The 72,089-nt window shown below is 34.7% G+C and overlaps 2 protein-coding genes and 1 pseudogene across 3 annotated transcripts; 2 read left to right on the forward strand and 1 right to left on the reverse strand.

The window, feature by feature from the left end:
- The window catches only part of LOC107862626, a 58,947-nt pseudogene extending 44,502 nt beyond the window's left edge, over positions 1-14,445 (forward strand).
- Positions 14,446-33,876: 19,431 nt separating this feature from the next.
- On the forward strand, positions 33,877-46,775 carry LOC107849791 (LRR receptor-like serine/threonine-protein kinase FEI 1). 2 transcript variants are annotated; one of them, XM_047409732.1, is made up of 14 exons: positions 33,877-34,038; positions 36,293-36,524; positions 36,996-37,131; positions 37,802-37,873; positions 37,944-38,015; positions 38,675-38,746; positions 40,220-40,291; positions 40,391-40,462; positions 41,013-41,098; positions 41,276-41,440; positions 41,544-41,876; positions 43,217-43,462; positions 45,596-45,729; positions 45,990-46,775. In XM_047409732.1, exons 2-14 carry the CDS (start codon positions 36,428-36,430, stop codon positions 46,206-46,208), a joined length of 1,776 nt encoding a protein of 591 aa, XP_047265688.1. In that variant the 5' UTR covers positions 33,877-34,038; positions 36,293-36,427; the 3' UTR covers positions 46,209-46,775. The 2 variants fall into 2 exon arrangements, with proteins under 2 accessions (XP_047265688.1, XP_047265693.1); XM_047409737.1 differs by having other exon boundaries at positions 33,897-34,038; positions 41,279-41,440.
- A 570-nt stretch (positions 46,776-47,345) lies between these two features.
- LOC107849780 lies at positions 47,346-55,961 on the reverse strand. Its single transcript, XM_047409739.1, has 8 exons — positions 55,601-55,961; positions 53,581-53,729; positions 52,063-52,311; positions 50,981-51,023; positions 50,699-50,790; positions 49,609-49,788; positions 48,950-49,111; positions 47,346-47,928 (listed from the first exon to the last, which is right to left on the reverse strand). The coding sequence occupies exons 1-8, from the start codon at positions 55,959-55,961 to the stop codon at positions 47,518-47,520; spliced, it is 1,647 nt and encodes a 548-aa protein (XP_047265695.1). The 3' UTR covers positions 47,346-47,517.
- Between the last annotated feature and the right edge of the window lie 16,128 nt (positions 55,962-72,089).

The following is a 72,089-nucleotide window of genomic DNA, read 5'->3' on the forward strand; positions in this document are numbered from 1 at the left end:
AAAATCAAAGTTAGGAAGAAATTTGGATAACTTTCATATGGAAAAACAATGGCATGATCTAGAGTATGAAAGAATTGGAAACATCTCCTAAATGCCTCGTAGCTTTCTCCTTATAAGTGTGGTGCGCTACATACCCATAAAAAAGACAGTACTTGAAACGGCTTCATAGACACCCTGGGACCATGAACCGTGCTCTAATACCAAGCTTGTCATGACCCAAAAGAAGGCCCTGGCTATAATGGGCATCCTGAACCATGAAGGCCTAAGAGACCCCTTAGCATGTAATCATAAGCATAATCCATACATAAATCAAAGTATTAAAGATATAATAATATTCAATGGATATTCATTATAATACGAACTGTGTTAAGAAAATTATGACAATACAATACTCATCTCTCATCTGCGAAGCCTCTAATGGAAACTAACTATCTAGACTGAGACAAATCCCCCGGTTGGACCATACTGAAAGACTCAACATATAAGTAAATGCCTTCCAAAAAATGGATGGCTCACCCATTTCCGTCATATCCCAAGTATTATACTGATGTGATGGACCATGGAACTATACCAAAAAACCTAAAATATAGGGGGTCAATAAACGAAGGTACTGGTACGTAGAACAATCCAAAAATTACATATATTTTACATAACATAGGTGAGAGCATTTCGTAAAACAATTTAACATAAAGTAAATGAAAACACATGGGGATAATTTGATGATTTCCAAGACATTTTCTTGTAATCATGACTCAACTCTTTTTCTTAGTTCTGAGCTAGATAGTACACCCTACAAGTCTATAATTCCACGAGCTATATGGAATCCTCCCATGACTCAGCGGCCAAGCCCCCAATCCAAGTTTACCGCAAGGATTAAAGTATCGTTAAGGGGGAACATGCAAGATCACAAAGAAGGGTGCCAAAATCTCCAATCAAATCAACATGTCATGGTAGTGCACAAGATCACAAAGCAAGGCTCCTAACCATGGTCCCAAATTTGGGACGACATGAATCAAGGTACACAAGATCACAAAGCAGCGTACCAAAATTCTGCGTTGGCAAATCACAATTTTCAGTATAGACTCTTTCAACTTGTGCTTTTTTCAGGTGAACACCTAAATCTCTTTAATCCTAGTTTTTGCCTCTTAAAAGAAAACATACGTCATGCTTACAAATAATTTTTTTCTCCTCCTATTAAGGGAACATCACAACAAGGTATCATTATTCCCAGACTTGCAAGTCATTTATATCATATCAATTCCACAACCCTTCTCATTCAAAATATGTAAATGACCACCAAAAATTTATCAAATCACACGAGGGTTCTTATTATCAAAATCATATGAAACTTATTCCAAACTCATTCTCTTTACAAGACATTAATACGTGGTGTCCATTCTATTTATTCAACACATGTATAATGGTTAAAGAAACATTTAAGACTCAATCATTTGTCATCATTCATAAACCAGCCCCAACATTGGTTATACATAAACTCATGATTAAAATGTGGCTCTTAAGCCATGCTCTCAAAAATAATTCACAATTCATGCCATGCAAAGTCCATAAATTTCATCATGGGAAAAGAAAATTTCACAATCCACATTTGCAAATCACTGTTTGAATTCAAATCACATATGCATGAGATATAAATCAAGTTTATGGAAAAAACCCATGATAATTACGTACTTTCATCAAATTTGATTTACAATGCATGTTCTTACAATAATTTCCCAAAAACTCACTACATATACATACTTATATAAATTTAAAGCTTGTTAAAATCATAAAACCTATGCCCATAAGATTTAGGATAGCCCCACATACCTTAATGATGACAAAAATGTGAAGAAATTGACCTTAAAAAATTAAAAGTTCAAACCCAGGGTTGTTTTCTCTTCTTGTACTTAAGGAAGATGAACTAGGGATTTTGTGAGTGACAAAATGTGTATAAGGACTTTAATTTCATCCACAAGTGTTTAGGTATGGTTTTGGGACGTGAAAGGACCTTACTGCCCTTAAAATAACATAAAAATAGAGTCTTTATGCCACTATGCCTTAGTCATGCGGTGCACAGCCCATGGCACAGTCCAAGGTGTGTGACACACAGCCTATGGCATAGGCCTTAAGTGGGCAATATATGCCCCATCGCATAGTCTGGACAGTGCCTCATTCAAATACTTATAACTTTTTACTCTGGCTCAAATTAAGGAATGGTCGGTGGTGCTGGAAAGAAGACTCGAAGGGATTCAATTTGATATATAGTTGGTCACATGAATCGTTTAGGACAAACAGTCGCTGGAAGTTAACCCATGTCACTACCTAAACTAGGGCTTGGCCGTGACGAACATCCCAAACCATGAAGGCCCAGACGTCCTACTCTATCTGATAGTCATGCACAACATTCATATAATAAAAAAATGCAAAATTTATGATCTAATACGGAAACATGTTCATACTCTGGATTAAGTTTTACAATAAGGAATGAAATCCAAAAATCATTAAGAACATCTGGAACAGTCTGCAAAATCTCTACTATATAAAAATCTGACAACTATCTAAAAACTGGGACAAGGCCCCTAGTAGACCGAAACTATAATAGATGACATAATCTAAAATTATAGGCCTTCTCGAAAAGAGAAGGCTCACCGCACAATCTGATCTGTTGTCTAAATTATCTAATGCTTATCGGGACCCCTAGACTGAGCCTCAGAACCTTAGAGGTAGGGGAGGGGGGATCAATACAGATGTACTGGTATGCAGAGCAAATCTAAAATACTAGTTTGTATTCAACATATATGAGAGAAATTTAAAATAGTTCATAAATATATCATATAGTAAGAAATCTCATGGGCATTTTCGAGAGACTCTGAAAAATCATCTGAACTCTGTGATACTCTTTGTTTACTTCTGCGCTAGGTGGTATACCCTACAACTCTAAAATTTCATGGGCTATATGAAATCTGCCATTAACTCAGCAGCCAAGCCCCCAACCCAAGTGTGCCGCAAGGGTCGGAGTCTCTGAATCTACTATGCCACATGGCCATCGCCAACGTACAATAATAATATACCCATATCGGCAAATATGGTTTTAGACTAAGAGTTACTTGAACTCAAGCTTCCTAACCCTCTTTATGTCCATTTTTAACTCTTTAAAATATGCATTCTCTGAAAACATATTCTGAAAACATTCTCTGAAGACATACTCTGAAAACATACTCTGTTATGGCATACATACTTATGGTATCGTCATACCATTGAATTGCAAGTCACATCTCTGAGCCATTATTAGCATATTAGAATCTCTATTTTCAAAACATAAATTTGGGACCACCATATCAATAAATCAGTTCGAAGAACCCTTTCTTTAGTTACTCATGTAAACACATGTATGCAATTCTTTTTGACAATATTTCAAATGATACAAGGTGGTCATGTCAAAAGCATTAATCTTATGCAAATCTCTCTCTTTAACAAAACACATTTATATCAAGAAACTCTCTCTTAAAATCTCTAAATCATGCTCAAAATACTATGGTATTTGAGTAACTATTTTCAAGCCATAAATCATGCATATCAAATCATTCCCAACAAGACCACAAATTTAAAGTCATCACAAGAGAGGAATATCATAAATTATGCTCTCAAACAATCTTCAAATCTGAATTTTTTTCATACATATACATATACATGTACATGTAAATCAATTTACGGGGGGAAGGCCTAAAGACCAAATCATCAATATCTTTAAACATTCATAATTCTTAATAAAATCATGGATCTAAAAAACCCTTTATAAATTCATGCTTGATAGATCTTTAAATCATACTTGAATATTTCAAAAATCCCATGTAGTTTAGGATAAACCCCGCATACCTAAGATTATTTTGTTTGAAAGATGGAACCCGGATCTAGATAGATGAAACCCGAATCTAGTTAGATGGAACACAGATCTAGATCTGTTTCTTGAACATCTTCACTTAGGAGGATGAATTCTTGATCAATTGAAGGGAAGGAAACTTAAATCTTGATTTGTTTTCTTGGAAATCTTGAACTGAAGGATTGATTTTCTTGATTTCTTGATCGTGGAGAAAACCCTAGTTTCCATCTTATTTTTTAGAGTAGAGAGGATTGAGATGTTGTAAAACTCATAATATATGGATTAATAACACATAAGGGGTGATTTAATTCGTGTGAAAGGTTTTTTGGAGTGAGGAAAAGACCAAAATACCCCTACGAAATCACTTTCCAGTTGCTGAAATTTTTAGCTGACAGCCAAGGCTGAAAAGCCGTCAGATCTGTGATAGCCCGTCATCCCAGGTAGTCACCTAGGAGCTGAAATTTATGAGTTTCTGCCTAAGGCTAATGACATATTCTGATAAGTCATCATATATGTGACAAACCGCCAGAATTGTCGTCACTCAGTTGTCAGGCTGATATGCTGGAGTAAAATGTCCATAACCTTTTGCTCTGATATTAGATTTGGGCAAAATTGGTATCGTTAGAAATATAATTCGAAGAGATTTTATTTGATATATATTAGGTCACCTATTTCACCATATACAATGAGTTATGATCGATTGAAGTTGACCCAAGTTTTGACGCTCACTAAAACTCGAACGATAGGAAAGCTTTCAACTTGACCTTGAATTAGGGACCTCTATGATCTCAATTCATGCTCAAATAGGTTCCCATACTACATAATTGATTAACATACCAAATTTTCATAGGATTTATGGATTTTGGAACATCAATGCGTAGAAATGACGGTTTTTGTTCTAGCCCAAAATGCGGGGTATTACATAAGTAAAATCGGCATTTAAAAGTCAATCGATAGGAAAGTGCTCAACTTAAATTTTGAGCTAGGAGATTCTTAAGGTGTATATTCATCTCCAAGGATGTTCCCACACTAAGAAAATATTAATCACACTTATTTCTAACTAGAACCCATTGGATTCGGGTCTATATACATAGAAAAGACGGTTCAACTTTAGCCCAAAAGTGTGGGGTGTTACATTAGTAAACCACCTATATCCTTTATACTACCCTTAAATCTTTTGTGCCTCGTTATGCCAATATTAGCAACCATTGGTATTATCACTCGTAACCAGTGTTCTGGAAAGTGAGAAGAGGAAAAAAGGAATGAGGGCTTGCTTTACTAAGAGAGAAGAGTGAAGCAAAACACACAATATTTTCAATTAAATTTCCAAAATCTCTCTTTTTCCACAAAAGCAACACTTCTTGCATCGCTTGTCGCTTCTCCTCTTGAATCCAGTGCTCTTCTAATCTCACCTAACTTCAAGGAATAAAAGCCTTGTCATGTCGCTGCCTTGATTCACACTTAAATGAACAAACACTTTTATTAACACTGCTCATAACCCTTTTTACGGTTACCATTCATGCAGGTTTGAGTTAAAGTTCCAAGAATTCAACTTTATCAGTGTCATGTCATAAAAGGTTACAATATGACACTTGTCACTTATAAAACATAAGTATCAAATTTTTACATGTTTTAGACAAGAAAAAAGAGACCTTAAAAGAAAAAACAAAGAACTTTTTCATAGGTTGGTAACATATAAGGCCTCACTCCTATTAAATTCACATTAGCATTTAGAAACATTATCTAAACACCTTGTGGGCATCACTTTGTGAAGATTTCATTAATTACCGAATGAAAGGATAAACAAAACAAGCTGCATTGTGCAGAGAAGAAGAAAGAAGGTAGAAGAGCTATTTCTGTAACTGTCATGTGTGTGTATTATTTCACCTGAGCATCTATATATAGATGAGGGTAAATTTTCTAGAATCATCTATAAGCTTCTCAGCTCATCAACACAATTACAAAACTTAGTTGTCCGCCAGCTTACCATCCGGCTAACAAACTAACTAACTCTCTCAATTTACATTTGACAAGCTCAAAAAATGTAACTTAATTCTTTCACTTGGGTTCAGTTTAAAGGTATATAACAAACTCTCACATAGCATTTAATTTACCATTATGTATATTATATGTATAGATATGTATATTTAAAACTACATGTACAAAATGTATACATTTGAGACATATTAGCATTGGGTTGTAATTGTCCCCTTATTATATGCCAAATCATAATGACATTCATTCTTTGTTATTCTTTTTTTTCTTTTTTTCATATTCCTAGTTCAAAACTTTATTATGTATTTAGTGGCATAATTCCAAGCACTTCACTTGAAATGTTTCAAAGCATCTTAATTCGCTTTTAAGCCCTTTATTTGAGATTATCAGCCTAGAAACTTACGAGGCTTTAAATTTAGTTTAACAAATTTGAGATCAAGAAATCATGACTGGATCATCAAAGTCCTTTTTTCTCTAGTTTTCAAAATTTTGAATCTTTACAGGTATGCATCATCGGTGTGTGGGGTCCAGGAGGAGTTGGGAAAACTACTTTGGTGAAGAATCTGAACAATGAGCTCCTAAAGACTAATGTGTCAAGTTCCAAACTGTCTTTTGGTGTTGTGGTATGCATTATGGCTCCCAAATATCCAATAGGTGTAAGAAAGATCCAGGCACAAATTGCCAGCAGATTAAACACAATGGTAGATCATAAGGAAGTATAGAAAGCATTGCCAGCAAAATCTGCCAAAGGCTCAAAGAGGAAAAGAGTTTCCTTCTCGTACTTGATGATGTTTGGGAAGCTATAAATTTGGATGATATAGGTGTGCCCCAACCTGAATATCCCCCAACAAGCAAGGTACTTTTAACCTCTCATTTTTTAGGTGTTTGTAAGCAAATGAAAATAGACACCAAAATGAATATATTCCCATTAAAAGAGGATGAATCGTGGCACTTGTTTGTCAAAAATGCGGGAGATGTTGCCAATATGGAGTATATTCAACCATTGGTAAAGGATATTGCAAGAGAGTATGGTGGTTTACCTTTATCAATCACTGTTATTGGAACATCTATGAGAGGGAAGACAAGGGTTGAGCTTTGTGAAGATGTTATGAGCATAAATGATGATGTGGAGGACAAATTGGCAGACATGGTGGACAATAATATTTCTCAACCTAGAAGGAGCAAGAGAATAACCATTCCCTTTAAAAAATTTACTGATTTCGTTGTGGGGTCCAGTAACAAAAAATGAAGAGCAAGTTAGTGCAAGACAGTGAGTATTGCATGTAATTTTGTATTAAGTAGCAGGGAGTAGGCAGAGGAAAGTCAGGCTATCTTTGTGTGGAATCTTCTATCTTCTCATCCCCTATCTTCCTCTGTATCTCATTATTTTTGTGTGGAATCTTCTATCTTCTCATCCCTTATCTTTCTCTGTATCATATTATTTTTGTGTGGAATCTTCTAGCTTCTCATCCCCTATGTTCCTCTGTATCTCATCCCCATTACTTCTTTATTGTCAACCCATTAGCATTTTTCTATTTTTCCAATGTAGGATCATTGGTTTATAACAATCACCTCTGCTTGAGAACCAACGACCTCGTTACACGGCTAAGCCCAGTTGGTCACGAATGGCACGCCTCTTGGGTCTAGGGCACCACTCCTGACGCATAGGCCACCACTCCAAGTCGTGGCTCCACGCGTGGATCGATCCTCGTTGGTCACGACTGGCTCCCCTCTTGGGTCCAGGCCACCACCATTTGGCCTATAAACCCATTAGCATTTTTTCTATTTTTCCTATGTGGGATAATTGGTTCATAACAATCGTCTCCGCTTGAGAACCAATGACCTCGTTGGTCACGGCTGAGCCCAGTTGGTCACGACTGGCACCTCTCTTGGGTCCAGGCCACCACTCCTAGTGATACGAGTACGATCTCGTAGATGGACTTATGAGGGTGTAGGTTAGACCCGAGGCTTGGTGTGTGCAATGAAGTATAAAGGAGCACCTAAATAGACACCAAAATAGTCCACTACATACACTAAAAGGGCCAAATCAGTCCACTATATATACTAGAGGAGTGCCCCTTCACTAAGGGGCCTTTTGGTCATTTTACCTATTATTTGTAATACACTATAAATAGAATAATGTAGGGTTTTATTAGGTAGATTTTGATGAATATTATGAGTTTATAACACTTAAACATTTCCTCTCTAAGGAGAGAAGACCACCAACCCAAAATTGTAACTAGGAAAATCAACTTGAGTGTGGAATCGCTCGTGTTGGATTTAAGCTTGGAAACGTTGGATGCTTGGGAGATCGGGGTCATTCTTGTGCCGACGTAAGAGTTAGGTATCTGATGTGTGTGATGTTAAAGGTCCTGGAATAGGCTTTTGGGTTGTTAATATTATACCTTTAATTTGTCTAACAATCTATCCTTTTGTTTCTTTGTAATCATGTAGTAGTGTTGATGTTGTAACCGTGTGTTTGTGTTGTTAATGTGAAATCCGAAATTATTCTATTGTTCATATTGTTCTTGTTGTGTTGCTACTGTTTTGGTGTTATTACGCCATTGTGCCTTGTATTCTTTTTGTTGGTAGCGAATCCGAGAGAGGTCACCAAAAGAGGTCCTCAGTTTCTTGGCTAGTGGACTGATTTTGGTGTTTGTTTCGTGTTTCCTTGTCTTTCTTGTATTATTTGGTATCAAAGCATGGCTAGATATTGTTCCTGCAAGATCAATCTTGGGCTTTCTTGTTAGAAAATTCAAAAAAAGAAAAGTTGAAATCTGAAAATTCCAAAAAGAAGAAAATTTGTCCAATTTTGTGTCTTGGCCGAAATTGTGTTCTTGTTGTGTCTTGGCTGATATTTTTCTTTTTTTGAGTCTAGATCTAGGAGTTATTTTATTTGTTTTGTTGTTTCTAGTGTTAGCTTCTTCACCTCTAACACTAAAGAAGTCTAGATCTAGATTTGAGCTTTAATTGTTGATGTTGTTGTTGTGAACCTAAACTTTGGTTGTGTGATTGTTGTTGGTATTGTTCTTGCAGATTCAAAGATTGGATGTGTGTTGTGTTTTAGGTTCGAGGTTTGAATGTGTATGGTGGTTATCGTGTTGTATTTTTAAGCTTGGAAAGGTGTTATTGATGTTTGGGGTCCAACTTGAACCTTAGAACTTCAAGATTTAAAAAAATGTGTTCTTGGTGTTCTTCACATCTTCATCTATGTTTGAAGAAAAAGTGGATGTTTGATCTTGGAAGTTGAAGAAATAGAGTGTGTATTTGGTTAGTCTTGAAAGACATATTTCCAAAATTTAAGACCTCTCAAAACTTTTACAACCAATTCCAACCACTCAAGGACTTTAACAACCACTTTTCCAACAACCTTCCATGATTTAAGGATCATGTCTTGAGGAGAAAAGTCAAGTCTTGCTTTTTGAATTTGAAAGAGGATTTCAAGACTTGTTTTCTCTCCTTAACCAATTCCCACCAATTCCAAATTACAATTGGACCAAGACTTGAATTAGAAAATAAAATTTGATAACAACTGCAACCAATACGTGGCCGCCACATCATATTTTTACTGTTCACCGACAATTTTTAAGCTCAAATTTCAGATTTCTTTGTTTCATTTTATTGTTTCCTAGTTTCGTTTGTTGGTTCGAACACTAATTAACAAATTAGTAATCTACTACTAGATTGTAAGTTAGTTGTAGAGACGTTTGTTGTGTGCTTTTATCTTTTGTGAATTCATTGTATCTTGTTGGTTCAAGTCCATAAATAAATTTTCTTTGAGTCAACTCAAACGAAAATCTATTCCGGGAAAGAGTAGACTCGACCCTCAATCACTCGCGAAGTACAAGCCGACTTTCAACACTTATGAAACCAAGTGTGAGGTAAAAATTGAGAGTGAGAGTGTGGTGAGGCATTTTTGACCTAACAAGTTTTTTTTTGTTCGTTGCTGTATTTTCTTTTAGGTACCATGGCTTCCACCAATATCGATGCCACCGTTTGACCGCATCACTAACAATATTGAAGACATGAAAGGGCACGTTGAAAGGCTACGCCAATTGGTATCCACACTTATCCCAACAGATCCAAAACCTAAGGTCCAAACACCTTGTGGTGAGAGCTTCCCGAAGAAAGTTGCTACCCAAACTTGTAAAGGACTTTCACACTGAGGTAAAGATGAACATACTCATGAACATCAAGGAAAAATAGATAACTCTTATGCTTTGGTACATGTGAATGATGAACATGTGACTAATAAGCCATTGAGTGTGAGTAGTATCTTACCTACATATGAGTATATTGATTCCTTACCACTTGTGGACGATGTACATATTGTGCGAGTGGATACACTAGTTGATCCTATAGATAACCGAATCGACTCTTCTAGTATGATCGATTTATGTCCACCTAGTGTTAAAGCAATTGCGTTGAATGAAAGTACATTGTCATGTGAAAATTGTGTTGATCAACTTGTGTGTAAACCTTGCCCACCACTTGAGAATATGTGTGATATGATTAATGAATCTCAAGTGAGTGAAGAATTTGAATATGTTGGTCAAGGACAAAGGAGTGAACCTTTGAGCCTATGTTGTTGTAAAGATTCTAAATGTTTGCTTGGCTCATAGGGTTAATCATGTGCTTGACATATCTTCGAAAAATGATTTTTCTTGTACTCCTTTGCATGACAACCCACCAATGCTTGACAAATATGGTGACTTGAATTGTGATCCCTTTGATATTAATGGTGGTTTGTGTCTACTCGAGGATCGTAGGGCAAATATGTCATTATATCTTTGGGGTATTGCTCATATCCATGCATCCATGTTTGACACACTTGTATTTAAGTTATGTGAACCATAACTTGAGGATGCCAAGTTGTATTCTTGTTTGTGGAAGGGTCCAAGGATGTTAAAGACTTCTTGTCACCTTTATGGGGTTGGACAAGTTGAAGTATCTTGTGTGACTCTTGGGAGCGTACTTCACATCATTTGTAAAGGGAAACCGAGTTCTTGGGAAAATTACTTGCCTTGGATTGGATTGTTGCATGGTAGTTTCCCTATTCTCCCTATTTGTATGACTCCCTTGATGGAATGCCTTCCCTCGGTAAGTGGTTGGAAGGAGAGAGGTCCTATATGCTTGCAATGTCCCTTTCTCTCGTTGTGTGTTCCTACTTGTGAATACATCTTAGATAAAAATTGTGTCTTTGGTGCCTTTCTTCGCTACCTATATGCATATGATGATATTCATAATGTTGTTGGATATACATCGTATGAGAGGAGTAGTCTCGGTTTTTGTCCATTAATTCTTGATGTTCATCCAAGCCCTTTTGTTTGTGATGTTGTACAAAAGCTTTTCATAATTAACACAAAGGATCCTTGGTTGTACTTCAAGTGTGTACCACCGTGGTATGATAGTGCTAATTGTTTATTTTGCTAACCCTAACCCTCATGCCATGAGGATGTGTACTTGTTTGTTTCCTCTTTGATTTTGCAAGGTACAGATTTAAGGTCGAAACCTTTTCAAGAAGGGGAGGATGATACGAGTACGATCACGTAGATGGACTTATGAGGGCGTAGGTTAGACCCGACGCTTGGTGTATGCAATGAAGTATAAAGGAGCACCTAAACAGACACCAAAACAGTCCACTACATACACTAAAAGGGCCAAATCAGTCCACTATATATACTAGAGGAGTGCCCCTTCACTAAGAGGTCTTTTGGTCATTTTACCTATTATTTGTAATACACTATAAATAGAATAATGTAGGGTTTTATTAAGGAGATTTTGATGAATATTATGAGTTTATAACACTTAAACATTTCCTCTTTAAGGAGAGAAGACCACCAACCCAAAATTGTAACTAGGAAAATCAACTTGAGTGTGGAATCGCTCGTGTTGGATTTAAGCTTGGAAACGTTGGATGCTTGGGAGATCGGGGTCATACTTGTGCCGACGTAAGAGTTAGGTATCTGATTTGTGTGATGTTAAAGGTCTAAGAGTGGAATAGGCTTTTGGGTTGTTAATATTATACCTTCAATTTATCTAACTATCTATCCTTTTGTTTCTTTGTAATCGTGTAGTAGTGTTGATGTTGTAACCGTATGTTTGTGTTGTTAATGTGGAATCCGAAATTAGTCTATTGTTCATCTTGTTCTTGTTGTGTTGCTACTATTTTGGTGTTATTACGCCATTGTACCTTGTATTCTTCTTGTTGGTAGCGAATCCGAGAGGGGTCACCAAAAGAGGTCCTCGGTTTCTTGGCTAGTGGACTGATTTTGGTGTTTGTTTCGTGTTTCCTTGTCTTTCTTAAATCACCTGGCACATAGGTCACCACTCCGAGTCATGGCTCCATGCATGGATCGATCATCGTTGGTCACGGCTGGATCTCCTCTTGGGTCCAGGCCACCATTACGAGTCACGGCCCAACGCGCGGCTTCCCACATGTGGATCGATCCTCGTTGGTCATGGCTACGCCCCTCTTGGGTCCAGGCCACCACTTCGAGTCACGGCCCAACGCTTGAGACTCTCAATGAAGCACCAATGTTATAAACCAAACAGGAGAACCCAACCCAAAAGACTAGTCTGATAGGTGGGAGAACCCATTTGGCCTATAAACCCCTTAGCATTTTTCTATTTTCCAATGTGGGACAATTGGTTCATAATGTCCAACCTTACAATGTGAGATCACTTACAATGTCCCAACCTCATAACAAGGATGTTGAAAAGAAGGTTTACACGGTCATCAAGTGGGGTATTGATTCTTTAGAATATCCGGATGTTGAATTATTCTCTAAGCAAAGAAGCAAACATGTGAACAAAAAGAGAGGAGACATTCAAAGTTGTTTCTTATATTGCTCCTTATATCCGGTGGCTATTCGAACAGATGATCTCATACGTTGCTGGTGGGCAGAGGGTATCCTTGGTGAACATGACTCTATGAAGAAGCCTACAACAGGGGAGTCACAACGATTGAGAGCCTAAAAGATGTCTGCTTACTGGAAACCCACAAGAAGGATTCTGTGAAGATGCATGACGTGGTTCGTGATGTTGCTATATGGATCGATAATTCCTTTGGGAATGAACAGAATTCTGTTATTCAAGCTGGAATTGGGTTGACTAAGATATCACATGCTAAAGTATCAGCTTCTGTCAAGAGAATATCTTTCGTAGGCAACAAAATCGAACATCTACCTGATTGCTTCACGAAATGCCCAGAGGCAACGTCTTTACTTTTGCAAGACAATGAACCCCTTGTGGAAATTCCCCGTGAATTCTTTCTGAGCTTTCCCGCCCTAACAGTTCTGAACCTGAGTGAAACTAGTATTAGAGCACTGCCTCCTTCCATCAATAGTTTATGTCAACTACGTGCTCTAATACTGCAGAGTTGTAAAATGTTGAAAGAGTTACCACCTATTGGAAATCTCTGCAATTTGCACGTATTCGATTGTGATGATACAAGGTTACGTTGTCTTCCGCAAGGAATGGACAAGTTGACAAATCTGAGGCTATTAAATCTGCCTGCAGCTAATTTGAAGGAGAGCATCGTCCAAGGATTTTTCCTTGAATTGTCTAGCATTGAAATGTTAATTATGCTGGATAGTGAAAGGGGAATTTGGAATTTGCAGGATGACATTCGTAAGAGGGCTCTTCTTGGACCAAATTTTGATGAGATATCATCTCTACACAATCTGACTTCTCTTTTCATTTCTTTGGATAGCTCAGCAATTTTCGATAAAGACTACACCTGGATGACTAGATTGAAAAGATTTTACATTGACGTTGGGGATACCGTTTTTATAATGAATAACAAGTCAGCAAGGACAATATGCATATCCAATTGTGAAATTTTTAGCAATGGTGAGCTCTTTGGCATGTTGCAGTTTGCTTCAGATTTGTCCTTGTACAAATGCATGGGTCTCAGGAAGTTGATTGTGAACCAGAAGAGCTTTAATGGATTGAAGAAGCTCGACATTTGCTTTTGTTCTTGTGATTTCAGACTAGTGGAAGAAGGAAGTGGAAAGATTGACCCTTTACCAAATCTGGAACATCTCATCCTTACTCGTGTAGATAATTTAAAGAGTGTTTCTGATTTCGGTCAAGTTTTGGGCCTAAGATTTTCCAAATTACACCAACTATACTTACACTCTTGTGCAAGTTTAACATGTCTTTTTAACATTGGCGAGGCTTTTTCTGCACCCAAGAACTTGGAAGAAATTACAGTAAGATTTTGTGGAAATATGGTAGAGTTGTTTGTGCAATGCAGATCAAATCAGGCAGCACTTGTCAACTCAAAAATTCCGAGAGTTCGCAAGTTATATTTGAGTTATACATGAAAATTAGAAACGTTGGGGGAGCCACAGTGTATGTGGGAAAAACTGGAGGAACTTACCTTGAAAAAGTGCAAACAATTAAGGAAGTTGCCCCTGTCTATTCAAACCTCCAACAACATCAAAGTAATAGAAGGAAAATCAAAATGGTGGAGCCAACTTGAGTGGGATGACGATAACTTCAAGTCAAACTTAGAGCATTGTTTCCGGCCATTTCCACTGCATCTCGAGCGACATGCCAATTAACTTTCAGATTTCTCAATGCTTTAACATTTGATCATTGTCCTCTAGCATCCTTTTCTGTACATATATGGTGTTTTGGATTAAAGGTGAAAAACATATAGTATGTTCAGTTTTTCGGAAATGTTCTCTAGGAAATAAGTCGTTTCTTAGTTATTTTCTTGTGTTCGGAACGTACACACAAAAAATATATTCTAAAAGCATTTGTATATAATCTTAGACAAATACCAAGGGAAGTGAGGGTGGAGTGTAAAGGTTCGAGAGATGAAGAAGGAGTAGTGTATTAGACTTGTGTATTATCCAAAGGTTAATAGATATTTATACAAGTAAAGGAAAGGCTAACTAAGGTAACTAGATAGCTAAATCACTAGAAATCAGCTAGAATATTATATACATTTAATAGAGCATAAATTAAGGAGAGAAATTTGCACAATTTATCACACAATCAATCATGTCCCAATACGCCCCCGCAAGTTGAAGGTGGTATCAATAACCTTTAACTTGGATAGATGTTGATGAGACAACAGACGAGGCAAAGATTTTGTAAGCGTGTCCCCGAGCTGATCAGCAGCATGTAAGTGCTGAACGAGCACCTGTTTTCACTATACTTGATCTCTAACAAAGTGAAAATCAACTTCAATGTGTTTCATCCTACTGTGTACTGGATTTTGACAAATATAGGTAGCACCAACATTATCACAACAGATTATGGGTGTATCGGGCAGTTGCACATGTAGTTTAACAAGTAGTTTTTGAACCCAATTGACCTCAGCAAGTGCAGAAGCTACTGCACGATACTCTACTTCAGTGGAGGAACATGCAACAGTGCGTTGCTTCGCTTCTTGGATGACCAACTAATAGGATTTGCACCAAGGTACAGGATATATCTAGAAGTAGAGTTCCTATCATTAATGTCACCAGCCCAATCGGCATTTGAATACATAAACAACCCAGGATGTGTCTTGCTCGTTATCTGTAAGCCATGATTTTTTGTGTACTGGAGGTATCGGAAGAGTCAATTAACAAAAGACCAGTGTGTTTATGTAGGAGCATGCATGAATTGAGCTAGTTTTTTAACTCCAAAGCTTATATCTGGTCTGGTGATTGACAAATATTGAAGCTTACTAAGTACTTGACGATACAAAGTGGCATCCGCCGGAGGTGTGTCATCCTTTAAGGATAGTGAGGCCATGGAACTCATGGGAGTTGTAACAGGCTTACATTCAGACATTTTATGGGAAGCAAGAAGATCAGAAACATACTTAGCCTGAGAAAGGACGATCCTTTCTTTAGTGCGGAGAACTTCAATACCCAAAAGTAGTTGAGATGTTCAAGGTCTTTGAGAAAGAATTTAGCTAAAAGAACTTGGATATTTTTCTTGATAACCTCAGAGTTCGATCTAGCGATAATTATGTCATCAACATATACAAGAATGTAGACCAATGCTTCATTTTGATGACGAATAAATTGAGAAGAGTCAGAGTTAGACTTTTGAAAGCCAATTTGAAGTAAGAATTGCTTTAACTCCGAGTACCAGGCTCGAGGGGCCTGCTTAAGTCCAAAAATTTCTTTTTTAATTTGTACACATAATGAGGAAAATAAGAATGAGCATACCCATGAGGTTGACGCATATAAATATCTTCTTCAAGGTGTCCTTGAAGAAATGCGTTATTCATCTATAGTTGGTGCAAATGCCAATTGTGCTGAACTGCAAGCAACAAAATGAGTCTAACAGTAATAGATTTTACCACTGGAGTGAATGTAGAGTTATAATCCACACTCGTTCATTACGTGAAGCCCTTTGCAACTAGCCAAGTTTTATACACGTCAACACTTCCATCTGATTTGGTTTTGATACGATAGAGCCCTTTACAATCAACAACATTTTGAGAAAAGGATGGAGGTACAAGATCCCACGTCTTGCTGTTCATCGATGCTTCAAACCCAAGTTTCATCACTTCTTTCCAGTGTGTACTCTTTTGGACTTGGTTATAAGTGGTGGGAGTGGTTCAGTTAATGCAACTACAAGATAATTAGATTCTTGCTTGGGTTTGGTGATGTTATTTTGTAAACGAGTAACACATCTGTGAATGGATGGTTTTTGGGTATGTGCGGAAGCTGTGGTGGAGGATTGGTGATCATTGTGAGATGGAATGGATGGGGAGAGGTCTAGAGTTGGTGTAGATAAAAGGTTTGTCGGGGTGTGCTGATTTCGGCATTGATACTGAATTAGTGGTTGTGTGGTAGGTGGGACAACAATAGGCTGTGTGGAGCAATCGACGGCTGCTGGAGTTAGCATTGCTGCCAAATAAAGATCTGAAAAAGAACCTGTAGGACGTGTCGCCAGCAATTCTGGAGCAACCTTGATTGGCTGGAGAATCTCATAATCCACTGGAGGCATAGACTTGACACCAAAGATGACAATATATCAAAAAAAGGAAATTTATTTTCATAAAAAATAATATCTCGTGAAATATATATCCTTTGTGAAATAGGATCATAACACTGATGGTTGTGATGGATATTAGAATAGCCTAAGTAAACACAAGGGGTGGACTTGGGTTCTAGTTTGTGATTGGCATATGGTTTAAGCCATGGATAACATAGGCAACCAAAAGTACAAATGAATTGATAATTTGAAATTTCTCAAAATAATTATTGGTATGGAGAATCATAATGAAGTGTGCGGGTGGGAAGCTTGTTAATCAAGAATGTGACTTGTTGACGGCAAAAGACCAAAATACTGAAGGCATGGAGGCTTTGTGTAAAATGGTTTTTGTTGTTTCAATGATGTGTTTATGTCTACGTTCGGCCATAGCTACCCGTTGTGGTATGTATGGTGGCGATACAAGGTGCTCAATGCCAGTGGTGTGAAGAAATAACTTAAGACTTTCAAACTCGCCACCACCATCAGTATAAATTGAGAGTATTTTTGTATTCGAAAGATGAAACTTTTTATTTAAAGCATTTATTTGAACATGACCAGTGTGAGTTATAGGGATTTTGTTACCATTGTCCATGGTAATATCGTCAGTACCAGTGTAGTCATCCAGGCATTGAAGAGTTTGAGAATCAGCAGTCACATGATGTGATGCTCCTGAATTGACAAACCAAGGCATGGAAGCAAAGTTTGCTCTAGCTTTCAAGTGATTGTGGGAACATGAATGACACATATTGTCAGTATTCCTAGTGTGAACACATAACTGACAAACTGGACGATTTTGTCGAGGGGCCATTGGACGCCAATTTGGTGATGTGGCTGGTGCATTTGTTGGATGCCACTTTGGAGATAAGGTCTGTGCATTTTGCTGATTGGGATGTTGTGGATTCCATGGTTGTCCTCTCTTATTATTGCGGGGTGTAAAGTTATTTGGTGATGGTTTTTGTGCCACTGCAGCTGTAAGTGATGCCTGATTAGGCTCATTATGTTTGAGGAGAAGCTTGTTGTATAGTTCCTCATACGATATAGGTGTGTCTTGCGCTTAGATAACCACTGAAATTGAATCATACTTAGGTTCTAGACTACTGAGAATTTTGACCACAAGTTCGTCATCTGGAATAGGAGTTCCAGCCATTGCATTACACTGGTCATATGTAACATTCCCAACCCTTCTTAGATCTGATACGGACCAATAAAACAGGTACTAAACATCCCCTTTTTCCCAAACCTCATAACTCCTTTCATATGAGAGACCTTCAGAAAGACCCAATTGTCAACCTCGAACTCTAACTCACTTCATCTTACATCCGCATAAGACTTTTGGCAACTTTGATCAATCTTAAGCCTCTCTTGAATAACCTTGGATTTCTCAATAGCTTGATACACCAAATCGTGTCCAAATAATCTAGTCTCACCCTCCTCATACCATCCAACCGGCGATCTACACCTCCTGCCATAAAGGGTTTTAAAAGGAACCATTTGGATGCTAGAAGATAACTTTTATTATAATCCAACTGAATAAACAGCAAGTGATCAACCCAACTTCCATTAAAGTCAATTACAACAGGCCCTTAGCATATCTTCTAGAGTTTGAATAGTATGCTCCGTTTTCCCATTCAGGGTGGAAAATGGTACTGCGGTTCACTTGAGGACCTAACCCCTTTTGAAAAGAACTACAGAAATAAGAAGAAAATCGCGTACCTCGATCGGATATAATAGATACTGGGGAGCCATGCAACCAAACTATCTCCTGAAAGAACAACTTCACATAATTCTCTCTCAAGTAATTAGTCCTCATGGTCATTAAGTGAGCGGACTTGGTCATCCTATCAATAATGACCTAAATGGAGTCATATTGATTTAGGAACTGCAGAAGACAAGTAACAAAACTCATGTTAATTATCCTCCACTTCCACATAGGTAGATCTATCTCTTGGGAGGTGCCACCCGATCTCAAATGCCCAACTTTAACTTGTTGATTCATACATTTTGCAACAAAATTTGCTACATCCTTCTTTATATTGCTCCACCAATACATCTCTTTTAAGTTATGCTACATCTTTGTTGAATCCAGATGAACCTATATCTAGACACATGTGCCTCGATCAAAATATTTTCCCGCAACCCATCGACATGGGAAAGCATAATCTTCTTTGATATCTCATAATATCATCTACCCCAATTTCAAACGCAATAACTTTTGTTGACCCACATCATCCTTGATTTGCATAAGTATGGGATCGACAACCTGTTTCTGCTTAACTTCGTCCCCATGAGATGACTTATCCACTGCATGGAAAATCACTCCCCCATCTTCGAAGTCCAAAAGGCAAACTCCCAAGTTAGCCCGGCGTTTAGTGTCCTTCACTAATCATCTCTTCTCCTCCTCAACGTAAGACAAGATCCCTATGGAAAACCTACTAGAGATCAGCAACAACATTAGCTTTACCTGGGTGGTAGTGCAGCCTCATGTTGTAATTCGTAAGCAATTCTAGCACCTCATTTGCCTGATGTTCAATTTTTTCTGGGTGAACACATACTGCAAGCTTTTATGATCCAAGTAAATATCCACATCACCCCATACAAATAGTAACGTCAAATTTTCAACGCAAAAACCACAGCTGCTAACTCTAGATCATGAGTTGGGTAATTCCTCTCATGCACCTTAAGTTGTCTAAAAACATAAGCTACAACCTTTTCATGCTGCATAATCACACACCTAAGTCCCATATGGGATGCATCACAATACACAACAAACCTCTCAGTACCCTCGGGTAGGGTCAAAATAGGAGCAGATGTCAACCGATTATTCAATTTCACAAAACTGCCCTCATATGCATCAGACCATAAAAACTTTACCTTCTTTTAAGTCAATCTCGTAGGTGACGAGAAACTTTCCATAAACCTCCTATAATAACCTGTCAGACCCAAGAAGCTCATAATGTCGATTGGAGTCGTGGTCCTAGGCCATTTCTTTACCGCCTCAATCTTTTATGGATTCACCGTAATCCATTCACTAGAGACAACCTGCCCAAGAAAAGTCACAACACAACCAAAATTTATACTTAGAAAAAATTGCATATAACTCCTGATCCTTAAGGGCATGCAACACAATCCGGTGGTGATTGGCATGATATTCCTCTCTTTTAGAGTACACCAAAATGTCATCAATAAAAACTATGACGAACAAATCTAGAAAATGTCTAAACACCCGATCCATAAGGTCCATGGAGGGAGATAGAGCATTAGTCAATCCAAAAGACATGATCGAAAATTCATAATGTCCATAACGGTTTTGAAAAGCAGTCTTGGGAATATCAGCTTTCCTAATCTTTAACTAATGGTAACCCTGACAGAGGTCTATTTGAGATAAACACTTAGAACCCTGAAGCTGATCAAAGAGATCATCAATTCTCGGAAGAGGGTACTTATTTTTCACGATGACCTTATTTAGTTGACAATAGTCTATACATATCTGAAAAGACCCATCTTTCCTTCACATAAAAAACATCAAAGAACCCTAAAGAGAAATACTAGGATGGATAAAACCCTTATCAAGGAGGTCTTTTAATTATTCCTCTAGCTCTTTCAATTCTGTCAGAGCCATTCTATACGGTGGAATGGATATGGGACGAGTATCTGATAGAAGATCAACTCCAACGTCTATTTTCCTATCAGAGGAATTCCAGGAAGATTATCAAAAAAAACTTTTGAAAACTCGTAGAAATAGACTGTTAGGAGGGACTTTTAGAGTTAGAATCTTTGACCCAAACTAAGTGATACAAACACCCCTTAGACATTAATCTTTAAGCTCTAAGATAAGATATAAATTTTTCCATAGGTACTAGAGAACTTACCCTCCCATTATATCACTGGTTCGTTAACGAAATGAAAAGTGACCCTTCGGGTTCTACAGTCCAAAGCAGCATAGCACAAATAAGCTAGTCCATTCTCAAAATTACATCAAAATCCACCATATCAAGCTTTCTCTACGAAAGATGGGCACAATACAACTGCTATAGATTTTTCTAGCAATAATAGACTCACCCACCAGGGGTAGAAGAAACTGAGAAGGGTCGAAGAAACTGAGAAGGGGTCAGAAATATTTTCGAAACCAAAACCCATAAGCTTTGTAAACCGATATCACCAACTTTCCCCATTTTTATGAAACAAATTTTGCTTTCAAAATCCCATCATTTGCACATGGAAAATCCATTAAAACAAGAGGAAATCAACTTAAAGCTTTCACCACTAAATTACCTCAACCATAGTTTCAAACAACTATTAAGAACACGTAAATATCAAGTAAATTGATGCAATATAACAATAATTAAGATAAGGAGTATTCAACATGCCTTTTGATGAGGATTTCCTTAAAAATTTCAAAAGACATAAGCCCAGCTTGAACCCTAGCCTTAAAGCTTTCAAGTTTTGTTTCGAAGTTAAGAATGACTCTTTTTGAGTGATTACGAATGTTTTAAGGCTAAGAAATGTATTAAGTGAAGGAGGGGAGAAAAAGGACCCAAATACCCTTAAAAAAAATTAAAACGGCATCACTTTGACAAAAGGAGAGAGGGTCGTGGTGTGGACCCCAATGCGGAGGCCCAGCCTCATGGCACGGGGCTCATCGCCAGGCAATTTTTCTTTTTTAGTTTTTATGTAAAATATTGGGTAACCTGCAATAGCAGGTGAAGTTTACCTAATAGTGGAGAATATTTTGTACACTTACCGTGCACAAAACTTAAACTCGATTTGTATTTAATAGTGACAACCGGTTGTTGTGTCCTTTTAGTTCTTTATTCAAGTTGGTAACGTAACAGTACCCCTGTTGAGCTTGAATCTTAAATCCACCTATGATTGCTAATACCATGATTTGCTATGTTTTAATTATAAAACCTATAATACTAACATAAGCTGAAAATCCTACCAAATAAAAAAATTAAATAATTCAAGTTCTAGATTACTACTCACGCACGAGAGTTTTTGAGTAAAAACTTATTTTTTACTCCCACATAAATTGTATTTACGTTGCTCATTCATCAAAGAAAATGAATCGACCCATTAACATCTATAGGTGACCCTATGGTTAACACCAAGGTAATTAAGGATATCTATGATGGAGACCAGACAAGAAAAGTAGTGGAAGGTGACTCAAAACACTTTTCGATTGTGATGGGATTGCACCAAATATTAACCCACAAGAAATCACATGTTCCGAAATGAAAATACTTAAATAGATATGTGACATACTAAGAGAAATAGAATTAAGTAGGAATGAAGTGATACATAGCAAGGTGGAAGATGCCAACATGACAAACAAAATGAGGGAAATGAGACTAAGATAATTTGGGCATGTAAAGAGTAAATGCTCGAATGCACCATTAAAGAGGTGTGAGAGGCTGACAATAGCAGTTTTTAAGAGAGATAGAGGTAGGCCAACGAAGAACTTGGAGGGGGGAAGGGGGAAGGATGATTAGAAATGACATTACACATTTTCAACTTACTAAGGACATAGCCTAAGATCAGCATACATCTTACCTTCTCAAAACTCTACATGTGAAATTATATAGCGTATGTTATAGTTTTATTGAAGGGGAGCCTTGGAGTAACTGGTAAAGTTGATGTCATATGACCAGGAGGTCATGGGTTCAAGCCTTGAAAACAGCCTCTGGCAGAAATGCAAGGTAAGGCTGCGTACGATACACCCTTGTGGTGGGGCCCTTCCCCGGACACCACGCATAGCGATAGCTTTAGTGCACCGGGCTGCCCTTTTTATGTTATAGTTTTATTCATAGTTTTATAATATAAAACATGATGGTTTTTTAATTGTAGGCTGACGAAGAACTGGAGGGTGGGGGAGGGGGAGGGGGAGGGGGGAGGATGATTAGACATGACATTACATATTTCAACTTACTAAGGACATAGCCTAAGATCGGCATACATCTTACTTTCTCAAAACTCTACAAGTGAAAATACATAGAGTATGTTATTGTTTCATTCATAGTTTTATAATATGAAACATGATGATTTTTTTAATTTAAATGCAAAGGTCACATGGGCGTGGTTAAAAGACTCTATAAAACCATCTGAACTCTATGACATACTCTTTGTTTTACTTCTGCGCTAGGTGGTATACCCTACAATTCTGTAATTCCACGGGCTATATGGAATCTGCCCTTAACTCGGCAACGAAGCCCCCAACCCAAGTTTGCCGCAAGGGTCGAAGTCTCTGAGTCTCTACTAAGCCATAGGGCCATCGCCAGCGTACAAAAGTAACATACCTGTATCGGCAAAACACGGTTTTAGTCTATGAGTTGATTGATTTGTGCCCTCTTCAGGTAACTGCCTAACCCTCTTTAAGCCTATTTTTAATTCTTTACAACATGAAATCTTTGAAAATCAAACTTTGAAGACTCTAGTTGTATTATGGCATATATTTACATGATATCGTCATACCATTGACTTGCAAGTCATAATCTCTGAGCCATTTATAGCAAATTATGTCTCTATTCTCAAATCATGAAATTCAGGACCACCATATCAACAATTCTTTTCAAGAAACTCATTCTTTAAAACTCATGTGAAACCATGCAAGCAATTCTCTTTATCAACGATTCAATAAACAAAGGTGATCATGTCAAAATTCTTAATTTCATGCAATTCTTTCTCTTTAACACAAAACATAGATATCTCAAGAAACACCCTCTCATCATCTCTAAATCATGTTCAAATATTATGACATTGAGAAAACTACTTTCACATAGTAAAACATGCATTTCAACTCTTTTCCTACAAAACCATAAACTTTAATTCAATACACGAGAGGGAATTCATAATTTGTGCTCTCAAATAATCTCAAATCTCAATTTCCATACATATACATATACATGTAAATCAATTTAGTGGAAAAGACCACAAGGCCAAAGCAATAGTAACATTGAAACATTCGGAATACATAATTTAAATATAGATTCCAAAACCCCTTTAAAATTCATGCTTAATAATCTTTAAATCATGCTCTAATGTTTACAAGCCCATGTAGTTTTTAGGATAAACCCCACGTACCTTAGACTATAAGAGTTGAAAGATGAAATCTAGATCTTGATAGATGGAACCCGGATCTTGACCATTTTCCTGGAGTCTTGAACTTAAAATCTTGATTCTTGATCTTGAGGGAAAGGATTTAGGGTTTTAATTTGAGAGGAAAAAATGAATTATAAAGTGTATTCTGCTTTTGGGGTGTGAATCTTATGTTATGGACAGACCTTGGGTGAGGTAAAGGTCCAAATTGCCCTTTAAAACGCGAAAAACAGAACCTGAAAATTAGTTGCGTGCGACAGAGCGTGTGTCGAACGCTAATCGCGCGTAGCTACTGCCTCTCTCACAAAAATGCCTGTAACTTTTCACTCGGGTATCGGATTTTGGCGAAATTAGTATCGTTAGAAATCTACTTCGAAGACCTTTCATTTGATATATAGTAGGCCCTCTAATTCGATATATACAAGAAGTTATGATCGATGGAAGTTGACCCAAGTTTAAACGTCCACTGAAACTTAATCGCTAGAAATGTTTTCAACTCGTCTTAGAGTTAGGGGATTTTTGTGACCTCAATTCATATTCAAAGGTATTCCCACACTATAAGATTGATAACCACACATGTATTAACAAGGAATTATCTAGTTTGGATCTATACGCGTAGGAACGACGGTGTAGATTCTAACCCGAAAGTACGGGATATTACACATTTCTACGATGTATTAAGTTCTATCTTCAATGTATATGTACACAACAACACAAAATGGTAAATTCGAAAATCATCTTTAATCGAGTGAGAAAAAAGTGATACTAGACTGCAAACTATAACAGTTATCTATGTAGAACCTCATACTAGTAAAGAAATGTCTTTTCTTCTCAGACTTCAAACTTTAATTATTAATTGAATTTACATGTTTAAAATGATATTCAATCATCTTGATCTCAGCAAGTAAATCATCGTACAATGATCCATATTTATCAGTCACATAAATATATAGTATTTAGTACAAACAGCATAAATTCCATCATTAATGAAAGTAATTACATAAAATCTCGGATGTACTTTCTCTCTCCCAGCTTTAAAAAAATACATATATATTACTCTGTGCCTTATACGTTACCGTTTTTCCTACAATTGTGAAAGTAAAATCAGATACCATTATTCTCTCACACAATTAACTTCAGTAACTAATGTGTTGATTTTAAGGAGGCTTGAAAATAGGAACTACAATACAAATTTAAAATTTTCCTGAAACATCACCACAATTATTTTCCTTGCAATTGCGTTTTTTGTTCTAAATGCCCCTATAATTTCTTCCCCAAAATAATTCTTTATATCTTCTCCAAATTTTCGTTTACATGAGCTATCAATATGCAACGGGTGAGCCGAAACTTTGTCAATACGATATTTCATGTTACAAAGTTATCAGAACTATCACAAAAAAATTAAGTTACAACAAAAAAAACAAAAAACGAAAAAAGGGAGTAGCATATCAGCAGACTGCCAAAAACATAAAAGATAACCTTATACAATAGTTCAACATCTATGTGTACACCTTATACATAGTACGTCTATGTATAATGTTATCATTGAAAACTAATATAAAATATAAGCTTTCTAAATGTATAATGTAACCTTATAAATATTATAAGGATGTCATAAAGACCAATATCTAATGTAAATTTTCTAATATATAATGTAAATATCTAAAGTATAATGTGACCATAAATGTATGAGATTAACACAGTTGAAATAAACGTATCATAATTATATTGTATAAGGTTACAATGGTAAAGTATATTATACCCAACGTATAATAAAATATATCAAAGTAAGGTATTATCAAAAATATTAACGTATAAGAAATCATTTACTGAAGTAAATAAAGTATTATAAAAAATATACTTTTCTAATGTATAATGTAAATATCTAAAGTATAATGTGACCATAAAACCAATAACGTATAAAAATAATATCTAATGTAAACTTTCTAATGTATAATGTAAATATCTGAAGTATAATGTGACCATAAAACCAACAAAGCTTATGTGCCGGAAAGAGGAGGCAGATACTGGTTTGCGAACTTAATTTTTTTCGATGTTTATCTTATCAGTATTCAAAGCAAAGCCGACAAATCAATATATCATGTATCGCTAGAAATTTAGTCTAATGTTTGTGGGGCGAGGTGGGGGGATTCGAGAACTACGTATGCAACAAAGAAAACGGAACAATTTTTTATTTAAATGAAGAAAGTGATGAAACTAATTACTTGATCAGTTAATGCTTGATAAGTAAAAGAAATTTGAAACCCCCAAATCACGGTAGCAAGATTTTAGGCGAAAAATGTGGAGCACAAAGTTGGAGCAAAATACGGTGGTTTGGAATGTATGAGAAGGAAGAGAGAGAAACAGTAAAAAGAAAAGAATTTTTGTAATTAATATGAAATATTTGTAATTATTTTTCAAAATAGGGATATTTTGTAATAACTACTAGTTAACTTGTGTATATATGTAATTTTTCCATATATTTATTCATTCATGTATAATTGTTTTCTCAAGACTCTATTTTAGTAATATTTCACAGAATCTTATATATTACATGAGTTGACTCACACGTGCACCGATAAACTAGTTTACATAAAATAACAGCATACCAAAAAATAGAAAGTTTAAGAAAAATTGAAAAAAAAAAAGGTCAAGTACATATGCAATCCTTTAAGCTTGTAAAATATTTTCATTTAGACATGTAAATTAAGCATTGTATCTATTAAACCCTCGAACACTAATTAAATTATTGTAAAGAATGGATCTTGGACCTAATTCAATCTCAAAAACTAGCTCATGAGGAGAGGATTGCCCAAGTTTGAACACTAACTAAATTGTTGTAAAGAATGGATCTTGGGTCTAACTCAACCTCAAAAACTAGCTCATGAGGGAAGGATTGTCCAAGTCCATATAAGGAGACTAAATATAATATGAAGGCCTAACATTGATGAACAAAGATCTGGGATGGGTCTGACTCTGATACCATGTAAAGAATGAATCTTGGACCTAACTCAACTTCAAAATCTAGCTCATGAGGGGGGGATTGCCCAAGTTCATATGAGGGACCAATTACTTATCCTTTTTTCGATGTGGGATACTTAACAATTGTGCCTATAAAACATACAACTACCAATCTCATAAAAATATAGCGCGTGATTCTCACACACTATGACATGGAAAATAAGAAAATCAACATAAGATATGTGGCAATTACTATTAAAAGGTCCTCCAAATTAGACAATATTGTTTCTTCCGACTCTCCTTGTCTACTTCATTTCACCTAAATTTCTGAGCATGCCATAGATGCGTAGCTTGACCGAATGCGGTTTAAGAACTAATAAAATAATGAATGCAGTAAGTTATGATCTAAATGTTGTTTTTCAAAGTCATCTTAAAAAAAAAATTATGTGTTTGTATGAATAAGGAAAAGAGAAAAGAGAAGGAAAGGGGAAAACGACAGATGAAATCATGGCTAAAGGTGATGGAAAAAAATATGTGCTATACACACATTATTCCATGTGAATAATATGTGCCTGATAGTTATAGTTTAGCTTTAAGTGTTCAATAGGTACAAGAATAAGGTCAGGTATTTAAATAAATAATTTTGACAAATTTAAGGAATTGTATCTGTATTTGACCCCCCCAAAAAATAGAGATAATGTTTGGGAGTTTCACTTTACCAATATAATGGGAGAAACGACTTTGAGAGCAACAACAAATATTTTTATTAATAAATTATTTTTCAATAATAATACACTCGCAGTTTTATTTTACTTGGCATATCTACTTTTTTGCTAAACACTATAGATTGAACCTATAATTCATTAGATCGCTTTTTATGAATGTCAATTAAGTAATGTAAGTAAATTATTCTCAATTGTTTAATCATTTGATAACCAAAATTACTCTTTAATAAATGATCAATGAGTCAGAAGTTTGTCCTTTTATCGCTTTCTCATTAAATAAATACACAAAGTATTAACAATTAGATTTAGATTTTTTAGAACATTTAATTTATAAGGTTAGTTTTGTAAATAAATTCATGATAAATAATTTTTTAAAGGAAGTAGCAAGTCAGTATAGATCAAGTAAAAATCAAACAAAGAGACAATTAATATGAGTATTATGTTAAAATGCTAATATTAATCATTGCTTAGGAGATGAAAAGTACAAAGTTCACAAGTAAAAGTAAACGGATGGAGTAATAAGTAAAAACAAAGAAAAAGAATAAGACAACAACGTGATCACACCAATTTGATCGTTACATAAAATGAGACCTTTTTTTATTATCTAACAATGAATTTAATGGAACAATGTAATAAAAATTAAGTAATAATTAAATAAATACTGTATTTAAATCAACAACATAGTACAACATTCTCTTTAGTCCATATTGAGAACTCGTTTGGCTATAGATATTCCAAGTATTTTTTAGAAAAGAATTTGACAAATAGTGTGTGGTCATATAATTTGTCATTATATGGCAAATAATTCAAACTCAAATATAAGAAAAATTTGATATTTGGGCCAAATTTCAATTTTTATGAACTTTTAAAAGTGAAAAATGCTTCTCAAAAATTTTTTTTTTTCTTTTGGTAAATGTTTCTCAAATATCATGGCTAAATGTATAGGGAAACTTCACCCAAATCTTCATCCAAAAATGACTTTACAAATATATTTGAAAATATATGACTAAACGCTAGTTACGTGAATTATAGAAGTATAACACACTCATATAAAAAAAAAAAATTAAGAATATGCAAAATTATTTTCTACTATTACTTTTTTAACTATTTCTAAAATATTGCCTTAGAAAATATAAAGTAGTTAACCTCATTCAAAGGTAGGGTAAATTTGCAAAAGGGTCTCGACGATTTCTTAACTTTGAAAAAATCATTTTAAACTATAAAAATATCACAATTCATTTATTATTGACTATAGAGAGCAAATTGGTTAACAACCATTCAAATGAGCTATAAAATAAAAAAGAATAACATATAAATGTATCCTTTTAATTTGACTTTAATTAACATATATGATTTTTAATTTTGAGTGTACATAAATAAACATCTAAATTCGTATAATGACAGATAGGACTTATGTATTTTACATGTTTAATTTTATAAAATCTAAATTCCTACTCATTCACACTCAAAATTGGAAGGCACACTTGTTCCTTTGAGAGTCAAATGAAATAAACTTTGATCAACATTTTAGTATATTTTCTTATCATATTGATATATGAGAAAGACTGTAGTTTAGTATTTTTCATTAAATATTTAATATCTAAATTTTAGTTTTAAATATCAAATTAATATAATTTAATTTTGAAAAAAAATTAAATAGACTTTAAATAAGTAAAACATGACAATCTCTCTATATATAAAAGCAAAACTAAAAGCAGGACAAGAAGACACATGACAAGATATTAACATAGCCACATGGCACTTTTTAGAACAACACCTAATAGTGTTGTAATAAAATTTTTGAATTAAAAAATATTAATTCAAAAATATTAAATATTTGAATCAAAAGATTAGAAATATTTCAATTTGAAAATACTAGGCCTTTTTAAGAAAAGAATTTTCATTAGCTTAAAACTAGGAACCTAAAATTATCTTACTATTAAGAAAACTATCTTTTTCAATTCATAAAATATATTTAAATATTAAATAAAATATAATAATACTAATACTAATAAAAATAATAATATATTTTTATAGAAAAACGTAGCAGCAACACTTTTAATTTTTTTAAAAAAACATAATAGTAGTATTAGCAATGATAATTGAAGTGGTGGGAATAATAACAATTATAATAATAATAATAATAACAATAATAATAATAATAATAATAATAATAATAATAATAATAATCTCTCTATATATATATATATTAGAACTTGATTTTATATTAAAGATATAATAATAATAATAATAATAATAATAATAATAATAATAATAATAATTACTAAGTAAATAAATTGTAGTTTTAGCTGTAATAATATGTTGTTCCGGTAAGTAGTAGTTGTAGCAATAATAAGATAATAATAACAATTTTATAGATTAAAGGATAAGTATGAATTTTATTTGAAAAAAATCTAACGATAAGGATAAAAAAATAAATTGATCTTCTTATAAAAAATTGATATGATAAGATATGATGTTTAAATTTGAATTTAAATTGAATTTGTATTGAAATTGAATTCTAATTTCTTAACTTCCCATATGTTCATAGTAATATTATTATTATTATAAATATACATTAATAATACTAACAATTTTAAATATCAAATAAAAATAAAAATATAGTAATAATATTGACAAATATAAATAGTAATTATAGTAGTAATAACAGTAAAAGTGATAATAATAATAGTAGTAATAACAACAAACATAATATCATAAAAGATAAAATATAAAATAATATTAGCAGTGTTTCTCTAAGTACGTAAATATTATTAGTGTCAATAATAATACACTCTATTATATTTGAATACATTTGATTTAATATTAATAATAATAATAATTAATACTAATAATAATAATAATAATGAATTAAAAATATTTTAATTTGAAAATATATTATCCTTTATTAGAAAAAAAGAATTTCATTAACTTAAAAATAGAAACTCATGGTTAAAGAGTTCTAAATGAACTTTTACTCTTTCATGTATTTAGCTTTTTAAAAATTCAAATAGATGCTATAAAACTATCTAAATATAATTTATTTACATATTAAATTAAAAATGAAGTATATTAATAATACTAATAATCAATAGCAGCAGTAAAAATAGCAGTGGTAGTGCGTAGTATGTGTTGTATTAGTAGTAGTAATAATATTAATAAATGAATAAATAATTAAACAATCACTATTACATATGTTGTAGAAGCAGTAAGCTGAATTTGAATACAAATTAAAAATACCCCCTAATTATCCCACACATAAAGATTATTATTGAATTTAAATTGAAAATCAATTGTTTGGTGGTGAATTCTCCTTTTTTATAGCAACTATAATTTTTTCCTGCTTTGTTTTTTAAAATTAATATTTATCCTAATCAATATCTTAATCAGTTAGTTTTTTTTGAATTTAAATTTAAATAAAATTAGAATTGAAATGAAGTTCTACTGCAAAATCTCTCCTATATATACTTCTACAGTTATTTATAATGCCAAGCTTTCTTTTTCTTTTATTAAATAAAATTGATCATTAGGTTTATTCATGGATCTATTTACTAAATTCCTCATATTCTATATATTTATTTATTTATTTAACAATTTCACTTTTTATATGCAGATGGATGATATATAGCGGTATTACATGCTAATCTATTTTTCTAGCTTGAATTCAAGTAATTAATATTTTCTGTTATGATTTTATTCATTTAATTTTTGATAAAAATAAATACAAAAGGTTATATTGATTATCCTCATCACTTTTTCTTTAATTTTAGTTGGTGGTGGTGGAATATTTATTATAAATTTGACATGGTATTTATTCCTGATGCTTATTTTTCTCAAGAAATGTTTTATTATATTCATAAATTTAAGATTAAAAATAAATCATTAATATTTTTCGCAGTAACACTAGCACCAACAATAATAGTGATACTTCTTGATAAAATCTAGAAATGTAAAAAAGTTATTATTTTTTAATTATTATTTTATTTATTTGCTTGATAAAAAAGAGCATATGTTTTGTAAATATAAGTATTTAATTTGAAATGAGCATCCTTTAAATTATGTTAGGAAAAGTATACAAGTGGTAAAATAATCTATTTAATTGATTTGATTTATTTTGCCTTTCCTTATCATTGTAGTAATATTTGATATATATATTCAAAATTAAGATCGAATTGTTTAGTAGTTGACATATAAATTATTCATATATTAAGATAAAATTATTTTTATTGATGGATTAGATTTTTGGTATGTGTGTTTGAATTCTATCTAAAATTGTTTGAATGTGTTTGTATAAATTAATTATATAACTAATGTAGCATGTACATGTTTATTTACTGTTTCACTCTACTGTATAAATACATGTCGAATATAAATTTTGACACAAAAATAATTAACTTTTGAGACTTCGTATACTGTTGAGGTAACTGTGAAATTTAATGAATTGTTTAAATAATATTACGTCAAAATTTCATTTCTCAATAAAAAATTATGTTTCAAAATTAGGCAAGGTGATAAGTTAGTAAGATATTAATTAAAAATAATACACTTATGACTTATGTAAAAAAAGGGGTGGGTAGATGTATGGTGAGGATTTGAAGTTTAATTTAAAAATAAAATAAAGTAAGTAAATGGTATTCAAAAATATTATTAACAAATTTAGATATTTTAAAAATTATGAAAATAAATAATAAAAAGGACATAGATAAGGAATAAGAATTTATAATGTATTAAAGAAAAGTAGTGGATAAGAGGGTGTTTGGATAGGATTAAAATCTAGTCAAACTAGATTTTAATCATTTTTTTTTAGCTTTTTTAGGTGTTTGGTAAAATTAAAAAGAGTTTAAAAAAGTTAAAAGTAGATTAAAAAAAGTAAAAATTGAGAAGCTGGATACCCTCAGTTTTTTACTTTCTAGATTAAATTTTTTTTTTTTTGTTTTGACCAAAACATTTATCTTTCTATCCCTTATATTTTTCTTCTAATTTCAATAATACACTAAATTTTGTAGCCTTTATTGATTTTTCTTTCTTTTTCTTCCTGCGTTTTGTTTTTTATCTTTTCCCTCCAATTTTCTCTTCATCTTTCTCCTTCATTTTCAGAGAATCCATCATTACATAAGAAAATACTCAAAACTTTTATCGTCAAATCGAGTGGTAAGTTCTTCTTTATCCGTTCATATAGAATCTCTGCATGCTATTTAAATTTTAAAAATTGATTTTTCTTAATAATTTGTTTCATTCTTAAAAATTTTATGTTGTTTACAAGCTTGCAATGTTAATATAATACTATATTTATATAAAAAATATCTTAAAATTTTTATTTTTTAATATTTAAAAATAAAAAAATAACTTATACTTATAAATTGATCTGGCATAATCACTTTATGTTGAAAGTGTATTTAAATAGAAATTATTTTTGAAGTATTAGAATTAAAAATCATAAATAATTCACGTTATTATGTGTGAACAACTTTAATGATATTTAAGTCATTTTGACAACAAAAAAGTGATTGACAACACTTGTTTACCAAACACATCAACAATTTTTTTTTTAGTTTCAGCACTTTTATCCAAACACTTATCTGCTTAATTTAAAAACACATATTTTAAGCTTTTAATCACTTAAACTAAAAAATAATTTTTTTATTCCTATCCAAACGAGCTCTAAGTTAAGTGGCATGCTAATTAAAGTCAAATATTAATATTATATTCGTTACATACCATTCAAAACTGATATTGCTTTCTCTGTCTCAAAATATTTGACTTTTTTTTTTCAATTCTACCTTATCATTAATTATTCTAAAATTAATAAAGATTAAATACGAAACATAATGTTTTTTAATAATTACATGATTGTTTTTACACATATAAATTTAGTTAGAGATGGGGAAGGCGGAGAATATTAACGACCTAATATTTTTTAATTGTGATAGTATAATAAAGTAAAATATGAAACTTAAATCTTTTTGCAATTACATGATTATTTTGTTCGTATTATTTAATTAGCGATACGTGGTTGGGGGTTAGAATTTTTGTCTTATTTTTTATTTTAAAAAATCGAGATTGGGGGGGTAGAATTTTTTTTTTAATGCTTATTAAAAAATAATATGATAGTTCAATTTTTTTATTAAGGTTATGTGAGTAATATGATTTAACATATGAAGCAATTAAAAATAATATTTTAATATTATCTGCGCATTGTACAGGTACATATACTAGTTATTATAAAAAGGAAAAAAAAGTTTGTTTTTTATACTACAATCTAATAAATTCCCTTTTCCCCTTCTTTTCTTTTTTTCTTTTTTCTCTCTCTTTGTTTCCATTTTTGTGCAAAATTTTCACTTTACACCTTCTGGTACTTACTTGCAGATCGAATCTAGATTTTTCTTTTTCAAGGTACTCTTTTAGTTTCTGACATACCTGTACTTTTTACTTCAATAGTTGTACTTTCTTCTGTGTTTTTTGTTTTTTCTTATGTGAAATTCAGTGGTTTAATTTATGAAATTGTTGTACTTTATGCTTCAATAATTGTACATTTTCTTGAGTTTTGCTTCTTTTTTTTTTTGCTTTGATTTTTTGTGAAATTTTGGTGTTGTTCTGTGTGCTTCAACAGTTGTACATTTTTCTGGGTTTTGCTTATTTTATTTGATTTCTTTTTCTGAAATTCAATGCTATAATTTATGAAATAATTGTACTCTTTGCTTCAATAGTTGTACATTTTCCTATTTTTGCTTTGAATTTTGTGTGAAATTCTGTGTTGTACTGTGTGCTTCAACAGTTGTACATTTTTCTGGGTTTTGCTTATTTATTTGATATATTTTTTAAATTCAGTGGTTTTATTAATGAAATAGTTGTACTCTGTGCTACAATAGTTGTACATTTTCCTGAGTTTGCTTTTTTACTTTGAATTTTTTGTGAAATTCTGTGTTGTACTGTGTTCTTCAGTTGTTGTACATTTTTCTGGGTTTTGCTTATTTTATTTGTTTTTTGTGAAATTCAGTGTTTTACTTTGTGAGATTGTTGTACTGTGTGCTTAAACAGTTGTGCATTCTTCTGAACTTTGTGTTTTTGCTTTGATTCTTATGTTAAATTCAGTGTTTTAGTTTCTGAGAGAGTTGTAACGCGTGCTTCAATAGTTGTGTTTTTTTTTTTTTTTGGATAAACAACATTAATCTCAGCAATTTGGAGCTTGATTACAGAAAATCTGACATATTTTTTGCATAATTATTGCAAATTTCTATTTTGGGTTTGGTGAGATACATAATTAGTTCCCGATACATTCAATGAAGATACATTTCTTCCTTTGTAAAGATGCATAATTAGCTCCCTATACATTTTTTCCAATTTTTGATCTGTCGAGATACGTAATACATCCAACGAATATACATATTTTCCTTGTAAAGATACATAATTAGCTCCCCGATATATCCAATTAAGATATATAATTAGTTGGGATTTTTGTAATTACTCTGTAAGTGTGAAAATTTGTGAAAATATGGTAAGTTAAGGTGTATATTTATGTTATTTTTCATTTTTTTTGTATAATGGTGTTGTATGGGACACTTTCACACACCTCAATTAAATTTACGAGATACCTGTCAGCCAGGTAGCTCTATCCACAAGGCTAGAACAGGACAGATGAGTAGAATCATGTAATGTTTTTGTACTTTGTGCTTCAATGGTTGTGCATTTTTCAGTTTTAATTTATGAGATTGTTGTACTTTGTGCTTCAATAGTTGTGCATTCTTCAGTTTTAGTTATTTATAGTTGTACTGTCTGCTTCAACAGTTGTGTATTCTCCTGCGGTTTTCTTTTTTTTTTTGAGGAGTCTTAATGGGTGTTTGACCATGAAAACTAGAAAAAAAATTCACTTTATTTGGAATTTTCAAAGTTGGAGTACGAACAAATATTTAGAATTTAATTGTAACTTTCTTAAAAACATAGAATATGATTTAAACATGAGATATGATTTAAATGGGGTTATTTTATGTAATTAAAAAAATTAGTATTATTTTTGGAAAAAAAATAATTAAAAACATTTAAAAAGTGAAAACAAGGTTTTTGGTTGTTTTCCAAATGGCATAATATCTAAACAAGACCTTTAACTTGACACCAAATTATAACTATGTCTTTTAACTTTGTCAGTGCACAAGTAGACCCTTTAACTATATAAAAGCAGAACAAAAAAACACTCCCATTCTGCAACTTACATGCATGGTGGATTAGTAATCCACTTAGATGCTGCCACCTAATAAAAAAGACACCTTATAACTATGACCTTTAATTTTGTCAGTGCATAAGTAGGCCCTTTAACTCTACAAAAGCTGAAAAAAAAACACTTCAATTCTACTTCTGACGCGCGTGGTTTTGAGTGTATACACGCATTTTGCTAGGTAGGATTGGAGTGTTTTTTTATTCAACTTTTTTTGTATAGTTAAAGGGCCTACTTGTACACTGGTAAAGTTAAAGATCATTGTTATAATTTAGTGTCAAGTTAAAGGTCTTGTTTATGCATTATGCCTTTCCAAATTCCAAATGCAACTTCAAGTTGCATTTGTAATTGTCATGGAAAAATGCTCATTTGCAAATAAAGTGAAAAGATTTTCGGATTCTTTTTTTAATGTTTTTTGATGTGTTTGTGTTTTTCCAGGGAGCGTTGTATCTTTCTTTGCTGGCTTCTCCGTGGGTGTCATCAACTTGTCAACTGTATGTCCAAGGGAGGCGCAGTGCAGCCTGGCATATCAGATGTTTTTAAGTAATATTATTATGCTTGATCAGTGCCGAGATGGGCAGCTTCTATGTGAAATTTCAGGAGCTGTTGGTTTTAAGCATACCGTTACTTTGCGTTATTATAGAAGTTGTAAAAGCTCTCAGTCCTGATGGTATAGTGTTACTCTTGTATTCAGTTTTCTTGCCGATGTTGTCCATGTGGTTATAGGCTAGTTTCTACTCATAATATATATGTGAAATCAAACAAGCGTGATTAATTCATGGCATACTAGATGAAGACAATACACAATTTCAAATCGCTGGTTGAGTTCTTTATTCAGCGAGTATTACTTTTGAGAAATTCCAATGTTGGTTTTGTGAGGTGATTTTCTATTTAAACTTGTTTTATAACGTTTTGCTGGTAATTAAATAAGATTTTGCCAAGTCTTTAGTTCGGATACAATTAACTTAGTTTTTCACTTGTACCAACCGAAAAAGGTTGAATTTTCAGTTGTTTAAAAATCAATTGAGCATAATCAATATGTTATATAAATATTAGGTGCTTTATTTTGACATTGTTACCCATCCCAACTTGTAAGTATTATAGCTAAATCCATAAATGACACAGTTTTCTATGTTTGCAGGTCAAGCACTTAATAGCTTTAGGACCGCAATCCCAGGTTCAGACAGTATTCTTACGCATTGGAGGCCAGAAGATGCTGATCCATGTGGTTGGAAAGGAGTGCAGTGTGACCTGAAGTTCAAGAGAGTTAAATCCTTGTGAGTACTGGTTGAATATGCCAGACTCTCTTACCCTTGTCGAGTACATTCTGTTAAATAGTGTCCTTTTTACAGAATTCTGGATTATCTGCTATCGGAGAAGTTCTTCCGATTTCCTAGTGTGGCTTACTTAGATGGTCCTTCACTTGCTTTCCTTGTGCTTTGACATCATTATTATTATTACTCTTTTTTTTTTTGAATATAGAAAAATCTATCTGGAGCCAACCTTTGTGCCAGCCGCAACCTTCGGAACATGGGGTAGATGAACCCAGCCCTCTACCCTTATCCAGTTAGCTACTGGAATTATTTCACTTGGCGCACTTGCGTTTTGACAATATTAATCATAGTTCTGTCATGCAGACACTTTTTATCTTTCTTCTCTGCTTCTTCTGGACGTTAAAGATGAAAACTAATACCTTAATTTTCATGATACTTCTATTAACTTGTCGTTCCTTCTTCTGAAGGAAGTTCATTTCTTTTGTGTGCTTTGACATTGTTAATTGCAGATTCTTTTTGCCTTTATTCTCTACTACTTCTTTCCATTTGCAGATAGTTAAATGTTTAATTTTCATCAAATTCTTTTCTCACTCGTCTTCCTTATGTTGCTAATTGCTTGCGGAGGTTTATCTCATTTGAACTGCTAAAGTGAGTGTTGTCTTGAATCATCCAGGATCCTCCCTAATCTCAGGCTAAGTGGGCCTATTTCGTCAGATATCGGGAAGTTAGACCAGCTTCAGTTTCTGTATGTTTCCCTTCCTATTCTCTTAAATGTTGATTTTAGCCTTTCTATGTTAACACATACGAAGATGCAGATCTCTTCATGGCAACAACTTCTATGGGACTATACCCCCTGAACTAGGAAATTGTACAGAGCTGAAATCTTTGTAAGTGGAATGTAGTTGTTCGATGTAACTTGCATATTTAGTTACTTCTATCATTTATCAAGATTCTGAAAGTTATCACTATTAAGCACTTTGGGAAAAGAAAGATTCCAACTTGTTTTACATGATATATTGCATCTGATAGGATTATAAGAAAATTAGATCGAGCCTTTTACGAGTCTTAGAAAGATTGGAGGTGTGTTGAGCTCAAAATATTGCAAGATAACTGAAAAAGGAAATGACTTGATGTGGCCTGTGTAATAGCTTTGTATACCGTCATTTTCATTATAAGAACCAAATTTGTTTAAACATGATCTAGGATTGCACAAAATGAATGTTTGATTGTTTATTCTACAATGCTTAAACATCCATGTAACTTAAATATTTAGCATTAAACATGGGAACTTCAGAGTTCAGTCAACAAATACTCTGTGCAGTTCAACGGAAAAAGGCATGCAGTTTTCAATAATGCACAGCATAGTCTTTGTTATAGTACTATTCTTGAAGTTAAGAATCTGTAGGCATAGTTTCTGTTCTGAAATGTTCAGGAAAATTCAAGGGATTATTTCTTTTTTTGGCATTGCATACAATTTGCTCTAAATTGTTCTTAATATACTGCGGAGTGCCGACTAATTTTAGCACTTCTAATCTCTTTAATTCAGATCTCTGCAGGCCAATTATTTAAGCGGATCGATTCCCGATGAGTTGGGGAACCTATCTAAGCTTGAGAGACTGTAAGCTTCTTTTATCTGAGGATGCCCATAAACATCGAATCTATTTTTACTTTCAGCACTTAATGTGCTGGAATAGTACTCCTTCCATTTCATCTTGTGTGGCACTATTTGAATGGGTAGAGAGTTTAAGAATAAAAGAAGTCTTTTATAACTTGTGGTCTTAAATGTGCCGTGAAATTTACGTCCTTATAACAGCATGTCATTAAGGGTAAAATCAAATGTTAAAAGTTAAATTGACATTCTTTTCGAAAGAGTCCAAAAGTAAAGAGTTCCAGATAAAGTGGGACGAAGGAAGTACACGTTTTATGGATTACTGTCAAAATCTTGGCTACTGGCTTCTCTATCTGTGATTTCTTTGTTCTCTTCATATCCATCTGTAGGAGACATGGTTTAATATGTTCTTTGCTCTTGAAACAGAAGCCATTTACTTGTGTCTTATTGATGGCTTTTTTCAATAGAGCCTCTTTAGGGAAATATAAGAAGAAAAGAAAAGGCATGTTAAAGGTTTTGCTTAAATTGTCATTATGTAACATGTGTGTGTGATGTTATTGCATGATGAAGTTGAACTTCCATGTAAAAAATGCTCCTGCTGCTCCCTTATCTTAAATGTACTTGGCAGAATTTTTTTTTTCTTCTATAGGTCTTAGCGATGATCTATGTATAAAAAAATAACCAAAGCACATTATGATAATTGCCAACTGGAGGTGGTTATAAATGCAAACCAACGGTGAAAGATGACAAAATGCCAGAAAACTTGGTGAGAATCTTCTGGGCTGTTATCGATTTTTAAAATAGGGAACTTTTTGGGCACTCCCCAGAGTCCACTTTGTGGGAATATATTGAGTATGTTGTTGTTGTTGGAACTTTTTGGGCTGTTTGAAGTCCTTTTTGAGGTAACAACTAAATATTGGCATGAAAGGGTGCCGAAGGAAAGAAATCCAATTAGAGTGAATATACAGTTAATGAAATCAATCAAAGTGGACAAAAATTCTTCAATCCTCTGGATTTTATGCTAAATTATGAAGAAAATCTACAAAAAGTTTTTTTTTTTTTTTTTTGGGGGGGGGGGGGGGGGGGGGGGGGGGGGTACGTAGATAAAACTTATTAGGAAGTGCACTAGCAGCATTGCAACTTGATAACAGAAAGTGCCCAAAATTTGCACCTAAATCATTCATTTTTTTGATCATGAAATAATTTTCATATTAATAGGGCGTAAAAAGTCTGTATAGAAGTAGTATATCAAAAGTAGAGAACCTCCAGTAGAACACGTTCTACTTTTCTACTGTTCTTCAAAAGCCACCCAATCTTCTATACCTTTTTTTTGGTTAAAAATCATTGTGGGAAGTTCTATTCATCTTTGCTCATTTTAAGTGAGCTATCTCAATTTGACATATGAGAATTGAGATACTAATCAAACTTAGTTAGTGCTCCGGCAAGTTAACCAAATTGATGTTGGTTTATCAACTTTGGCAGAGATCTTTCAAGTAACTCACTCAGTGGATACATCCCAGCATCACTTGGGAAGCTGACCAATCTATTCTTTTTGTAAGTGTTCTAGAACTTAACTATTAGTCTATATCTTTTTTAGGCGGGCTGTGGTGGGGTTGGACCTTTCATGTTAATGTTCTTGTTTAATGTTTACAGCAACGTGTCAGCAAATTTTTTGGTTGGGAAAATACCTGGTGATGGGCGCCTTGATAACTTTGGAAATGATTCGTAAGTCTCAAAGTTTTAAGTTCCTCCATACTGCGTCGATTTTAATTGTCGAAGCATCAAGGTCTGTTATTCTTGATCATTCTTTTCTTGATGAAACGTTGCCTTATCATCTAGTTAGTAGAGTACCATAAGTATACATGTCGATACTGTTTTTTTCAGTTCTCTAAAGTTTTGGTTCTTTTTATTGGTAATTCCTGTCTAAATGATCTTTACATCGGGTTTTCTATAATCTAAAGCATGGAATTTTTCTAAATTCCTATATTATGCTTTTTTTCCAACTATTTGTATTCAAAATACGTTGAAGGGCGTTGTAATCAGTGCTCGGATAATCTTGAGAACTTAGGTTTAATTCTCCGGTTCATTTTTTATTTATCTGATCCATCAGTTCTAAAGGTCTGTGACTGACAGGCAAGTGAATAGTAGGGTAGCATTTGGTGCCGGCCTTGTTCTTTATTTCATGATATGAGTTATATCCTTTCAGTTGTAATTGGCAACTTAAGCCCTTGCCACTTTTTTAATACGTGATTTTCGGATTCTTAACTTCTGACAGCTTTATTGGAAATCTTAAATTGTGCGGCCAACAAGTTAAGGTGGTGTGCGATGACAGTGGTCCTGCATCATCTCCTCATCCTTCAGGTAAATATGATATATGAGATGGGTCTGTTGTAAAGTCATCTTTGGATATTAAGTTGACTCCACATTTTATCTGTGAGAAGCCATACACTTGTATCTTTTCCTTCTCTGCTCTTCATGTTTACTTTTCTTTCTTGTGGATCGTGGTAACATACTAACATCCATCTGCAATTTTTTCAGCAGAAAACCAAAATAAGAAGAAGTATTCTGGTCGATTGCTCATAAGTGCCTCTGCCACTATCGGAGCACTGCTACTGGTGGCGCTTATGTGTTTCTGGGGCTGTTTCCTCTACAAGAGACTGGGTAAAAATGACGACAAAGGCCTCGCAGTGGATGTTGGTGAAGGTATTCATCGAGAACACATGCAGAAATTACTATTTTGAAGTAATTATTATTTTTTCCATTCTTTGATCCTTTTGGTTAAATATCCATATTCTTAATTCTTCAGATGCATCTATTGTGATGTTTCATGGAGATTTGCCTTACACTTCTAAGGATATCATCAAAAAGTTGGAGGCTTTGAATGAAGAACACATAATTGGTTTTGGGGGATTTGGTACTGTTTACAAGCTTGCAATGGACGATGGCAACATGTTCGCTTTGAAAAAAATTATTAAGGTGAACGAGGGATTTGATAGATTTTTTGAGAGAGAGCTTGAAATTCTTGGAAGCATAAAACACCGTTACCTGGTAAATCTGCGAGGATACTGCAATTCTCCAACATCGAAGTTGTTGATATATGACTTCTTATCCGGAGGCAGCTTGGATGAAGTTCTGCATGGTGAGATATTCTTCCACTGTTAATTGTCTTGCTGCTTATGGTAGGGTAAGGATATATGTTTATTTATGAATTTAGCACGTACACTTGGGTTTAGTGGAAATATGTTGGGACACTTTGCATCTAATAACATAAGGTCGATATATGCTGTAATATTGAGTAGTAATCGTTGTCGATGCTGTTGGTTGTCTTCCATTCATAGCTCTTCTTTGTTCTTTCTACCTTAGGTTATGCTGCTTAATGGCGTTAAATTGTGCTGCCACCAGGAATCAATAACATTTTGATAAATGACAATGTTAGATACTGTCACTGTAAACTAAAAATAATTAAACTGAGCAAAAGTAGCAAGCTGTTAAATGAACAGTGGAAATTATAGTACACTTTCCCGTAGGTGATAGAGTGCTCCTCCATTGTCGCAAGTTGTGCTAGCTCTGAATATTGTCTCAGGAGCTTGGAGTCAAGCCGATTGCCTGCTTGACTAGATCTCTGCCTCATAATACAAGTGCTTTTTTGAGTCTATTATACGTATGAAATTAGTAGACAAGTGTGCTGTGATGTTCTTCCCTTCCTTCCCCTCCCAACTTTATTCCCAAAAACTGAAAGGAATAGAGAGGTAAAACAAAGCAGTCTAACGTGCATGCATATCTTTGGATATAATAGATTTAACATGATTTTACCTTATCAAAAATAAAAAAAAAATGATGGAGTTTAACTTGGTAACTGAGCAACAATTAGTTTATGTCATTCTGATAGAATTCTTGGGGTGTCATTGATGCTTTGTGATGTTGCTATAAAACTTTGATTGTAGAACAAGAAGTTCTGTAGTTTTTCCTTCACAGGGCCGCCAGTTTACCATCTTGGGTGAGTTACAGAAGGGCACAACGAAAAGGGACCCAAGGCATGCCATATAAATGAGTTTTAACTAATTATATTCCATACTGAAATTAAAGAGAAATACAAGTCTTCAGAAAATAACAAATGACACATCACTATAAGTTACCAGTTTCAAAAAAAAAAAAAAGAAAAAAGAATGACACATCACAACTAAATTTTATGTAATAACTCGAATATTACAAAACACAATGGAATTTCAACCTTATGTTCTTGTTTGAGGAGTGGAACATGTGAAAATCCGAATGTAAGTGTCCATGCAATCCTACAAATTGTTGTTTTGGTGGTAAAAAGCTATGAGGAAAAAAAAAGAGGAATATCCTAAGCTAGTCCGTCCAATTTTTTACATTGCTTATGCTGTTGAGTGTTGAGGATCTTCTGTATTTGTCTTCTTGATTTCAATATGCTTTTCCAGTTAAAAAATGAAAAAAAGTTTTTAATATTCTATGCAGAGAGATCTGAGCAACTAGACTGGGATGCACGGTTGACTATAATCATGGGAGCTGCAAAAGGACTGGCATATTTACATCATGATTGCTCGCCTCGTATAATACACCGAGACATAAAGTCGAGTAATATTTTGCTTGATGGAAATTTCGAGGCTCGAGTATCTGATTTTGGACTGGCCAAATTGCTGGAGGATGAAGAGTCTCACATAACAACCATTGTAGCTGGCACATTTGGGTATTTGGCCCCAGGTATACACTTTCTGGCAGTTCAAACTTCAATTCTCTAAAGTATATGGAAATAATTCATGCTGATTGTAATAGTTGTGACCTGTGAGAGTGTTGTCTTGTTTTCCTATGTTTGTAATCTAGTTTCAATTCTTTTTTAAGTACACAACAATCTGAACGTGTTCCTCGTTTGATACTTCTTTTCCTTGGTGGATTCAAGGAAAAAGCAAAGAGTGTCATGTGTGTTGTGTAAGCTAGATTTGGAAAAGGCCTATGGTCACGTGAATCGGAGATTCCCAGATTACATTATTCTACATGGGATTTGGGGTAAATGGAGAAACTGGATCTACTTTTGCATCTTCTTCAGTGAGGTTTTCTGTCTTGGTGAACTGCAACCAGTGTGATCTTATTGGGAGCTCGAGGGTCTTAGACAAGGGGATCCTCTCTCACCAATGTTGTTCATTTTAGTAATGGAAGTATTGAGCGGAATGATGAATAATATTGTATTGGAAGGACACATAAAGCGTTTCAATGCTACAGTTGGGGCTGTTGGAACATTCGCGTGTCATTTGTTGTTTGCAGATGACACCTTGTGATGCATATGGGATCCGATTCGGTTATTTAGGCTAAGTTCTCAAATGGTTCCAGGTGGTGTCAGGCCTTAGAATTAATCTGAGGAAGTGAAATTATTCCTGTAAGAGAAGTGGATGACATTGCCTCTGTAGCTTCGATTTTGAATTGCTGGGTTGGGACCATCCTGACTACCTATCTTGGATTACTGTTAGGCACCTCGAACAAGGATCTTTCAGTGTGGAAAAGATCCAAAGGAACTTCCGTTGGGACGTAGTGGATGGGGCATCGAAATTTCACTTGGTGCGGTGGGGGACTGTCACATCTCCTAAAAAATGAGGAGGTCGAGTAATCAAAGACTTAAAGGTTCTTAACAAAGCATAGCTGGGCAAATGGATTTGGAGATGTGGGGTAGAGGTTAATGCTTATTGGAGAGGGGTGATAGTTGATAAATACGGGGCAACGGATGGGGGTTGGATAACTAGAGACGTCACCATGCCTTTCGGGTGTGGTTTGTGGAGGAATATCATGAATGGATTAGATGATTTCTGTGTAAATATGTCATCCAAGGTAGCAGATGGGGGAGAGTTAACTTTCATAGGTGGTATAGGGATATCCAAAGATGAATTTTCGAGTCTCTACATAATAATTTGCGAAAGAGATTTGACAATCCAGCATATTAGGGGGGACACAAGGTGGAAACTTTCTGGGACTTGTGATTTAGGAGGGACTTTAATGACTGAGAGGTGACTGAGTTTCAAAAACCGTTGGCTCTACTTCATAAGCACGTTACAATGTTGAATCAGCCCGATACTTTGGGGTGATTTGGGGAATAGATGTTCTTTGTCTTGTCTTTTTATGAGAAACTTTTGGTTACAGATGGGTATTCCTTGTAACACTAGATAGATTCCAAATGTGCTGAGAAAAAGGTGTGTTTTTTAACTTGGCTAAGCTAGTAGAGGGGTGATCTTGGCGGCGAAAAATCTTAGAAACTGGAAGGTTGGTGTCAGTTGGTGTTATATGTGCAAAGAGCCGCGCGAAGACACGGATCATCTTCTTCATTGTGGTCTAACCATGAGGTTATGGTGGGATATGGTGGTTTGACACTTCTTGGACTATGTTACGCACTGTGAAAGAGTTGATGTTCAGTTGGAAGACCGGGAGAGGGAGAAAAGAATGTTGTTCTAATCGTGTTAATGTGAGTGGTGGGGAGAGATTGAAATAGGAGAGTCTTTTGAAGGGATACAGTCGAGTTTTTCCTAGTTGAGAAGTAGTCTCCTATCCCTTATTTTCTTTTGGTGCACTCATAGAGCTCCTAATTGTGTAGAAGACTGGGTGGAGTTTGTAGAGAACCTTTTGTTTTTGTAGACTCTACACCTTTTGGTATTTCTCTCGTTTACGACCAGTTTTATGGCCATGTTTATGCATGAAAATACTTTACCTGATTAAAAATAAATAAATCGCAGAAGGGTCGAGAGGATGGTTCGAATATTGAAGCTTCTTACACACTGTGGTGAATGCTATCTTCTAGTCTGTTCATATTTTTTTGTTGTTTATGTGACGTCTTGATATTCCTTTATTTTCCAGAGTACATGCAGAGTGGTAGAGCTACAGAAAAGACTGATGTGTATAGTTTTGGAGTTCTGGTTCTTGAAGTAATAAGTGGGAAACGGCCCACTGATGCATCATTTATTGAGAAGGGCCTCAACATTGTTGGCTGGGTATGTTATGTCACTAATTTCTTGTTGCCTGGGTTTATTCAAATTTGTACTCTCTTTATTTGGAGTCCTGACATTGTGTTGAAGAGTAGGCTAACTTATCAAAAGCAAACAAAAGAGTTGCCTACTTTTTAATGGGCAATGTCCTCCCTCCTCCAAAAGAAAAAGAAAAGAACTCTATTACTCGAAGAAGGGGCTGCATTTTGTGAACTTGGTTTCCGGAGTTATCACATTCGATCTTATGTCTTATTTCCATAATGCAGTTGAATTTTCTTGCTACTGAGAGTAGACAACGGGATATAGTTGATCCACATTGTGAACGGGTACAAATGGAGAGCTTGGATGCACTGCTTTCAATTGCCACACAATGTGTCTCTTCAAATCCGGAGGAGAGGCCCACCATGCACAGAGTTGTGCAGATTCTTGAATCTGAAGTCACGACACCTTGCCCCAGCGACTTCTATGATTCGAACTCTGATTGAATGTTGTAACTAAGTTGGAAGAGAATTTGATGTGGATTGTGCATCAGCTGCCTCATGCAACAAAAACGAAGAATGATAATAAGGGGATCAAGATCTGCAACAATTAGCAGTGTATTCTTGTTTAGTCATTCTGTCTGCAGATTTGCCAATTGCCAATAGATAAGAAAGGCCATCTCAACTGTCATCATGCTTCAAGTCATGGGGTTTGGTGTGCTTTGTTCAATTTTTCTGTTTCATCATTTTTTTTCTCCCTCTGCATCGAGCTTTTCCGTTTCCCCCTGGCTGTATGGGGATTTGTATGGGTGGTATCGGCAACCAAGGCCCTCTTTTCTTGTTGTGTTTCCTCCTGGCTGTATGAGGATTTGTATGGGTGGTGTGGGCAACCAATTCCTTCTTTTCTTGTTGTATCTTCCTTCGTGTTTTCTTTGTAGTCTTTTCTTTTAACTGTATATGAAATGATTAAATTGACTTGACATCAACCATTTCCGATATTGATCTCATTTTGTATATTGTAATTCACCACAATAATTGATATATGAGTTGGCTTAAAGTCTTGATTTCCCAGGATACTGTTTGTACTTTGTATTGAATGAATGTGAGTGTAGTTGTGATATTAAAGTATTTGGCCAAATACATAGGTAACCCCTCAAACTTGTCTCAAACTGCCAAGTAGACACAATAATTTTGAGGCTAAATTAGATATCTATTCCTGGCAAGCCTGGTGAACCATAGCAGAGTGCATACTTCTCACTCAATTTTAGATTCATGAGCACCTTTCCTTCCCCTCCAATAGGGGCAGAATGGGGTATATGTAAAGTCAAATCTGATATTCATGTGTATATATTGCATATTGAACTCCTTTGGTACAACTTGAGAATCTATTGGTTTCTGCTTTCCACAATATAATTGATCTGTTCCACGTCATTAATCGAGCAGAAGCGAGCGCATTTCTGCAACACATTTTTCAAGATGCATCAACTGATTAGGTAGGAGGAAGATCAGCGAGCACACCATCCATGACAAGTTTGAAGGACTAATTATTTCGCCTAAAGCATATTTTTTTGCGTTGCAGGAAGTATGAAATGTCAAATTGAACAACGTTTAAGGTGCTGATAACATGCTATTTATAAGGTATTATTTGGATTCAACAACCAATCATCGTATGCTTGTCATAAATGAAGTATTTAAGTTTCTTATGTAATTGCAAATACATGTAAATGCTGGAAAAAGGGGCATATATAAAGGTACAAATGTTCAACTAAATTGTTGAAACACAACACTGTAATGTTCAGAAATGATGGAGTTCCTTTCAGGCAACCTTTGACTGCACTTTAGGAAGAAAGCTATGAGCTAGTGACACAACACGATTCCTTAGGCTTTTTGCCAGAGAAAGCTCTGGCTTCTGTACACTATTTATTAGCCATCGATATTCAGACAATGTGTTTTCTGGCAATGGTTCTATCAGTTCACATTTAGCCAAGATATCAGATGGAGGGACTCCAGCAATGAGGTTTGTCTCAAGTTTTGGTCTACCCTTAGTAAGCTCTTCGGAGACTTTAATCGGGGATTCAAGGGCGTTAGGTGAAGCACCTGGGACAACGTCGCCTTTGAATCTTTCAGCTTGCAAGCAGAATTCTATCCACTGATGCACTACTGGTGATGGTCCTCTAACTCTTCCACCAATTTGATCAGTTGCAACTCTTGAAGCAGCAGGTATTGCCTGAGATATATTTTACGTTATTTGTAGAAGAAATGATCCGATGTACAACAGATCTCTATACTAGCTGCATTTTATACTAGATATTACTTTAAATTATTTCTACTGCAAACGCGTTCGAGAGATTTTAATAGTTCACAAATCTATTCAGTCTGATCTGACAACTATAACGAACAAGAATTTGCAAAAAAGGAAAAACAAAGTGCTACATAAAGGTCATACTAGGGAGTAGGATCTTTGAGAAACGGCAACCACGGGAGGGGGAGGGATCTAGTGAGAATAATATATGTACAAAACTATTAATATTAAGGGTTCATGAGACATTAGACAAGCTATCTGAAATAGGACCTTCACTAATCGGAGAATGATGCAGTTTGTGACGGTAACAGAAAAGTGTGCCGTGACTGAAGCGTGTCTCTTTTTTTCTTCTGTCTAGATTTAGCCAAATTTCTCAAAACAGGTGAGTTTTTCCTACACTTGCTGTTTTTTCATCTTCACGTTATTGAAGCATTTATGGAACCTACTTTAAAAACTGAGTTAATGGCCCAAAATACACCTGAAGTATCACGATTTGTTGAGTTTCGGACCTAAACTATCACATGTGTGAGTTTCTTACCTGAACTATCACCAACTAGTTAGCAAAACATACCTAAACTATCGATGGTTCACTTTCCCTACCTGAAAGTTCAGGTACGAAACTCAAACAATTAATAGTTTAGGTGTGCTTTGTTAACTAGTCAGTGATAGTTCAGGTAGAAAACTCACACATGATAGTTCAGGTATGAAACTCAAAAAACTGGAATACTTTAGGTGTTTTTTCCACCTTTCACTCTTAAAAATTTCAGGCACATAAAAATTTAAAGACATTTTACTCGTCTGGACATGTATACTCCAAATGCTGACATTAAAGAGTGAACCGAAAAAAAAAAAAAAATAGCTAACAAAATCGATTCAAAGGAAGAAGATAACAAAAGATTAGGCGAAACATTAGAATGTATGCATATGGAGATAATTCCGGACATACCCAGAAATCAGCCCACAGACTAGCACCAGAGTTGGGAACAACAACAGCAATATTTGACAACCGCTTCGCAGCAGGAATAACATCATTACTCCATCCAACAGCTACCCATACATCTCCAGCTCCAAAGGCTTTAAGATAGTGGCAACTATCAAATAGCCGAACCTGTCGAGATATACAAATACTGAGCAAGAAATCTATTTGGAACATTACTTTGCATGTAAATATAGGTCTCATATCAAAATTATAACATCCATGAATTCACTCTTAAAAGGATTTTATATCAGTCAACATATCAATCATTTGAAATCCTAACATATGTTCGACTTAGAAGATAAGGACTCAATCAATCAACTCTTTTCGATAATCAAGTACACAGTTTAACCATCAGAATTGTGATGTTGCAGGTCTCTGCATCCTTACACATTCAGTTCCTCTTCCAGACAGTGTGGTAGATTTTTTGCTCTTTTTTATTTTTTTTTATTTTTTAGAAATAAAGAAACACTTGAAGCCCATTCATTATAGTGGAAGATTCGTCGGAAACAGACAGGACAAACCACAGAAATTTGAAAATTTTCAGTTCAAAGAACAAAAATTACACCCCCAAATCAACCTTTCATAAGTACAAGCATAGACAATTTCAAAGATTTCCCGTAACTTACCTGTTTAACAAGTGATGCAAGATTCTTTTGCACAGCCTCTCTCCCACCAGCGACTTCAGACATGTCCATTGTGTTGTATGATGCTCCCATGTACCTTAACACTGCACCCACAATCTCTCGTGGTGAATCAACCATTGAAATCCTTCCAGCAAGCTCAGGTCGCCATAGATCGGCCCAGTCCTGCATAAGTGGTTTACAACCCCTGTGTAAGCTAGCTGTGACACAAAGTGTAACATTATGAAGATGACACGAACAACAAGATACTCGGAATCTGTTAACTTCAACACTTGTTCAACATGAGCAAGTCCAAGACAAATGAATAACCTGTATAATGTAGCTGATAAGTAAAAAGTAAAATTATGCAATAATATTCATATTTTCACTGGGACAGCATTCGACAACAAGGGGTAACAAGATGCTAACAAGGAAAATGGCGTAAAAGTTAAGTACTGCATGTTGAAGAAATGCACAAGAAATGTTGGAAGAAAACAGAAGATGCTGACTAGGAAAATGGCGTAAAAATCAAGAACTGCATATTGAGGTTACTTCCCATTTCCCAATGGATGTTTTGTTCAAGGAGTTTCTATTGATTTCTATCCAAAAGTGGAAAAACACACAAAAAAGGAAAAAAAGAAACAAAACAAAACAAAACAAAATAGAGGAAAGCAGAAAACAAGGATAACAGAAGCTATTGTAATATAATAAGCCCATTCGCTTATGTGATAATCACGCCAAGGAGATGTATCTCCCATGGTAGAAAGAGAAATGAATTTGGAAATTTCACTGTATGGCACTGGCACATGTTCGGTTGGACATTGAGAGGAAACCCTCCACAAAGTTGTTTGTGCCTCGCTGAAAGCATAGTGAGCTAATGCCAATAGACTTGATAGAGCCGATACTAGACTTTTAGTCACTGGAACAGAAGAACAGTTTCAAAGGAGTGCAGTAGAAAATACTGTTAATGCTGGTGATTACAGCTGGAAAGATGATATGATTGATTTGAAATTGCAAGCAATGCGCATAAAAGGAAAGACTCAGGACTCATCGTTTCACTTTTAAAAGAGACACTCTCAATTTAAAGACAAATTACCTCTATCGGAGCCATTTTACGCTTTTGAAATTCACTTTTCTTGTAAGCTATCACTATGCTTCCCCATCTATATGGAGCCGCCCATATTTTACCATTGATTTGAAATTGCAAGCAATGCGCATAAAAGGAAAGACTCAGGACTCATCGTTTCACTTTTAAAAGAGACACTCTCAATTTAAAGACAAATTACCTCTATCGGAGCCATTTTACGCTTTTGAAATTCACTTTTCTTGTAAGCTATCACTATGCTTCCCCATCTATATGGAGCCGCCCATATTTTACCATTAGAATCGAGTTTCCCTTCATCACTCCTGCGCAAATATACCTGGCATTATTTTAAGTTTAAGGGAACTATCAAAGGAATTTGAGTACGAAAAAGATGCCAAAGTAAATAAGGTGATGCTTCCAATACAGGACTGTAGAAGAGACAAATCTTTTTTTCTTTTTTTTTTCCACAGAAGAGTCAGTTCGGTAATATAGACTTAACCAGCAGGCATGTAATATTTGGTCAGACATAAGGTATCATTGAAATAAAATAAATAAGGGCATCAAAACAAAGTGCCTCCTGTGTGAGGTTAAGGTGATGGTCAACAAGATGCAACAACTCTTTTCTTTTTGATAAAAATGTGGTGTCTTGCGCCAGCTTGCACACAACTCGACTAATTCTAAGGGGGCACTAGATAACTATATCCACCAAGGCTTTGACATATGGAAGAAATCACCTAACATTTATTGAGATTTGAACTTGAGACCTCTTGGTGCTAAACCAACTTCATTGACCAATAGGCCATACCCTTGGGCCCCCTATGATCTACAAAATGATGAAGTCGGTTTGGGGACCTTCCAATAGAGTTATTTAAGTGTGCTATTTCTTGCACTCTCTTTCTACATCACTCCAGGTATGACAGTGTCGAAAGTTTTGTACATTGCTGCAACATATTACAGCCTGGCATGAACATAGGAAATCGTAGATATATGCAAAGTAAAATTCATTTAAGATATTTCTAATAGCTAAGAAGTTTTCATCTTAAGTATAACATGGACAATTTGCATAGCATTGAAGTGACCCTAATTTTCATGCAATCATTGATTTAAGAGACAAAGGCATCACCAATGACATAAATGCTATGATTTCAAACCAAAGATAAATTTCAACGCCTTTTTCAGTTTTCAGCCTCAACAGTTAATTTTCGTTGGAACAAGGCAATCTGGCATTCCTGAGAATGAGACCATCTTTTTAGAAGATGATACAACGAAAGAGGGAAAAAAAAAAAAGGGGTAAAGACAACACTTGGAATGCTACCGACACCCTGAACATTATGCAAATGTTACTCCTCATAATAAAAGAAGAAGATAGTTTTTACCTTCCATTTCTCACTTAAATTCTCAAACCAATCTTGATCTTCTAAACCGTCCATCGGCTCAATTAACCTCTTCTCAATGGCATAACTGAGCCACGTATCACCAAGAGTGACAACATCAGCTGCCAGAGCAGACTTAGCATTAATTTTTCCTTTTTGTAAAGGTATACAAAGTTCATGAAAGATGTCTTGCAGGCTTTGACGAAACTCAGAACGTAATTTCACTCTCTTCCCTTGCGATCGCATGAAATCCTACACATCAATGAGGAAAGAGACATATACTTGAGATGTATGATTGTGACATCATATCAGTGATAATTGGATAAGTTTATTAGACATATTAAATAACACACTTCCAGTTAACTATTCTTTCTTTTGTCGTCGTGTAACAATGAACAGAGTTCTCATCCCATAGTTAACAAATTAAACTAAATTACTTATAGTTATAGTTTTGCTTCTTAACGAGGTGAACAGATGCACATAAAATAAGTGTTTTAGAGGGGAGCACAGGGAAAGACCTTGAACAGGAGCTGATATCTAGAAATATCCTAAAGTTAGAACTCGGGATCATTTTCAAACTATAGCATCCACATTGGCAGAGTACCTCAAAAGCACTGTAACGTGGATTTCATTCTTTAGTGAACTGGATATAATATCAAACAAAAGAAGATTGAAAGAAGTACATAACCGCTAGGATTCAAATGACAAAACGCTTATTAAAGCAGTGGAGAACCGACATATTTAGAAGTTCCTAGTACTTTTGGATCGAGTTGGCAATGTGGACATCATTGTTACAACAGCTTTTCTCTTGTTTTTCCTTTTTCGAGCATATTAGTCCTACATTGTTCTATAGAAGAGAGTTATATCAAACCATCAAATAATTCCTTTTTGACTAAAAATTTCTTACTATCCAAACTAGAACTTTACAGATCAGTAACCTCCGTAATCCAATGTGCACATCAGTATGAAAACAAATAATTTTGATGTCGGAATTTAAAAACAAACGAAGAAGATAATACCAATCTATTTACTTGTTTTTCTTCCATCCCTTTTAATTTGGTGTTCTGCAAACAAACTAAAATCCTAGTATTCTTCCCCCATTTACTACTCTCATCTTTTCTATGCTGCAATTCAACCAACTATTACAGTATTTCTTGTGTAACTTGCAACCTTGAAGCCACCGAATTCCTTCTTTTTCTCCACCGGAATAACTCTTTTCCTTGATTACACACACACCAAATTTATTTTGCAACTAAAGTTGAGTAGCATCACAATAAATTTGCGACAAGAAGCTATAATCTACACTGGTGGCACACAAATTACTTATATGTCCAACAAAAGAACTCACTGGCCAAAACAGGTGTAAATAGTATGGCAAGAGAAGACCAACATAACATCATAATTTCTCGTTGAACCTACATTCGAGCTTATTAACACAAAATACAACCTTTACATCATGCAAGGTCCGAAATAATCATACCGTGAAAGTAAAAAAGTGAGATATCGAGCAGAGTAGCAGACCTTGAGCCATACAGGAGGAAAAGAGTCACTAAGAGAAACAACTCTTAGAGGTACAGTCAAAGCATATGTCTTAGACTTCCATTTCTCAAATGCTGCTTGAAGTTCTTCATCGACATCCTCCACATTTTCCGATTTTTCAACTCCAGTGCCTATTTAAAAAAAGTCCATGGCAACATAAGAAAAATAAAAAAAGTAAAAAGAATAAAGAGAGAGAGAGAAGAAGAAGAAGAAGAAGAATCATAAGCAACTTGACATTTATATACTAATACTATCAAACGCCAATAGCAAAATGAGTACAACGCCCAATAACACTAAGAAGAACAACATTAAATGCAATAAACAAGAACAACAATGATAATTCATACACTCTCTCTGTGGTAAACCTTCGACAAGGTACTTGCATTTTCTCCGCTTAGTATTCTGTACGACAAACCTGTATTCTAGAAAACAATTCTCAATTCGCTGTTGAGTTTCACCTACAATTTATTTGCTCTCTTTGTCCACAAGGAAACAACTCCTTTATTTACATACTACTCCTTCCGTATTTGTTTGTTGGTTTTGACTTGACGCGAAGTTTAAGAAAGTAAACACTTTTGATTCTTGCGATCTTAAACTAAAGATATGTAAAATGTATCAAAATGTCCTTTAATCTGGTCGTCTTAAACATCCCATATCGAAAATTGAAACTAGAGAGTAGCCAAAAAAGGGAAGATGTTTCTTTTTGAAGCAGACTTGAAAGGAATGTAAAATAAACAAATTGAATTGGAGGACTATATGACATCACATTCATCCGGATACACGATTCAGGATGTTAATTCGACATATATGTTACTTATATATGCTTAGTGAAATTGAAATAACATACTACTAGTAAGTAGGGTAAAATTGGAAAATTAGTTTGTCAGAATTATCACATCATAGTGTAATGAAAATCAAATTCTTAGCAACTATGAAAGTTGTACAGAAACGCCAAACATTTTTCTTGATAAGCAGTGCAAGGTAAGGCTGCGTACAATAATCCCTCATGGATCAGCCCTTCCTTGACCATGCATAGTGGTAGCTTTAATACACCGGGCTTCCCTTTTTAACCTTGATTCTCTGCCATCTTTCACGCATCTCAGCTAATTTCATGAGATACATGTCACGTCTAACTAATTACACGGGATACCCGTCACCTCTCACCAGCAAGAGTTACCAAGCTAGGACAAAAAATGCCCAAAATTGTACACCAATTCAATTTTGTCCTAAATATAGGGATGTTCAAAAATCGAACCAACCAATAAACTGAACCGATAAAAATGTTATTGGTTTATTGTTATTGGGTTAATGGATTAACAATTTTTTAAACGGTTTTATATAAAAAAAAATTATTCAGTTATTGGTTCAACTTCGATTTTTTCTTACTGAGTTACTTATTATATAAGTCTCTTTAATTTCTACAAACTAACAAATTCATTCAATTTCCTGAACTAATATTCAGAAGATTTTTGTAAATTAAAATACATCATTTAGGATTATCTGCAACTAAAATTCAGTTTCTTTTCATCTTAGTTGCTACTATTTCTATTTTAAGAGTATTTTCTTATCGGTTAAACCAAAAACCAGATCGTTAAAAGGACTAAAAATCAATAAACCAAAAATCGATAAAAAGTATCTTATTGGTTTTTTATTGGTTTACTCCCTCTATTCCTTTTTAACTGCTCCCCCTCCTTTATCACGAGTCAATTTAACTAAGTTTCAATGCTAAACTAGATTAGATTAATTTATTTTTTTAAAACTAAAATTTAGATATTCAAAAACTACATGAAAAGTGTTATAAATTACAATTTCCCCTTTTCAATTTGATTAAGATGATGGAGGGAGTTACATATTTGAAAATCGAAAATCAATAAACCAAACCGATAATGCATAAAACCGAAATAAACCGACCAATACACACCCGTACCTAAACACACTCAACCCATTATTATCCAAAAAAAAAAAAAAAAAAAGACTGAATTCTTCATAAAAAAGGCATTACCTTTAGATTCTTGTTCTTCTTGAAGCTGAGTTACACAAGTGTCTCGAGGGTGAATCTGAGTTGAAGCAAAAGCTGAAAAGGCGAAAAGGGTCGAACCCAAACTAAGAAATACAATAGTTGAAACAGCAATTCGACGAACAATTTCACGTGAAACTGGAAAATTCCGGTGAACGGTAACTGCAGAAGCTCGAATGGAGAGCTTAAGCTTCTTGTGGAAATGGAAAGTTGAAGAATTTTTGGGATTAACAATGCGAAGAGAGGTGAAATTTTGTGTAGAGCTATGAAGAATTGGGATTGGGAGAGAAAGTGAAAGCAAAGACATTCTTCTATGTAAAAACAAATGCCACTGTGGATGAAACATTTTTTGCGAAAAATAAGTAAATATACATTTTAATTTATCATATTTACACAAATTCTTACTCGTAATTCCAAAAATCAACTAATTGGTTACATATAGAAGAGCTAATTATATATGTCGATAAATCCAATTAAAAAAATTTATCAGTTGAATATATTATGTATCTTGACAGATCCAAAAAAAATATATTGAGAGTTAATTATGTATTTTTACAAAGAAAAAAATAAATTTTCATTGAATGTAAAAAGAGTTAATTATGTATCTCGATAGACCCAAAATTAAATGAGATTTTCTATAATTAATTGAGCTAACATTCAGTTCAAGCTTTAAGATTTTTGTAAATTTAAATGCATCATTTAGGATTTTGGCTTCAACTAAGATTCAATTTCTTTTCATGTTAATTGCTACTGTATCTATTTTAATTGTATTTTCTATCAGTTAAATCAAAAATTTAAATGCATCATTTAGGATTTTTACTGCAATTAAGATTCAGTTTTTTTTCATGTTAGTTGCTACTGTTTTTATTTTAATTATATTTTCTACCGATTAAATCAAAAATTAAAATACATCATTTAGGATTTTGGCTGCAATTAAGATTCAATTTCTTTTCATGTTAGTTGCTACTATTTTTATTTTAATTGTATTTTCTACCGGTTAAATCAAAAATTAAAATACATCATTTAGGATTTTGGCTGCAATTAAGATTCAATTTCTTTTCATGTCATGTTAAGTCCTTAATTTTGATGATTAACAAATTATCTCTTAGGACTTGATTCCTGAAAATCTTGTGATGACAAAAGTTACAACTACTTATAGACCTAGTTGACCGCATTCACCTCATTATCATTGGTTAATACTATAGCTTATCATTGGTAAGTAATACAGCGGGATATAGTACTACTCTGCAGAAAGTTAGTGAAAAAGGTTGGTGATCAATGAAATTCGTCCTAAATTTTCTTGTCTTTTATATATGCTCATTTCAACAACAAGAAAATCTAATGCTTCCATATTCCAAAACATATCAAATCTCTTGAAGCTTGGCAAATTCAAAGACTTACCAACAACAAGGGACCTGCTCAGTCGGTACTTGTGTCTTAGAACTCTTGTTGTCTTGAGTCTTTGTGTGGAGTCTGTAAACGTTGCGTGCTACTCTAAGTTTATTATTAATATGTGCTCTTCTTTTGATGCACTGAGTTCATTGTAATAGAGTTATACAAGTTGAAGAAGGATTAGGAGTTCAATTCTCAGTATCATGGAGTCTGTAGTCAAGTTTGCTTGAATATTAGTGTAGCAGTTGGAATTCTGGAGGCAGGTTGTGGTTTTTCTTCTTTGATCAAGGAGTTTTCATGTAAAATTTGTTGTTCATTTTCTATTTACTTTTACGAATTGTTCTGTGTAGTTTCTTATTGCATATGTTTGTTTGGGACCAGGTCCCAGAGTAGGAGGGCATCTCGTCTAACTCTTCATTTGGCATCAGAGCAAGGTCTTACTAAAAGGTTCAACAACTAGGAAGGATCTATGAAAATGGTTGCCCCTCCAAACCTTGAAGAAGTCCAATCTACCACTCGACCATTCAAATTTAACGGAATATACTACAGGTGGTGGAAAACATGTATGCTCGACTTCGTTATGGCTTAAGATTGTAAGATGTGGGATGTAATTGAAGATGTGCCATTTGTTCCCACCAAACCTTTCAAAGATGGTGAAGTTACTTATAAAGTTCCTAAAACTAGAAAGGAATTTGATGACAGTGATAGAAGAAAGATTGACAAAAATTCTATGGCAAAAAATTTCTTGTGTGTGGAATTGGTCCTGATCAGTATAACAAGATCTCTGCACACGAGACTACTAAAGAAATCTAGAATTGCTTGCAAGTCGCACATGAGAGAACTAGTCAAATGAAGGAGTCAACGGTTGACATGTTGACTATCCAATATAAAGCTTTTAGCACGAAGAAAGGAGAGTCAATCCAAAAAATGCATACCAGGTTTACTACTATAACAAATGAACTCCATTGCTTGGGTGAGGATATTCGACCTTCCAAACAAGTTCGTAAGATTCTCAGTATTCTACAGTAAGTCATGGGCAATAAAGTTGATGCTATTACTGAATCCAGGGATCTGAAAACTATGACTATGGATGATTTAATAGGGAATCTCAAGACCTATGAGATTAAGAAACAACAAGACAAGTCCATGTTAGAGTTTTTGCCTTGGTTTTCATATCAAGTTTAAGTTTTACTTTTTTTTTTAAAGAAAAATAAAAGTAATACCATAATTACTTTTATTTTTCCTAAAAGAAAAATATAAATTTTTTTCATATTTGACGAACCTTTTCCTTAGAGGAAAGGTTTTGGATATCCCTTCTTATACCATAACACAAGTAGCATCCACAATTTAAAGAGTCTTTATTTAGGGGGAGATTTCTCCCAATAGGTTTAATATTTTTCGATATTAGATTTTCAGTATATAGGTCTCTTGACCAAAATATATCTATAATATTATATTTTTAATTTAGTTTTCTTTGTCGTTTGATTTATCGTTTCATGATTTGCAAACTTTAAACTCTGCATGCGCCCTCTCGATTTTGAACCCAACAGTCTAAATGTGCAATCATATAATGCTAGAAATGGTAGATGCAATCATACTTGCAGTAATGTATTGAGACTCATTAAAACTCGGAAGTTAAGAAACAAAATTGAACCGAATGAAAGCAATGTCTCTAAAAGTGGTGCGGCAAGGTAAGGCGAGCGCAAAGGAGGATATTCTTTTTTCGATAGCTTTTGGAGTTTCATTTATAATTTTTAGCCCTTTTTTGTTCGTAATTATTACTCTTTCCCTACCAATTTAAGTGTAGGATTAGAATTTCGAGAAACAACCAGAGCTTTTTACACAAAATTTTCTTATGTCTTTATAAATTATTAATTATTTATTTTATGATATTTTTACATAATTTCTAAATATACTTCCTCCGTCCATAAATATTTATCCATTTTACTTGATACATACCTTAAAAAACAATAAATAAAGGCATGATTTTACTATTTTAACCTTTGAATATAATAAATTTTTTGAGATCACTGCCCAGGTATATGCACGTGCAATAGAAAACTCTAGCTGATTTGCTACTGTGTCGACTTCCAAATTTTCTGTACAATTTGCACCTCAGTTTCTCAACGTGAACATCCGTTTGAGCACTACATTATTGCATAATGATGATGGTCTAGTTTATAGTTTAGCCATTTGTACTTCAGATTTGTTGCATGTGTCCACTTATACAACAATGTACCCAATGAAATTCCACAAGTGGGGGGTGTCTAGGGAGGGGTGTGTGTGTAAGAATTGGAAAAATATTGATCGTATTGAATCAATTTCTCTGTAATACAAGGACGTATATATACAAAAACTTCTAACCAACTGAATATATACCTACCATATTTACCCTATAGAAAAATATATACTTAATATATACCTACCATATTTATCCTATTCCTAACAATAAGTATGAAAAGAAATAAACTTGTTGACTTGTATACAAATTAGGGGAATAAAATCGTTGCTTTCATAAATTACCCATGTAAAAATTTATTTTTCACTTCATTGCTTTTGCCAATAAAACTCTTGGTTCTAACATCCCCTCAAGTCGGAGGGGGAGGAAGACACACCCAACTTGCCTAAAATACGATGGTGTTGCGGACCAGAGAGACTTAGTAAATATGTCCGCAATTTGGCAAGTCGATGGAACAAATGAGAGAGAAATGAGACCAGCAAGGAATTGTTGTCGGACGAAGTGACAATCCAAATTAACGTGTTTCGTCCGTTCATGAAAGACCAAATTTTTAGCTATGTGAATTGCAGCTTTGCTATCAGAATGAAGAGAAATGGGAAGAGAAGGGTTGACAGATAGATCAGAAAGAAGACGAACGAGCCAAGTAAGTTCTGCAACTACTCGTCTCATTGATCTGTATTCAGCTTCGGCAGAAGAAAGGCAAATCGATTGCTGCTTTTTGGACTTCCAACAGATGGGAGATCCCCCAAGGCTAATGTAAAAACCATTCACTGATCTGCGTGAATCGGGACATGCTCCCCAATCAAAGTCACAAAAAGCAAGCAATTGAAGGGAAGAATCTGAGGACATGAAAATTTCAAGCCTGAGGGTCGAAAGAAGATACTTTAAACAATGTAAAGCATCATCAAAATGGGGTCGACGGGGCTGTTGCATAAATTGGCTTAGATGTTGCACAGCGAATGACAAATCAGGTCAGGTAGGGGTCAAGTAATTAAGTTTGCCAACGAGTCTCTGATAAATGGTAGGGTGTGAAAGAAGATCACCTAAATTTGCACGAAGCTTGTAAGTGGGATCCAGTGGAGAGTTAACAGGTTGGAGATCAGCACAACCAAACACAGAAATCAATTCTAATATGAATTTTCGTTGACTCAGAATTAAACCATGTTGTTCCCGAATGATTTCCATGCCAAGAAAATAACTTGCTAAGCCGAGATCTTTGATTTGAAATTCTGAATCAAGAAATGCTTTCAGACTTTGAATTTCAGCAGGGTCGTTGCCAGTGACCAAAATATCATCGACATAAACAGCTAATATAGTGATCCCAGAGTCAGATTTCTTATAAAATAGGGAGTAGTCATTTAAAGAGTGAGAATATCCTTTGAAATTAAGGGCTGCAGTGAGTTGAGCATACCATTGACGAGAAGCTTGCTTCAGCCTATACAAAGATTTATGCAACCTGCACACATAATTAGGACTAGGAGCACATAATCCTGGAGGAAACTTCATATAGACCTCTTCTTGTAGGTCTCCATGAAGAAATGCATTGTTAACATCTGATTGATTCAAATCCCATCCCTTTTTAACGGCAATAGCCAAAAGACACAGAACAGTAGTCATCTTAACTACGGGGGAGAAAGTCTCGGTGAAATCTATGCCTTCTTGGTCATGCTTTATATCTTTCAATATTCCCATTAGAGAGATATTTAACCTTATAAACCCACTTACAAGGTAATGCTTTGTTCCTTTTAGGTAATTCAACAACATCCCATGTTCTATTAGATTCCAAAGCCTGAAACTCTTTAGCCATTGCTAAAAAGGGAATGAATGGGGGACTGATTAGAGGAAGTTAGAGTAGAAATAGGCAAAACCGAGGGGTTAAGGAACCGTCAAAACAAGAAGATGTGAGATTAGTTAAGTACACATGATTGCACACATAATCCTCCAAATAAGAAGGTTTAGTGTGCGATCTGGTGGATTTCCTTGAAGATGGTTGTGTAGAAGGCGTAATAGGAGCAGTACTTGGTATAGAATTTGTAGGAACTTGTTCAATCGAATTGACAGGAACATGAATAACTGGATTAACAGGAACGGGAGATGAAACAGAAGATTATTCCCTGATATGAGTAGATTGGACAGTGTGCTCAGGCAAGAAAAAATTAATAGGAGGTTCGATGAATGGAGTGGTAGAGTAGTTAGGGAAAATTGGAATGGAAATAGACTGATCTGAAAAGGGAAAAATTGTTTCATAAAATAGTACATTCCTAGAAATAATAATTTTTCTAGTAGTTAAATCTAAAAGCTTATATCCTTTCTTCCCCAAAGGATAGCCCAAGAGAACACATTTCATGGATCTAGGATCAAACTTTGACCTATGTGGAGATGAAGTAGATGCATAACAAAGACATCCAAAAGGCTTGAGGAGAGCAAAAGAAGGTGGTTTCCCAAAAAGTACTTCATAGAGAGATTTAAGATTTAAAACCTTGGAAGGAAATCTGTTTATTAAGAAAGTCGCAGTTAATATACAGTCTCCCCAATATGCAATAGGAAGCTTGGATTGGAAAAATTAAGCTCTAGATGTCTCAAGAAGGTGTTTGTGCTTTCTTTCCACAACACTATTTTGTTGTGGAGTGTGGACACAAGTAGTTTGGTGTAGGATCCCCATAGAAGAAAGATATGCCGACATAAGTGAACTTGTACCCAATTCTAGAGCATTATCAGATCTAATGGTTTTAACTCTAGTTTGAAATTGTGTTTGTACCATGTCTAAGAATGATTTTAAAATAGAGAAAGCATTGGTCTTGGTTTTAAGTAAATAAGTCCAAGTAGCTCTACTAAAATCATCTACTATAATGAGGAAGTATCTAAAACCGTCGTAAGTAGTAGATTTATATGGCCTCATGTGTCAATGTGAATGAGCTCAAAAATAGAAGTAGTAGAAATATGACTTGATTGAAAAGGTAATTTTCATTGTCTAGCTTTAAAACAAATATCACAAGGAGTAAAAGAACTAGATGGAGACAAAAACTACAAACTTGAAATATTCTTCATATTCGAGAGGGGAATATGCCCTAATCTCATGTGCCAAAGGCTTACATCTGACATCTGAACTTAACTTATAAACTAAATGAAAAGCTTGAGTATCACTTTGACTAATGCAACTGGAAGAAATCTGAGAAACTTTCTAAATAATTGGCTTAGAAACTGGACGCTGCTTGATTGGGGATGACTTGAGCAAATATAAACCATCTTGCACTCTACCAAGTACCATGGGCCTCTTCATTGAAGGGGCCTAAAAGAGTGTAGAAAAAGAACACAAGAGTAAGTGATAATCAAGAGTTTTGGTTAGACGATAAACAGATAAAAGATTGAATCTAAAATCTGGAACAAACAAGACATTTTTTAGTGTTAAATTTGGAAGAATTCTGACCGTTCCTATTTGATTTACTCTGACCTTTTGAGAATTTGGCAAATTAACAAAGACAGGTTTAAGTAAAGGTCTAATATCATAGAGAATAGAATTGTCATATGTCATGTGTTCTGTAGCTCCTTAATCCAGGATCCAGGAACTAGAATCAATACGTGAAAAGCACGAAAGAGGATTAAAGTGAGGCTGGATTATACCAAGACAATTGGCATTAGCATTAGCATCAGAGGTATGTTCTCCTTATTGGCCAGACTTCACCTGTTGAAGTAGTTGAAAAAATTGAGAAAACTGCTCTTGTGTGATATTTTTCTCAGAAGAATCTATGTCATACATTTGTTCTTTTCTTGTTTCCTCTGAAGCGATTGCTTGGTTACTGGACGACCCTCCTTGAAACCTCCTAGGCTTAGTGAACTTGAAATTAGAAGGGAATCCTTTTAACCTGTAGCAATGGTCGATTCTGTGACCAAGTTTCTTGCAGTAGTTGCAAAACATATTGTTCTTCTTTTCCTCAGAATATCCTTTAAACTTGTTGTCTGGTCTATTATTTTTCTGATTTCCTCCTTGTTGATTTGCTGCCAGGAAAGCTGATTCAATGGGATATTTACTCACATGTATCTCACATTGTTTTTCATCTTGGATGAGAAGTGAGTAAACCTGATTAACGCTAGAAAGTGGCGAGATCATTAGAATATTGCTTCAAACAGAGGAATGAGTGTCGTTAAGACCCATCAAGAACTGGATTAAATGACCATCCAGAAGTGATTTAAGGGTTTTGGATTTCCCCCCAAGGGTGCAATCACAACTGCAGTGTACACAAGTATTGAGAGCATCAAGCTCATCCCAGATCCTTTTTACCTTAGTGTAGTATCCGAGAATGTCAGAATTTCCTTGAACCAGCCCGCTCAATTCCTTTTGAAGCTGATAGAGTTGAGCACCATTTGATTATCCAAATCAGTCTTCTAACTCGTTCCAAATTTCATGTGCTATTTTGGAGTACCACACACTCTCTGCGATATCTTTTGACAAAGAGTTTAAGATCCACGAGATTACCATGTCATTACAGCGGCTCTATGGTTGAAAAAGAGGAGAAGAGGACTCTGGTTGAGCAAAACTCCCATCAATGAACCCTAGCTTATTTTTAGTAGACAATGTGATGTGTATAGCTCTTCGCCATTCTCCATAACCCTTTCCATCAAAAATTGCATTCACCAGTATTATTCTCGGTGAGTCAGAATGGTGAAGGCAGTACGAGTGGGTGGAATCAGCCTAGATAGAGTTGGTTGCATCCTTGGTGCTACCAGTAACTACTGCTGCTGTTTCATGGGCTGTTGGATTCACCATTGTCAAAAAGATGAGAGAAAAAGGGAGAAAAAAAAATAACACGGATTGAAAACGATATGAAAGGAAGGATCAACCGTAAGGCTTTGATACCATGTAAGAATTGGAAAAATATTGATCGTATTGAATCAATTTCTCTGTAATACAAGGACGTATATATACAAAAACTTCTAACCGACTGAATATATACCTACCATATTTACCCTATAGAAAAATATACACTTAATATAGACCTACCATATTTATCCTATTCCTAACAATAAGTATGTAAAGAAATAAACTTGCTGACTTGTATATAAATTAGGGGAATAAAATCGATGCTTCCATAAATTACCCATGTAAAAATTTATTTTTCACTTCATTACTTTTGTCGATAAAACTCTTGGTTCCAACAGTGTGTTCACTTGTAATATGGTTAGATATTTTATAATCTTGATGACTTACCATATGCAGAATCACAGCTATGCTGTTGACCCCGAGTCTCTTCCAGAGGGTGTAGAGGTGACTCATGATTCAGATACTGGTAAACATATCCTAAATCGATCCTCCTCATATGCAACAAACTTCTACCACTTCTTTCAGTGGTTGTCTATCTTTAGCTGTGAATTTTTAATGAATATTGCTGTCTATTATGACTTATGTGGACTTGACGAAGATGATAAGTAGGATGTCTAATAATGATGTTAAATGCATGGCCAATCACTTTTACCAAAGAAAATTTCTGAAGAATTACTTTATGTTGATTAAATCCTAATAAAAAATTTTGTTGTCTAAGTCGATGAAATTACTTTTTGCTGATTTTTTTGTTCATGATCGCTAGTTGAGCTTCTATTTGATACGATATAAACAAGGATCTACACGAAACACACACCAAAATCAGTCCACAAGTTCAAGAACCGAGGACTCTCTTGGTGACCACTCTCGGATTCAACAGATACACCAAAAAACGAGATACAAAGGTGTGTTTTCACACCAAACCAGCCAACAAACCAAACTAAGTTAACAACACAAGATGAAGAACAACAATGAGATAACAATAACAAGAACACAACTTCACTAGAAAACAAGAACAAGCGGATACAAGTTACAACACTAACAAGATCATAATAAGATAAAAGAATAGATAGACGATTGAAGATGTGATCTGAAGAACCCAAGAATTTGGTGGACTCTTGGACCCTTAGCACCACACGCAACAAAAACCTATCTCTTACGTGACACAAGATCAGATTACACCTCTCTAGCATCTACGTTTCCAAGAAAAATACAATCACTAGTGATTCCACACTAGATCTTGCCCTAGTTTCGTCCAAGCTTCTTTAGAGAGAGAACTTGATGTTCCTTTCATCTTATGACTTACAAAAATATCCAAAAACTAAGTCTAAAATTCCTACAATGTTCTTTATATAGCTATTACACAATATAAGTTAAAATAACCAAAAGGCCCTTCAAGGAGTGGGCACCCAACATGTGTAAGTTATGGAATAATTTTGGTGCATTTTAGGCCTTTTTTACACTTCAATTGCACACAATAAGGCTCGATTCCAACACGCACTCTCATAAGCCCATATCCGTTATTATTCTCGTATCATCCTCTCCATCTTGAGAGGAATTTGTCCACAAACTCACGGTTTTACCTCGTTTAACTGGTCACTTCAAAAGAAATCACTCAAACAACCCGTAAAACATGAGATGGCACAAAATAGTTTTCAAAAATATGAGATGGCACAAAACAATCCACAAAAAATATGAGGAACCCGAGAGCTCAATAACACAAGTCTCGGCCAACATCTTTATTTTGAACCTTTTCTTCTTCTCCATCTTGAGCCTTGTCTTCAATCTCATCCAAAACAAGTCTCCTACCATCATACAAGCATCATCATAGACTCCATATCCATCATATTCCTTTCTATCATTCTCCTCTACATGGACATATCGGCTTTAGTGAAGTGGAGTTTCAGTTGAGAGGATTGATTTGGTAAAGTGGAGCTTCGGTTGTGGATCTTATATGGGAGGGATTTGGCTTCCAATTTCTTTTTGTAGGACTTGATCGAATGGCGGAGGGATTAACCTATGTAGGTGTAACGCCCCAAATTTTTTCTTAGCTAAATTTTTGTCCCTAAAATATCAAGCATTCGCTTCTAGAATGATTTATACTTTTTTCCGATAGAATCCCTTAGATTTCAACTTTTTATTTCGTAGATGATTGAATAAGTTTTCCGTTGACATAAGATGCGTCCAAAACGGACACTCGGTGAATGAGTTATGGTTAATTTAAGTCCTAGTCGTAAAACACCGTCATTCCTGTCCTTGGCGCGTTGCGGAGAGGGTGTAAATGACAATGGTCAATCTCCAGTGGAACTCCGCGATGGTGGCGCATCACGGAGTGGGCCAAATTCCCATTCGTCAATTTCCAGTGAGCCACCGCGATAGTGGCGCATCGCGGTGGCCCATGAAATCGGGCTCCCAGTTATATTTTTATACCGGTCTCATTAAGGGTATATTGGGTATTTTTTCACACCCTTATCAGTTCAACCACGAGATTTCAATCCTAATTGAGCATATTACTCATACATTCATAAAAAATATTCAAGGACACTCTATAGGGTTCCATATTAATAATTCAAATAAATCAAGATTCAACTGTGGGTTTTCAAAATAAATTGAAGATTTGGAATCCCCAAGCCGTGGGCATCAAGAAGAATACTTTAAATTTCTAGATAGAGGTACGTGGGGTTTATCCTAAAAACTACATGGGCTTAAAACCATTAGAGCATGATTTTTAGATTTTTATGCATGGATTTCAAAGGGGTTTTGGAATCTATGTTCTAAATTACGTACTCCAAATGTTTTAATGTTACTATTGTTTTGACCTTGTGGTCTTATCCCCTAAATTGATTTACATGTATACGTATATGTATGGAATTTGAGATTTAAGATCATTGAGAGCATAAATAAACTCCCTCTCGTGTATTAAATTAAAGATTATGGTTTTGTGATTTCAAAGATATTTTCGCAATATTATAGCATTTGAGCATGATTTGAAATTGTTGAGAGGGTGTTTCTTGATATAAATGTGTTCTTGTGTTTAAGAGAAAGAATTGTATGTGAATTGAGAACTTTGACATGACCACCTTGTACTGTACTACTGAAATGCTTGACAAAGATGAGTTCCTTGCATGTGTTTACATGAGATTTGAGAAAGAGTTTCTTTGAATTAAATTATTGAAATGGTGTTCCCAAAACTTGTGTCTTGAAAACAGAGATTTATGATAGACTAATAATGGCTCAGAGATGTGACTTGCAAGTCAATGGTAAAACGATACCATATATATTTATGCCATAACAGAGTTTGTTTTCAGAGTATGTTTTCAGAACATGTTTTCAGAGTAAGTTTTTAGAGCATGTTTTCAGAGTATGTTTTCAGAGACTGCATGTTTGATAGAGTTTTAAAAAGGATCTTAAAGAAGGTTAGGTGGTTACCCGAAGAAGGGGCGAGTTCAAGAAACTCTTAGCCTGAAACCGTATTTGCCGATACAGTTAGATTATTATTATAAGCTGGCGACGGCTGTGTGGCGCAATAGATTCAGAGACTCTGACCCTTGCGACACACTTGGGTTGGGGGATTGGTAGTCGAGTTAATAGCAGTTTCCATATAGCACATGGAATTTTTCAGAGTTGTAGGTTATACCACCTAGCACGAAAGTAACACAGATTTCTCAGAGTTGAGATAATTTTTACAGAGTATTTAAAATGCCCATGTGAATCCAGCACATCTGTATTGAACCCCTCCCCCCTACGTCTCAGGTTTTAAGACTCAGTCTAGGGGTCCAGATAAGCAATAGATAATTAAGACAGCTGATCAGATTGTGCAGTGATGAGCTTTCTCTATTCCAGAAGGCCTGTCTTTTCAGATTATGTCACTTATTTTAGTTTTGGTCTACTGGGGCCTTTTCCCAGTTTTAAACAATTGTCAGATTTTCATATAGTAGAGATTTCGCAGACTGAGTCAGATGTTATTTAGATGTAGTTGATTTACAGTTTCCATACTTATGTTGAATTCAGAATTGACCATGTTTCCATAGCAGTTTATGTTTCTGTATCTTCTTTTATTATATGAATGTTGTGCATGGTCACCAGATAGAGAAGGGAATTTCGGGCCTTCATGGTTCGGGATGTCCGTCACGGCCAGGCCCTAGTTTGGGTCATGACAAACTTAGTATCAGAGCATGGTTCATGGTCCCAGGGTGTCTGCAAAATCATGTCGAGTAGAGTTTTGTTTATGGGTGTGTAGTGCACCACACCTATAAGCAGGAGACTACAAGGCATTTAGGAATGCCTCTCTTTCTTCATGTTCTAGTTCATTTAATAGAGTCAGAATATTCCTATTTCATACTCTAATTCGTGCTATGGTGTTGCCCCTACGATAGTAACAGTCATCCCAATTCTTTTCTTACTCTGGTGTTCTCAGACATGTCTCATTGGGGTTATTCGAGTACAGAAATTTAGAGTCTAAATTACATGGTTCTTTCTAATTGAGCCATATAAGATTTTGAAATTTTGCAAGGACTTATGAAGAGTCCATTAGTGCCTCAGAGTGTATTGATTCTAGGGCAAACTTTGATTCTGATGAAATCGTGCTTTTTAACCTGCGATATTAAGTGTATTCAGTCCTTTTCAGAATTTATGTTGCTGACGTTATGCTTAAAGGGGATGATGTGTAGCAAAATATTGGAATTGTATTTTCACCCGAGTAGTAGTGTAAGTTAAGTGTCGGTGTCATGACCTATTGGTAGTCTGTGAGGGAAGTGTTTGACTCAGATTTTTTTTATACAGAGTAAGATATGTATCCTTAGATCATTGATTATTTTGTGTCAAGTTTCATTCTTTTGTAATCTTGTTATCATTGTGTTGTTGAAAACTCAAAGTCTAGTGAAGCCGTGTGAGGCCTCTTTCAATTCACTACCAACTTATTGTCCATTTTGTTGGTTCTTGTGTTGGATGGAACTGAGGGTTTAGGGCGTAATGGCAAGAAAAGTAGTAAGGGCGATTTAGTGAATGTATGTATAGCCAAATCTTTTGGCATGAGATTGAGTTGGTATTAAAGTGATACGTCCTTATGTGTTAGTTTAGTAGAAGGTAGAGAAGGAGTTATTAGCTAAGGTGAGTTGTTGTTTGCTCGAAGTATAAAGATGGATAGATTAGCCAGTAAGTTATAATTATAGACACAAGGTTGTTTATGGAATTTGAAGGTAGTCTAAATGTATGCTTGGGTAAGTAAGTGTGATGTGAGAAAGCCGTATAAGTAGATATTATTGTATGGGGTGATAATATAAGATTAAGGTTGACCATGTTTATTATGTGACTCTACCCCCTTGACTTTCTTTTCTTTGGTAGTTGTAGACTAGTACTACTTGTGAGAAGGTATGTAGTAGATTTTCAGGCATAGCAGTGATGTCATGAAGGTGGATGTGATTATTTCTTAGTTAATGCTACTAGTTTTATGGAAGCGATCTAATAGTCTTGAATAGTGCTTGCAAGAGCTTAAGTTGTTTTGGTTCGTAATGAAGTATGATGTTGTATGTATGAAGTAGAAGTATGCCAAGGCGATATGAGGTTGCAGTATTTTCTAAGGCTATTAGATGTTGTGTGTGGCTAGTGGTGCCGTTGAGTTGCTAAATAGAGAAAGACTAGTTAAATGGTATATGGTGTTCTAAATAGACAAGTTAAGGAGTTTTGATTGATGATGTTGAGCCTTTTGATATAATCTTGATTCTCATGGTTTAGAAATATAAGTTTGCAGGCAAGATGCTGGTAGACTATGACAATAGTGGTATGGTCCGTCAAAGTTTCGGAGATATCCATGTTTAGTGTTAGGAGAATCTAAGTTGGTGAATGTTTAAGCTATTACATAATGACTTTTAGGGCTATAGAAACCTAAGCGTTGAATATTAGAAGGAGGTATTAGCATGGGTTACTATACATGAAGATACCGTCTTACAGGGTAAGTTTAGTTTTATGTGTATTGTTATATCCTCGACTCTAGAGTAAAGTAATTTCAGTTTATACAAGAGTGTATATAGTGGTTCAAAGACTTAGAGTAGTGACTTAAATCTAAGGGGGAGGTGATGGAAAGAGTAACCAAGTCAAGTTTTCAGATGATAATAGATGAGCCAATAAGTTGTGGAATTAGCCGTGAGAAAGAATGATGCTCAATCTATTCTTATTTCAGCAGTTTACTTCAGTTATTCCGATACATACTCATGCTTTATGTCCATCTTCTTGACATAGCTCGTGTTCAGGCATATGATAAGGAATCATGCACTCTCCTAGTTCCTAGTATGATGAGTTCCCAGTTTGTTTAGGATAACGCTCAACTTACACCTCAAATTAGTGTAAGGCGGTCATCGTCAATATATTTACCCAACTTTGGAGTCGGGGTCGAATCCACGGGGAACAATGTGAGTGGCGATTAAGCTAATTTGAAGCTATATCTACAAGTTTAATTCAAATAAATGGTACGAAAATATAAAATTAAGATGGGAGTTTTGAAAGTATCAATTAATGTTGTCACTTCAATATAATGTTTGTAATCAATATAAATGGGAAACCGGAGCTATGTTCACCAAGGGTTTCAGGAAATACTAGGTAATGCTAGAGATTCTCGAAATGATTAGAACAACAGAATATCTCTGACGATTATACTATCTGACTTATCTCTCGACCTCACCAGACAATTTATTATCTAATTCTCTCAAACTTAGATAACTTATCTATTTCCAATAGGATGTTATCTCAGGTAGATTAATCCAGTTACGACATTAATAATTAAACAGAAGGTTGATAGCTTCCGAGTCCCTGTTGATAATTCACGTCCTCTAGTCTATTTCTCCGTTAGAAGCAAATAAAACCTAAGGCATAACCTAATGTTTGCAACCACTAAATTTCAGTTAAAACAACAGAATTTCAAGATGTTCCACTACTCTTTGAATCCGTTAAACACCTAGTATCATATCAAACCCTAATCCATGGATCCCATAACCCCGGCAAATGGAATTAGCCGCTCATGATTTGATGAACGAAATCACAAGTTGAATTCATAATGATAAGAATAACTTACGATTAGATGGAAAACAACAAGTAGTTTGTTTGATTGAATCACAAGGTAGAAACCCAAAAATAGTTGATAAAAACAAGAAGAATAATTGATGTAAGAGAGCAATGTTACGTGCCTCTCTTCCCTAGGTTAATTTTCTGATAGATGAATTATTAATCAATCAAAAACCCTAAAAGATGCTATTTATACTAAAGCCTAATTAAGGTAATAAAATAACAAAATCACAGCTGGGCTCGGATTTAGGTGACAACATATTGGTGTTGATCGTAAGGCTTCTCACGACATCTCAGATATGTCATCAGAAGTTGTGCCTTCTTAACCTGTTCTGCCCCACTATGATGATGTCCTTCGATGGCTTACCAGAGGAGTGACGGCATGTAGCAAATGTCGTCAGACCTTTAGCTTATTTCACCATGTTCTATCCCACTTGGCGGCATCTTCTGACGGCTTACCACATTTGTGACGACATATTGAGAATGTCGTCACCTTTATCCAACAACCATTCTTCACTGTTCTTTCTGACGCCTTTTTCTGGTAGCTTACCACATCTCTGACGGCTTGCAAGAAATGCTGTCAGTCTCATATCAGCTCACTTGTACCAGATTTTACTCTTTTGCTCCATTGTTATTTATTTCCATGCATCTTGACTTTCCTACAAAATCTTATGAAATAACATCAAAAACACCAATAATTACTTAAGAACTTACAATTATTTCAAGTTAAAAATTCTTAAATATGCTACAAAAAGCTAGCACATCAACACCTTCAACTTACAACAATTGCTTGTCCTTAAGCAACTAAACACCATACTACGATGCTTAACCAAGAGACACATAAGATACCTATCACAGTTGATTATCAAGTTTAGCTCAAAAATCATACCACTCTCCACGTTCAATTACTTATAAATCCAATTGTGCATATCAATGAAGATTAACAATGTGACCCAAAGGAATCAAGATAT

The sequence above is a fragment of the Capsicum annuum genome, chromosome 1 (assembly GCF_002878395.1).
Source record: "Capsicum annuum cultivar UCD-10X-F1 chromosome 1, UCD10Xv1.1, whole genome shotgun sequence".
NCBI classification, from domain to species: domain Eukaryota; kingdom Viridiplantae; phylum Streptophyta; class Magnoliopsida; order Solanales; family Solanaceae; genus Capsicum; species Capsicum annuum.

Excerpts from the sequence above, each read along its gene's own strand:
- LOC107849791 (XM_047409732.1), top strand. The coding sequence starts at position 36,428 with ATGGGCAGCTTCTATGTGAAATTTCAGGAGCTGTTGGTTTTAAGCATA. Across the intron at positions 38,016-38,674 it reads TGTACAGAGCTGAAATCTTT|ATCTCTGCAGGCCAATTATT; the intron begins GTAAGTGGAATG and ends TCTTTAATTCAG. Across the intron at positions 43,463-45,595 it reads ATTTGGGTATTTGGCCCCAG|AGTACATGCAGAGTGGTAGA; the intron begins GTATACACTTTC and ends TTTATTTTCCAG.
- LOC107849780 (XM_047409739.1), bottom strand. The coding sequence starts at position 55,961 with ATGTTTCATCCACAGTGGCATTTGTTTTTACATAGAAGAATGTCTTTG. Across the intron at positions 52,312-53,580 it reads TTCCTCCTGTATGGCTCAAG|GATTTCATGCGATCGCAAGG; the intron begins GTCTGCTACTCT and ends ATTGATGTGTAG. Across the intron at positions 47,929-48,949 it reads GTCTGTGGGCTGATTTCTGG|GCAATACCTGCTGCTTCAAG; the intron begins GTATGTCCGGAA and ends AATATATCTCAG.